Genomic DNA, 72,089 nt, shown 5'->3' on the forward strand with positions numbered 1-72,089 from the left:
ATTTGTCATTATTGCCTGATTCCCAACTAGCCAAAGGAACACTCTAACTCTCTCTGGAGCCACCACACGCCACATACTTTTAAACAAGTTTTCCATCTGCTGTCTTGGAGTATTATCCCTTGTTATTAAGTCATACGCCGTTTTAACTGTAAACTGTCCATTTGGAACTTCTCCCCACGCTAACCGATCTTTCACTCCACTCACAGTGTCCACAACAACTGCCACACGCTCAAGCCTTCTCTCGTCAGGTATATAGGGAGATATTCTGGAGAGATCCCACCCCCCACCATCAAGCCACAACTCCCTAGCTGTTATGTTTTCATATCCCTCTGGAAGATCTCCAAGCACTTCTCCCATAAGAGGTTGCCGTGAAAGCCACTTATCTGTCCAAAACTTGATTTCTCTTCCATTCCCAATAACCCAACTATGTCCCTTTGCAACCACCTCCCTGATTCCCATTACTACACTTCTCCATGTAGAAGACACGTTACTACCCGCAACCATCCAAGAAGAGTCGTGCATATCACCCACTGAGTACTTGCTTCGTAATACCCTAGCCCATAATCCCTCTTTATCATTCAGTAGACGCCATCCTACTTTCGCTAGCAACGCTTTATTCATATCTCTCGACACACGAATCCCAAGACCACCATCAGCTTTCGGTCGGCAGACTCTATCCCAAGAGATCAAATGTTGGCCACTACCCCATACAAAGCTTCTTGATAAGCTATCCAACTTGTCCAATGTACTCACTGGCATATGTATCGTGCTCATGGAGTGCACTGGTATGGATGATAAGACGGCTTTGGTCATGGTTACCCTTCCTGCTAAGCTTAGAGTTTGTTTCTTCCATCCTGATAAACGTGATGCTACCTTCTCTAGGACCTCTCCAAATGTCTCCTTGTTGATCCTTTTCTGTAAAATTGGCATCCCCAGGTACTTCCCCAGTTCCCTTGTTGATGAAATACCACTCTCTCGGCTTATTAATTCTCCTCTCTCTCGAGTAACGTTACCAGAGAAGAAGATTTTCGACTTTGGGAGACTGACTTTTTGACCTGAGGCTCTACAGAATGTCTCCAACACATCTCTTATCACTCGGACCTGCGACACTGAAGCCTCTGCAAAGAGGATTAAGTCATCTGCAAAACAGATATGAGTAAGTTGCGGTCCACCTCTAGACAACTTTATGGGTTTCCATTTTTTATCCATCACCGCTCTATCTATCATGTGACAGAGCCGCTCCATACACAGCACGAGCAAATACGGAGACAAAGGATCTCCCTGTCGAAGTCCTCGTGAGGGCTTGAACGAATCTGTTTTCTCACCATTCCACAATATGCTCATCGAGGGACCAGATACGCACTCCATAATCCTTCCAACCCAACCCTCAGGCAAGCCTGCTGCACGTAACGTATCCTCCAAGAAATCCCACCGCAACCTGTCATAAGCTTTCTCCAAATCCAGCTTGAGCAACATCCAACCTTTTTGACCCTTCTTCTTTCTCATCGAGTGAACAGCCTCTTGAACAACCACAATGTTATCTGCACTCAATCTGCCTGGGATGAAACTCGATTGAGCAGGACCTATCAGCTTTTTCATAACTCCCTTTAGTCTCCCAACCATAGCTTTCGTTATAATTTTAAACAACACATTGCAGAGGCTAATAGGACGAAATTGTGTAATACTTTCCGGTTTACTCACCTTCGGTATCAACACTACAAGAGCATCATTCGTATTTTCCGGCAACTTGTAACGCCCCCAATCCTGGAAAGGATTGTTGGGACAGCCATGGTTCGAGGAAACGTACTAGCCAGTCTTAGGACATCAAGGCAAGCGTTCCATGGTCGAGAAAGAAGGTTAAGGACATAAGGAAACTTAGACTTAACCTTATAAGAGCAAAGAGACAGCTAAGACGAGTAAGACGGTAGCTGGACGAGATAGAGAAGTAGCTCGACCAGCTTAACGAAGCTAAGTTGAGTTCACTCCAGCTCAGCCACTACTAAGTCAGCTCCACTAGCTGGACTACTAGCTCACTCAGCTGAGGCAGCTGGGAGTCAGCTCATCTCAGCTAGACGGACTGTTCGGGTTTTAGGCCGATGGTCCGGGTCCGGGTCAGTGGCGGGCTGTGAGGTCCGACCATGAGGCCATGGGCTGTTGGGTCCTTGGACAAGGCCGTGGGCTAAGTCCAGGAGTCTTGGGGCGTGGGTTGGGCTTATGACCGACCCCAAACCCAATCAGAAAGGGCGAAGGGATGCAAGTGGCCGAAAGGGGACAACCCTTGGCCGATGGTGCCCGTTCGCTAGCAAGTCGTGCCTGTTCGTGGGGCAAGACTTACCCCCTCGTTTTCTATAAATATGGGGCCTCTCCTGTCGATTTCATTATCCATTTCCAGAGTAAAATACTCAGAGAAAAACGTAGAGAGAAGAAGAGAGAGAAAGAGAGAGTTCCGGCCAAGAGAAAGGCCGATTGTGGTGGTGTTGTGTTCCGGCGACTCTGATCGTTTGAGAACTAACCCCGGTCAAGAATGGGAGATCATGACAAGGAGAAGAGCATGGAGAATCCAGACGTGGTTCACAAGGTATGTGATGGGCCGTGGCTCCATCAGACCGAACGGACGGTCCATGCGACTGCACCGCGGCTCTGGTCGGTTCCTAAGTCCCATCCGGCTCTCCTGATCTATTTCAATTCGCTTCTCTTCTCTTCTCTCTGGTTAAACACGAAGGGTTGTGTTGGTTGAGTCCAAGGGACACGTCCCTAGGCTTTGGCCGAACATAACTAGACCGCTAACCTTGACACGGGTCGGTTAGACGGATGATCCGATCGCACCAAGACTGGGCGGTTAGGACGAACGGTTGGAACATCTGAATGGGTGCGAGTTGCCAAGGGTCATGACTTGCCAAGAGGTACGTATGTCCAAAGGGTACTAGTTCCCAAAGGGTGTGAGTTCCAAACGGTGCCATTGGTTCAAGGCTTAGGCCGAACCAAGTGGACAGTCCGCGGCTGCATAGTCAAACGGACAGACGGTTAGTTTAAACCGGAGTGTTGTGTCGCAAGGTCTGATTGGTTGCAAGGCAATCCGGTTTGGTCTTGGGCCTTACTCTGTGGTATGGATCCAGGCTTTGGGTCGGATCAGGTAAGAAGATCCGTGAGCCTTTGGGCCGGACTTATAACTGGCCGATCGCACCTAGATCTTAATCAGACGGTTAGACGGGACTATGGACAATCCGGCTATGGTTGGATGGTTCTAGCCGCAAAGGCTAAGTAGGATATCTTACAATCATCCTCGGGTTGGTGAGTAGGATAGGCGCCATATGCCTTATGTAGGGCGTAGACCCACATGATGGCAATGGAAGGCCGGTCATATCAGTGCATGCTAAGTGGACGATGGCTTATCAAGTCTAGTGGTCGGATCATGTTTCATGACGATGGTTCGATGGCCGAACACTAGTATGGATAGTCATGTTGCTGGAGTAAGAGTATTGGTGTGATGCTTCTAGATATCAACCTTGGTGTTGATAACTTCGAGATTGGCTAAGAGTCATGACGAAGAGTATGGCTAGTACTATGTGTCGTAGACCATAAGTATTGAGCCTAAGTGTGATTGTTCAAGGAAGGCCGTGTAAGATCTGATCATGGTTGAGTATGGACGACCTGACCTCTGAATGATGGCTCAAGGTGTCGGTCCTAACCTGATTAATGAATGCATCGGTTGGTATGAACAAATCATATATGTTGTCTGGGTTAAGTCCCAAGGCCGGTCAGGCCAGATGATGACTCATCAGTTCCAAGTCATGTGAGGATGGTTGGTTTAATGACTTAGGATCTAATGAGCTTTGTCAGTCCAGAAGATGGACTTGGTACTATTGCCTATAAGGTAAAAGGATTTCGGATTGTGCATGAGCCGAGAAAGGCCAGATGCAAACCCTTATCCTTTCAAGGACTTCTCAAAGGTTACTTATGTCGGTGGGGATGGTTGGTTGAATGACTAAGTACCTAGGGGAGCTGTTTGATGCAGGAGTCAAGATAAGGACCTTAAGTAAGATCATTGAGTGATCGTGGTCCAGCTGTTAAGCAAGAGCGATTCGAGTCAATGGAGGACCGATGAGCTAATAAGCTCCGTAGATGTGGCAAAGGTATGATCTAGCATTTACTTATGTAGATCTAGATAGAATGGTTTAGGGGAATGGAACCTCAGAATCGTATGGCTTGGTTTGGGTTTAGGATTGACCTTTAAGCTAATTGGTAGTTGAGTAAACTGGCCAAGGCTAAGGTGATTCGACCGGACAAGTGTTAGATTGGTTTTAGACCAATGGTTAACTAGAGAATAATCCGCTGCGTATCTGTTGAAAGGATCTACGCTATTAATGACTAGGGAAGTCTATAGCTAAGATCTAAGTTAGCCCTCGCCTTTAGGCGATATTATAAATAAAGGGCAAAAATTAAGAGGTTCGGCCAGGAAGTGGACCGAGCGACGTGAGGCATCGACCGCGGCCTAGGCGGCCGGGATCGGGTCTTACAAGTTGGTATCAGAGCATGCTTGATCCTGTTTAGGACAACGCTCTAAGATGTTGAGTTCCAAACCGAATTTATTTCCAAAAACTATGATGACTATGGAACCTTAGTTGGGGTGAGCCGAGAAAGAGTTGAGGTAAGCTAGGGTATCATGCTTGTGAATGTGAAAGTTCTAAGATGAACCGGCTTAGCCAAGATTCATTCTCCAAGGGCAAGATCCTAAAAACAGAAAGGTTGGTCGATCTAGTTATTAAGAAGTAATAGACGGGTTGGAAGGGATGGAAGCAATGCAAAACTTGTTTATGGATTACCTGGACAAGGGAAGTAACATGGACCAGAGAGTGGCTTAAGTTGAAATAAACGTGCAGCACTCTACTGAAGTTAAGTGTTATCCCTTGATGGCCGTTCATAATAAGTAAAGCATATGCAATGTTAAATCTGACTCAAAGGAGACACTACATGACCAGTACACGAGTGGACTTGTGATCAGATGGATCAGCTAGGACTCGGTATAGGTCAAGGTAGGTTTCCTTAGATCTAGTTGGATGGAATGAATCAATTCCAATCTGAATCCGTCCAAAGAAAGAATTGAGGAAACTCAGGGTATTCGTTCCAATCATTGGAAGAACATGATGTTAAGTATCTTAGTATGATGGGGATTGAGGTATATTATAATTTCTGTTGTGAATGGTGTCAGCATTCGCAATAGTAAGACGCTTTGGAGAATGGTATGGGACATTTTCCAAATGTGTGATTAAACCGAAATGCTACTCATCTAGGTACCCACTGGAAGTGAAACGGGTGGCTTTGTTGGAGTCTAACTTGGCTGAAGAAGCTAAGCTTAAGGCTAAGCCACAGTCTGGCCCATCGGGCAAGACTAATGATAAAAAGAGAAAATGGGACCAGGTGGACGGAGGTAAGACCTCTGGTTGCCAACCTGCATGTTCCAAATGTGGACGGAACCATACCGGTGAGTGCTGGAAGGCCAAGGGGGCTTGTGTTCGTTGTGGCAGCATGGACCATGGGGTTCAGAACTGTCCTCGACAGAACCCGTCTGGTAGAAGCGGCCAGATGACTTGTTTCCATTGTGGCCAGCAAGGACATTTCCAATCGAAGTGTCCCAAGCTGCAAGGAAGTCAGGGGAAGGGCCGTGGAGACACAGGCAAGGCGTCCCAAGGCAAACCAACCACAACACCAAGGGTGTATGAACTGTCACGAGACGATGGAGCTTTCGGATCTTTTGATTCGATCTCTAGCAATCTCTAAATTTATCTTTTTACATTCAAGTAGTAATGCTTGGTCTGGAACCTAGAATTGTCTAGGGGATTCTGATGGGGGTCTCTGATAGGAACCCTCATGATTGGTGGTGTAAAAACCCACGTACTTTCCGACGCAGGGCTACACATAGGTTTTGTGAGTCCGGGACTGGTCGGAAAGGGTCTGTTCTGTCTGTACGCTGGTGATAATTTTGGGATAGTGAGGGCAGCCGGTGGGCAAGCCAGGAACTCACTAGGTCTCATGTCGAATATCCCAGTGCAGATCCAGGGAAAGGTCTTCCCTGTGAATCTGGTCTGTGTCCACCTAAAGAATCACGAGATGATCCTAGGTATGGACTGGTTGGGAAAGTATCGGGCCACTCTCGATTGCCATAGAGGTCGTGTGCAATTGGAGACTGGGCTTCGACCGATCCAGTACCAATGTCTGTGTCCGGCTCAAGAGAAAGTAGTGGTTTCAGCAGTTCGAGCGATTCGGATGTTGGAACAGGGTTGTCAGTCCTTTTTGGCTACAATTACAACTACAGAGCCGGGCAGTTCTGTCTGTCTGAAAGACCTTTCAGAGGATTCGTTGGTGTCGAAATTCCGAGATGTGTTCCAGGTACCTCAGGGTGTCCTCCCTGATAGGTCGGATCCATTTATGATTGAACTAGAGCCAGGGACAGCTCCGCTGTCCTAGAGTCCGTTTCTGTCGGCTCCGGCCGAGATGGCAGGGCCGAAATTGACCATGTCCGAGAAAGGACCATGGTCGCAGTACAACCAAGTCGGAGTTTGACCTAAGGTTGAGAATGATCAAGTCTAGTAATGGACGAGGATCAGGCCACGACCTATTCGGAGATGGACCTATGGTCGGGGTGAAACGGTCGAGTCCCTGCGTGGACCATGACCGGAATATGATCACGTCCGTAAATGGACCAGGATCGAATTATGACAAAGTCCAGTGAAGGACATAAGTCAAGTCTGAGGCGTTTTTAGTCTGGAGGGACTAAGATCGCAATGTGGCCAAGCCTGAAAAGGTTGTGGCCGGTTAAGAGATGATCCATTACGTTGTGGCTGAGGTCATGAACCTTATTGTCCATGAAGGACAAAAGAACCATAACAATCTGTTAGGACTTGTTGTAGGACGAGCAGCCTAAAGATTGGAACAAGTTCGTGAGGACTTGACTGGTACATCGAAGTGGTCATTTGGTGGTTTTGAATCAAGCTTGTTCTATTCTCTGATCAAGACTAGAATAAGTTCGGTTGGAATATTTTGTCTTGGGACAAGGTATAATCATCACCGGATTCGAGGACGAATCCATTACAAGTGGGGGAGACTTGTAACGCCCCCAATCCTGGAAAGGATTGTTGGGACAGCCATGGTTCGAGGAAACGTACTAGCCAGTCTTAGGACATCAAGGCAAGTGTTCCATGGTCGAGAAAGAAGGTTAAGGACATAAGGAAACTTAGACTTAACCTTATAAGAGCAAAGAGACAGCTAAGACGAGTAAGACGGTAGCTGGACGAGATAGAGAAGTAGCTCGACCAGCTTAACGAAGCTAAGTTGAGTTCACTCCAGCTCAGCCACTACTAAGTCAGCTCCACTAGCTGGACTACTAGCTCACTCAGCTGAGGCAGCTGGGAGTCAGCTCATCTCAGCTAGACGGACTGTTCGGGTTTTAGGCCGATGGTCCGGGTCCGGGTCAGTGGCGGGCTGTGAGGTCCGACCATGAGGCCATGGGCTGTTGGGTCCTTGGACAAGGCCGTGGGCTAAGTCCAGGAGTCTTGGGGCGTGGGTTGGGCTTATGACCGACCCCAAACCTAATCAGAAAGGGCGAAGGGGTGCAAGTGGCCGAAAGGGGACAACCCTTGGCCGATGGTGCCCGTTCGCTAGCAAGTCGTGCCTGTTCGTGGGGCAAGACTTACCCCCTCGTTTTCTATAAATATGGGGCCTCTCCTGTCGATTTCATTATCCATTTCCAGAGTAAAATACTCAGAGAAAAACGTAGAGAGAAAGAAAGAGAGAAAGAGAGAGTTCCGGCCAAGAGAAAGGCCGATTGTGGTGGTGTTGTGTTCCGGCGACTCTGATCGTTTGAGAACTAACCCCGGTCAAGAATGGGAGATCAAGACAAGGAGAAGAGCATGGAGAATCCAGACGTGGTTCACAAGGTATGTGATGGGCCGTGGCTCCATCAGACCGAACGGACGGTCCATGCGACTGCACCGCGGCTCTGGTCGGTTCCTAAGTCCCATCCGGCTCTCCTGATCTATTTCAATTCGCTTCTCTTCTCTTCTCTCTGGTTAAACACGAAGGGTTGTGTTGGTTGAGTCCAAGGGACACGTCCCTAGGCTTTGGCCGAACATAACTAGACCGCTAACCTTGACACGGGTCGGTTAGACGGATGATCCGATCGCACCAAGACTGGGCGGTTAGGACGAACGGTTGGAACATCTGAATGGGTGCGAGTTGCCAAGGGTCATGACTTGCCAAGAGGTACGTATGTCCAAAGGGTACTAGTTCCCAAAGGGTGTGAGTTCCAAACGGTGCCATTGGTTCAAGGCTTAGGCCGAACCAAGTGGACAGTCCGCGGCTGCATAGTCAAACGGACAGACGGTTAGTTAAACCGGAGTGTTGTGTCGCAAGGTCTGATTGGTTGCAAGGCAATCCGGTTTAGTCTTGGGCCTTACTCTGTGGTATGGATCCAGGCTTTGGGTCGGATCAGGTAAGAAGATCCGTGAGCCTTTGGGCCGGACTTATAACTGGCCGATCGCACCTAGATCTTAATCAGACGGTTAGACGGGACTATGGACAATCCGGCTATGGTTGGATGGTTCTAGCCGCAAAGGCTAAGTAGGATATCTTACAATCATCCTCGGGTTGGTGAGTAGGATAGGCGCCATATGCCTTATGTAGGGCGTAGACCCACATGATGGCAATGGAAGGCCGGTCATATCAGTGCATGCTAAGTGGACGATGGCTTATCAAGTCTAGTGGTCGGATCATGTTTCATGACGATGGTTCGATGGCCGAACACTAGTATGGATAGTCATGTTGCTGGAGTAAGAGTATTGGTGTGATGCTTCTAGATATCAACCTTGGTGTTGATAACTTCGAGATTGGCTAAGAGTCATGACGAAGAGTATGGCTAGTACTATGTGTCGTAGACCATAAGTATTGAGCCTAAGTGTGATTGTTCAAGGAAGGCCGTGTAAGATCTGATCATGGTTGAGTATGGACGACCTGACCTCTGAATGATGGCTCAAGGTGTCGGTCCTAACCTGATTAATGAATGCATCGGTTGGTATGAACAAATCATATATGTTGTCTGGGTTAAGTCCCAAGGCCGGTCAGGCCAGATGATGACTCATCAGTTCCAAGTCATGTGAGGATGGTTGGTTTAATGACTTAGGATCTAATGAGCTTTGTCAGTCCAGAAGATGGACTTGGTACTATTGCCTATAAGGTAAAAGGATTTCGGATTGTGCATGAGCCGAGAAAGGCCAGATGCAAACCCTTATCCTTTCAAGGACTTCTCAAAGGTTACTTATGTCGGTGGGGATGGTTGGTTGAATGACTAAGTACCTAGGGGAGCTGTTTGATGCAGGAGTCAAGATAAGGACCTTAAGTAAGATCATTGAGTGATCGTGGTCCAGCTGTTAAGCAAGAGCGATTCGAGTCAATGGAGGACCGATGAGCTAATAAGCTCCGTAGATGTGGCAAAGGTATGATCTAGCATTTACTTATGTAGATCTAGATAGAATGGTTTAGGGGAATGGAACCTCAGAATCGTATGGCTTGGTTTGGGTTTAGGATTGACCTTTAAGCTAATTGGTAGTTGAGTAAACTGGCCAAGGCTAAGGTGATTCGACCGGACAAGTGTTAGATTGGTTTTAGACCAATGGTTAACTAGAGAATAATCCGCTGCGTATCTGTTGAAAGGATCTACGCTATTAATGACTAGGGAAGTCTATAGCTAAGATCTAAGTTAGCCCTCGCCTTTAGGCGATATTATAAATAAAGGGCAAAAATTAGGAGGTTCGGCCAGGAAGTGGACCGAGCGACGTGAGGATCGACCGCGGCCTAGGCGGCCGGGATCGGGTCTTACAACTTCCCAACCTCAAAAAATCGAAGAATAAAACTAATCACCGAAGGTCCCACAGTCTCCCAGCACCTTTGATAAAACACTGGTTGAAAACCATCAGGTCCTGGGGCCTTGAAACTACCCATCTTCCTTACAGCTATCTCCACTTCTTCTGCAGAGAAAGGTCTGTTCAAAGAAGTATGCTCCTGACTCGTAAGCCGCACAAAACCGCTCATCGGTAGACTCTGTACTTCAGTATCCACATTCTCCAAAGAGTATAAGGTTTTGAAGTAGTTCACTGCAAGTTTCTCCAGCTCCTTTGCGTCTGTTAACCATTGATTAGCATCATTTCTCAACATCTCCACTCGATTTCTTCTCCTTCTTATGACTGTGGACATGTGAAAGAACTTAGTATTCTTATCTCCATGAGCAACCCATTTCTCCCGAGATTTCTGAAACCAAATCACTTCTTCTTGCTCCAGAACTATTTCAAATTCCTTGAGTAGCTCACCCTCTTTCACCAACAGTTCATCACTTAGGTCCTCCTCAATTTTCTCCTGTATTTCTTTTATCTCCGTAACTAACTTCTCTTTTCTCTGCTGAACATTTCCAAACACCTCTTTGTTCCACTTCTTGAGTTTCAATCCCAGCCTCACTAGAGCTTCTCTGGTATCAATGTCCCTGTCCCAAGAAACTGTTAATAATTCTTGAAACTCACTATGCTGCAGCCATGCCGCTTCAAAACGAAACGGACGTCGACATGCGTTCCCTTGGACCTCCGGTGTCAACTGTAAATATAATGGAGCATGATCTGACGCCAAGAACGGCAGATGTGTTACTCTTGCCTCCTGCCATTTGAGTCTCGACTGGGCGCAGCATAAAACCCTATCCAACCTCTTTGCCACAAATGTACTCGCTGATTTTCCTCTCTTCCAAGTAAACTGATTCCCACTAAAACCCATGTCTATGAGCGACATATCATTGATCCAGTCACCAAAAGTTAATGAGTCCTGAGACAATCTCCCATTTCCTCCACTCCTCTCATCCAATCTCACAATTGTGTTAAAATCACCACCAAGAATAACCGGTCCAATGGCCGTTCTGATAACTTCCTCCAACTCCTGCCATAGACCACCCCGCCGACTCGGAGAAGGGGCTATACAACGATCAAATTAATCACTTCTGTTCCACTTCCCACTCTAGCAAAAATGAACTGATCAGATGACTTTATCACCTCCAGCACTCCTATTTCCGACCTCCATAGTAACCACAGGCCTCCACTCTGACCACAAGCATCAACTCTAAATGAATTCTCGAAACCCAGCCCCTGACAAATTCGACCTCCAGCGACTCCACCAGCGTGCATTTCGAATACAGCAAGAACATCTGTCTTGAATCTCTTCACCAGATATCGAATCGATCTGCGAAACTGAGGTTTATTTGCCCCCCGGCAATTCCAAAGAATGCACTTCATCCAATATTCCTTATCAACTAACAGAATCACCGGGGCAAATCGTTATGCCTCCACACCCTCCGAGCTTTCCCCCTCACCAAGCTCTGATCCATCTGTAATCAGGTTTTCCGTCGAAACCAACTGCTCCGGTATGTTTCTCTGATCACTACCGTGCTCTAGTTTCTTCTCGCTCCCATCTCCTCCTCCATCTCCGGCGAAAACACCTCCTCGTCCTCCGATGTTCTCTTTTTCAACTCTCAATCTCTTTCCACTTAACGATAAGTTCATCTCCCCTCTAGCTGGCCCATAAACAAGGCCTCGCGTGGGCCCTGCAGGTTTGGGTTTCGGCCTTTGAAGATTTAGACTTCTCAAATTATTTGCCTTCTTCTCCTTAAGGCCTGGTTGGGCTTTCGACTGGTTCCCTTTGACCCCAGTTGCAGCAAACGCCATTACCTTCTCAAACACTCTACTTGAACCTCCGACTTTTAGGTTAACGTTGTTCTCATTCTCTTTATTTTCTCCCTCTCTCCCAACATCATCTCGTAGCTCCTCCAACTCCCCACTTCCTATTAAGCTCCCAAACCGATTCGACACATTAATCTTCTCAACGGAACCACCATTACGTACTTCCTTCATCTTCTTCCCCATCATGTCTCTCCCATCATTCCTCTGCGTAGTCCCTCCTGACTGTCTTTGTGGGTCAGTCTTTTTCCTCATATGTCTTACTTGCGTAAACTCTGTTTCCATTCCCACTGGTACAGTGTTCACATGTGTCGTGACCACTGGAGTAGGCACAGCAACCATAGCTCGCTCCGTACTACTCCGTGGACATGTGTATACGAGATGCCCATACATACCACACTTCGAACATATAGCAGATATTCCTTCATAAGATACAAAATATCTCTCTCCATTAATCAGCACTGACCCTTTCAAAGGCTTGTTCAGATTCACCTCCACACAAATTCTCGCGAACCTAGCTCTTTCAAACTTCAGAGTTGTCAAGTCGACTTTAATCGGTCTTCCTAGCCCCTTAGCAATTCCCATCAGTATCGTCTTATGATAAAAATTCACCGGGATATGGGAGAGACGAACCCAAACGGGCGTCGTATCTATCTCATCCTTCAGCGGATCAAACTCCGGAGTCCAAGCTTGCACCATAAGATAGCTCCCAAACGCCCTCCACGGACCATCAGCTAGCGCAGTCATATACTCCTCCTCCTTCTCAAAACGCACCATAAAGAACTGCCTAGGTAGATCCATGACATACATCGATCCTTTAGGTTTCCACAACTCCTTCAACTTTCGGGTTAAACTGAGAATAGGAACATTCCTTCCCAAAACCCTAACGATCATGCATCTCTTCCACAAACTATTCATGGTCGTCAGTACCTCCTCTCCTATCGTGATCTCCGGCTCTCCGTCCTCCCCATTCGGAAACTCCAACGTCAATCTCGATTCCACAAACTCTTCAGCCACAACTTCCTCCGGAACTGGCATTCCTCCCTCACTACACCCTACGACTTTCCTTACCCTCGAGCCTGGGACATCCGGCGGATCTCCCGGCGGTCTCTCCTTCCCCCCTATATCTTCCATAGTAGCATCTTGCACTTCCTCCCCCAAAACCCTAAAATCGCCTCCTAAAACCCTAGCCTCCATTTTTCACCCCGAGAACTTCCTTAAGTTATTACGGGATTTATATAGTTAGATTAATTGTTTGTATGACTAAAAATAATAAATAATAGATAGGTTCAATGACTTTTTGTAAGTAGATTTATTAAAACTCTTTCCTTTTTAATAGTATTGATTATCTGGAAGTGAGACTAAGACGGAACTGAATAAGAAAAGGTACTGAAATCTATCTAAGTTCATACGTGAGTCGCAGTCGTATGCAGACATACAAAAAATAAAGACTAATGTTCTAAAGTGCATAGAATTTTGGTCATTTATTCTGTGTCGGCCTTTGTTTAAATACTCCTCTTTAGGTCAGCCATTTTCTCATTTTTTTGTAGATTCAAGTTTATCCTCTTTCCATTTTCTCCGATCTTTCATTCTCTCCAAGTTTCGAGCTTATCTTGTTCAGGAATTTTCATTTTCTTGTATATATTCCTTATTCTTCTCCAAATAAGTAAACATTCACTGATTTCAAACGTCTTACGGTATAAAGCGGGATGTTTTGTGTTTTAGGCTGTTTCGGACTATTTACTAATTTAGGTTGTTTTATGATTTTTCCCAAAACTCTCGTTGTTATATTTCGAGATTGTTTTTTTTCTGGCTATTAGGAATATATGCAAATATACGATATACCATATCTATTTAGGATAAATTCCAAGTCGGTTTAGTATATTTCCTATTCTCTTGTTGTCGAGTTTGTATATATACATTGTAAAGCACGTTCATTATCAATAAGAAAGTCTTCTCTAAATCATTGAGACCTAGATTTACATGGTATCAGAGCACAAAATTCTGTGACCTAGTTCTCAGTTTTATTACTTGTTCTTAAAGTTTCGAAGTTCGAAATCCAAAGTTGAGTCAGTGGCTCTTGTGTCTGAGACTCGTAGTACGTAGTCTCGTTGAAGAAGTTTGGTTGTGACCGGTTGTGTAACACATCGCAAACATGGTTAATGATGATGTTGGAGACTCGGCTGTGTCCAAAAGCGGAGATTCTCAAACAAAAAGTGCTGGAAACCTAACTCCATATTCTCTTCATGCCTCCGACAATCCAGGAGCAATGATTACGTCAGTGACGTTAACAGGAGAGAATTACAACGAATGGTCTAGTGAGATGACCAACGCACTGCGAGCGAAACGGAAGCTAGGATTTGTCGAGGGTACCATACCGAAGCCTTTGGCAACGGATTCAAATCTGGAACTCTGGCTCTCCGTCAACTCCATGATAGTAGGGTGGATTCGGACCTCAATCGAACCACGCGTCCGTTCTACCGTCACCTTTGTTCAAGATGCACATAAGCTGTGGGAGAACCTTAGAAAACGGTTTTCTGTGGGCAACAAGGTTCGTGTGCATCACTTGAAAGAACAGATCGCAGTGTGTCGACAAGATGGTGCGTCTGTGATCGAGTACTATGGACGTTTGTCCAAGATTTGGGAGGAGCTGGATATGTACAAGCCCCTGCCTTCGTGTTCGTGTTCTGCTATGGCAGAGTTTGAAAGAGATAGAGAAGAAGAAAAGGTCCACCAGTTTGTAATGGGATTGGATCAAGCTCGTTTTGGAGGAGTGTGTCAAGGTATAATATCCTCTGATTCTACACTGGATATTGGAGAAATCTATGCTAAGGTGATTCGAGAAGAGCAGCGCCTCAACTCAGTCAAAGAGAGAGAGATGCAACAGAATGCTGTTGGGTTTACAGTTAAGAAAGAAGCGGGCGCAGCAAGTTCTGATCAAGCAACCTCACGTACTGACTCTGGAAGCAGGAATCGCGTCCCTCAATGCTCAAACTGCGGTCGTAGTGGGCATGAGAAGGCAAACTGCTGGCAGTTAGTCGGTTTTCCTGACTGGTGGGAAGAACGTTCAGCAAACAGAAGTGGAGGAGGAAACAGAGGAGCTTACAGAGGTGGTCGTGGTCGTGGAAATTATGGGTCTGATCGATCCAGAGGCAGTGGAGCAAAGGCACACGCGACTACATCCAACTCGTCTAGCTTCCCTGAGCTAACGTCAGAACAGTGGCGAACGTTGACTCAGATGATCAACGAGAAAGCCTGCTCTCCCACCGATAAGTTGAATGGTAAGAGTAAACTGGGTGATTTGATACTAGACACGGGAGCTTCCCATCACATGACAGGAGACATCTCGTTTCTTGTCAACACAACGAGTATTTTGCCATGTCCAGTTGGCTTTGCAGATGGAAACAAAGCATATGCCACACATACGGGAACATTTCCTTTAACTGATCGAATCACTCTTGATCATGTCTTGTTTGTGCCAAATTTGAACTGTTCCTTGATATCAGTCTCAAAACTGTTAAAGCAAACTAATTGTTTCGCATTACTAACAGATACGATTTGTCTCTTACAGGATCGTTTCACGAGGACCCTGATTGGAGCCGGTAAGGAACGAGATGGGGTGTATTACTTCACAGATGTCATGGCTGCTAGAGTTCACCGTGTCTCAGCTCCTGTTGTTAAGTCCGCTGATCAACTTCGTTGGCACCAGAGGCTTGGGCATCCATCATCTTCAGTTTTATCTAATTTACCTATGTTTTCGTCTACTAAACTAGCTGCCCTAAGTCCTTGCGACACATGTTTTAGGGCTAAGCAAACTAGAGAAGTGTTTTATGATAGTATCAATAAATCAAATGAGTGTTTTGCGTTGATTCATTGTGATGTTTGGGGTCCATACAGAACTCGTGCTTCTTCTGGTGCTGTATATTTTTTAACGATCGTGGACGATCATTCAAGAGCTGTGTGGACGTATCTCATGCTTGAGAAATCCGAAGTTCGTACGATCTTGACTAATTTTTGTAGCATGGCCTCTACTCAGTTCAGTAAAACAGTTAAGACAGTGAGGTCCGATAATGGAACAGAGTTTATGTGTTTGGCAAGGTTCTTTCGAGAAAGTGGGATTATTCATCAGACGTCATGTGTAGACACGCCTCAACAGAATGGACGTGTCGAAAGGAAACACCGGCATATACTTAATGTGGCCCGCGCCATACTATTTCAAGGAAGTTTACCGGTGAGGTTCTGGGGTGAAGCCATCATGACAGCAACTCATCTTATAAACCGTACTCCCACACAAGTTCTTCGAGGTGCGTCACCATATGAAGTCCTGTATGGTGAGAAGCCAAATTATGATCATCTTAGGGTCTTTGGAAGTCTGTGTTACACACATTTGAGAGCCCGCGACAAAGACAAATTTGGCTCTCGAAGTCGTAAGTGTATATTTATGGGTTATCCTTTTGGACAAAAGGGTTGGAAGGTGTTTGATCTCGACAAGGAACAGTTCTTCATCTCTCGAGACGTCATATTTTACGAGGACACGTTTCCTATGTCATCTATTTCAGAACAGTCGTCGGTTCAGGGAATTGTGTCTCCGGCTCCACCTACTAATGCACCCGACTACTCTGACTCAGATTGGTTATTTGAGTCTGTCCCCAGCTCACTCGACAGGGGGAGTAGCGATGGCATTGGCAATACAGATATTACTGTGGTAGTTGAACCAATAACATCTGAGACACAGAGCCCACAGGCTCCGGAATCTCGTTCTGCATTACCAGCTGATAGGTCTACAACTCCTGCAGAAGTCGTTACAAGTACTGAAACACGTACTGATCAGAGGTCTGAGCCAGTACAAGATATCTCCATGAATGATCCGGGTGTGTTGGGCAGAGGACAACGAGTGCGTCTTCCCTCTGTCAAACTTAAAGACTACGTCAACTACAACGTCCTGTGTCATGAAGATATCCATCTCGTTCCATTCTGCGCTTCATCGTCGTCCTCGGAAAACGCTCCAGGTATGACACAATCTCCTTTAGCTACATATATCTCTGTTGATGCCTTCTCAAGTGCGCATCAAGCTTTCTTAGCAGCTGTAATCTCAGGAGTTGAACCTAAGCGATATCATGACGCCATTAAACATAAGGTTTGGTGCGACTCTATGAAAGAAGAAGTCACTGCTCATGAGGAGCAAGGCACGTGGGATATTGCTTCGCTTCCGCCTGGCAAGACTGCCGTGAGTTCTCAATGGGTTTATAAGATCAAGTACAATCCTGATGGTACAATTCGGCGACACAAATCTCGTCTGGTTGCCAACGGAAATAAACAAGTCCAAGGCAAAGATTTTGAGGAAACATTTGCCCCAGTTATTAAAATGGGCACGGTTCGTATGCTTCTCCGTATTGCCGCAGCTAAGAAGTGGGAAGTTCACCAAATGGACGTTCATAACGCATTTCTTCATGGTGATCTTGAGGAAGAAGTGTATATGCGCTTACCTCCAGGCTTTACTCACTCTGATCCAACAAAAGTATGTCGCCTCAGGAAATCTATTTATGGCCTTCGACAGGCTCCACGGTGTTGGTTCTCCAAGTTATCTAAAGCTCTCCTGCAATTCGGTTTTGTTCAGTCTTACTCCGACTATTCATTGTTCTTATACACTAAAGGATCAGTTGAGATTCGAGTTTTGGTCTATGTCGACGATTTAGTGATCGCCAGTAATAGTCTCGACAAACTCACCAAGTTTAAAGAGTATTTGGGACAACAGTTTCACATGAAGGATCTTGGTAAGCTCAAATACTTTCTTGGTATAGAAGTAGCACGCACTGAAGAAGGGATCTTCTTGTCTCAGCGCAAATATATCATGGATATCATTGATGATATGGATCTCCAGGATGCTCGTCCAGCATGCACACCAGTCGAGCAGAATCACAAGATCGCCTCCGATCAGTCACCTCTACTTTCTGATCCAAAGATCTATCGTCGCCTTGTGGGCCGTCTTGTATATCTTTCCATGACTCGCCCTGAACTTTGTTACTCTATTCATCTTCTGTCTCAGTTTATGAAGTCACCTCGTGAAGGACATTTGGAGGCTGCATTGCGCGTTGTTCGATATCTCAAAGGTTCTCTCGATCAAGGAATACTCATGAGCTCCGATAAAAATCTTGACCTCTCCATATACTGTGACGCGGACTGGAGTTCTTGCCCTGTTAGTCGTCGATCTTTGAGCTCATTTGTAGTCCTTCTCGGTGATTCTCCAGTTACGTGGAAGACCAAGAAACAAGATACCGTTGCTCACTCGTCAGCTGAAGCCGAATACAGGGCTATGGCTAAAGCTACTCGTGAAATGAAGTGGATTGTTCCTTTAGTTAAGGATCTCGGTATTCCAGTTCCCAAACCTGTCTCGTTCTTTTGTGACAATCAAGCGGCAATATACATTGCAGCCAATCCAGTGTTTCACGAAAGAACAAAACACATAGAACGAGACTGTCATAGTGTTCGAGATGCGGTCCTTGCTGGTTTGATCGCCACTAAACATGTTCGTACTAAGGATCAGCTCGCTGACATCTTGACGAAAGCTCTTGGTAAACCACAGTTTGAAGTGCTACTGTCCAAGTTGGGTGTCAAGAGACTTCACACTCCAACTTGAGGGGGAGTATTAGGAATATATGCAAATATACGATATACCATATCTATTTAGGATAAATTCCAAGTCGGTTTAGTATATTTCCTATTCTCTTGTTGTCGAGTTTGTATATATACATTGTAAAGCACGTTCATTATCAATAAGAAAGTCTTCTCTAAATCATTGAGACCTAGATTTACACTGGCCGTTGGTTTATGAAATAAATAAGATCACTTCTTTTCATCGAAATCATATTCAGTGTTAATGTTTAACTATTTTCTACTCAGGGTTTGGCTATTTTAACGGAAATAAAGGATTTACAACTTCTTATAATAAAATCTCTCAAAGGAAACTCTATTACGACGAAAAAGATATCTTGGACGAGATAAGGGTGAGGATAAGCTTGGTAGAGTTGTGGGCGATGACTCTCAAAGAAAGATATCTAGTTCTAGTAATCGATTGTGAAAACACTCAAATAATAAGAATATGTCTCTTAATCTCTTAAGAAAGATATCTAGTTCTAGTAATCGATTGTGAAACACTCAAATAATAAGAACTAGGATAAGACATGCGCCTAACGCAAGGTGAATTTATATGAAAATTATTTAAGAAATTTCGTATGAAAAATTAAAACTTATATTCTTGATCGAAATAATATTTTTGGCCCTTAAAGAATTTTTTTAAAACTTTTTTGTTAAATACATAATTTGTTTACTCATGAGCTGATCTTATTTAAAAAAATATTTTAAGTCAAAAAATCACTTATTGCATAAGAAACTAACGTTTAGGCCGAAAAATCTCAGGCTTACTATTTGGTTACAATAAAACTATGTTAGCTCGGTTTTATATTATGATTTAGCAATTTAAAAGTTAATTATGCTTATGAAAAGTTTACGTTCATGTGTCAATCTTATATATCTTCAATATTTTTCTCATTTTTGTGTCAATTTTTTCATTTTGGTTATTGCTTGATATAAATATTGACTTTTGAGTTTATTCTCATTTCGTTAGCTTGTTTTGGTTTGAGATTTAGAAAATGTTTAAGATTTAAAATTATTAAAGAGATACATATTTAGGTTAAGATCCGCTCCTTGTGCAATGTTTTTCTGCATATTATGAAATATTAAAATAATAATTATATATTAAATAACTAAGAAATCAGTTACTATTATGTAATAAATTGGCATGTGCATATAAATCAAACGACCGCTCTTGTTTATTCGCAATCATTTTAGAGTAAATAAATCAAAATAATCAATCTTATCTATCGTATATGATATATAATTATATTTAAATGATATTAATATAGATATATAGTATACTTTTAATAAGAATATTTATTAAATGAGGTTTCTACTCATATGATTTTATGATTGTTTCCATATTTGTGTGACAAAATTTTACACCAACGATTTTTATTAATGTGAAATTTTTAGTAGTTTCAATAATTTATAATCATTTAAAAAAACAATGAAGATTTCAAAATTAAAATATTAACTTTTCAATAAATGTTCAACGAAGATATCAAAATATAAGTATGTATTTTCATATGATGTATAGTTTAATTTAAACGATATGAAATATATAAATATATATATATATTAACATAAACACCTATTAAAATAAAATTATGTATTCATATGATTTTATAATCATTGTATCTTATTATAGAAAAAAAAACTAAACCTTGATCACAAATATTTATGTGAGACTTTTAACAGTTTTAGTAATATATACTCATTTAAAAAAATTCAAAATACAACATATAAAAAAATCTAAATTTTTATTATATGATTAATATAATTGTGTAATTTATTTTAATAATAAATAATTAAACAAAATGATAGAAAGTATACAGATTGTTAGCAAATCTTTATTAATTAAAATCATTAGTTATCATATATATCCTTATCACATTAGATAATTCCGTAGGTTTTATTTAAGGAAAAAAATATAATAATTTTAATTTGATAAATGAATGGTCCATAACAAACATACTATATAATATAACATTCTCTAACAATTTAATTTTGGACTAACAAAGTTAGAATTTTAATTACATGACAACTCAACAGGGTACTTTTTTAATTAATAATCGGGGTTGCTCTTCCGGATTGGGGAGCTACCCCTCGGAGCCTTTCAACCATGAACTGCATGGCGTTGAGCCTCTTGGAGAACATCTGCTCAGGTAAGCAACCATGGGAGACTCCGTCTTTGCTGCTCCCTCGGGTGCTTCCTTGTCGTGTTCCAGCTCAGATTCGCTGTCTTCTACGTCGTACGTTTGAGAACCCTTAGCCTTTTCCCGTGTTTCTGCGTCTCCTTGCGACGTCGTAGGCGGGATAGTTGTGCATGTTCTGGAGTTAGGTGTCTCCAGAGTCGGCATGGGTCGGATCCGAGTCCGGAATCGACGCTTTTTGTTACTTGCCGTATTGAGGGCTTGGTTCTCGCCTCGGAGGTTTAGATTCTTCGATTCGAGCTGGCTGAGCTTTTTGGCGCTCTGCTCCAGTTGCTTGGAGTGTTCGTCGAGCTTCTCCTTCAAGCTCTGGACTTTTGAGGAGAGCTAGGGATTCTCTGCAACTTCTATCTGAGCTCTATTTAGCTCGGTTACTTGGCTTTGTATACCGTCGAGTTACCTTTGGAGCTCTGCTTTTCTTGGAGTAGCTTCGGGTCGCTCGTTCTGCACATCCACCGCCATTATCACGCAGTTTAGAGTACTCCTCTCCTTCTAGCGCCAAACTGTTAAGGGATTTTTGTGTATGATCTTTGTGCGTACTACGGAACGATGGACAAGGCTGGTATTCGTATAGATTTAGAGAGAAATAGACTTGAAGAGATGTTTTGTTAGATAGAACAAGCTGGAACTACAATGTATTGAGTAAGAACCCTAGTTCTAGCCGCCTATCCTTAATCTCTGAGTCTTGAAGCATCGATCCCTTGCTCCAGGGTTTAGGCTCCCCTTATATAGTTGTTTTTAGGTCGGCCTTAGTCGGTTTGAGTAGGTTAAAGTCTTCTTTATTCGAAAATATGGAAGGTTCTCCTTATCGGAAGTTTTCCTTTTCCCGGAGGAAGGGGGTGGTCCCTGGGACTGGACCCGGAATACTTTCTAGCGGGGACCTGGGGTGTCTCCTAGACGGTGTCTTGCCTGGGATCTGGAGGAATTCAATACCTGAGTATTTGTTTCCCCAACAATTGTCAAGTAGTTTAGAATACTCCCCTCCTTCTAGCGCCAAACTGTTAGGGGATTTTTGTGTAGGATCTAAGTGAGTACCATAGAATGATGGACAAGCTTTGATTTCATAAAGATTGAAGAGAAATAGACTTGAAGAGATGTTTTATTGAGTAAACAAGCTGGAACTACAATGTATTGAGTATGAACCCTAGTTCTAGCCGTCAAGCTCAAATCTCTAAGTCTTCAAGTGTCGATCCCCTGTTCTAGGGTTTGGGCTTCCATTATATAGTTGTCTTAAAGTCAGCTGAATCGGTTTGAGTAGGTTAAACTCTTTAATATTCGGAAATATGGAAGGTTCTCCATATCGGAATTTTTCTATTTCCCGGAGGAAGGGGTGGTCCGTGGGACCGGACCTGGAGTGCTTCCTAGAGGGGAGCCGGGGCGTCTCCTAGCGGGGACCCGGAGGCCGGTGTCCTGCCTGGGGTCTGGAAGAATGCAATACCTGAATATTTTTCCCCAACATATATATATTAAATTATTACATTTAGAAATGGGCGTCGATCGACGTTTACACATCGGTGTCGATCGACTGTCTCTGTCGAGTCACTGACCTATTAAATTCGACACTTCATCGAACTCACCCTAAAATCGCAAAAACACTCTGAAACCTCCACCCATTGATTTCTATCATTTCTGAGCCGATTTTGGCCGTTCTTGAGCCTACCCCATTCGATTTTAACATCTTTATCTGTTTAGTTCACTCAATCAACCGATCTACAAGGTATACCGTCGAAATCATCAAAATTTAAGGTTTTCTAGGGTTGACACTTGAGATGAATTAGAACTCGGAATTATAGCTCTATTTAACAATATTATGACTGCTAGACCAATGGGAAACGAGTTTTGTACTGAATTGTGTGACCATTGTGTTATATGAAATTGAATTGTGGTGGTTAGATTTTTGCAGGGACTGCACCATCGATCGACAACACGACATCTCCGTCGATCGACGATTCACTCAGGCTAACGATCGATGTCGACATACGTGTGTCGATCGACATCGATCATCGTTTCATCATCCTTGCTAATTTCACAACCTCATGTGTTTTTTGTTTGCAGATGACCGACAGAGAGAGAAAGACGTTTCGATCGCCCTAGCAGCTCCAACGCACCACCACCTCCAGAAATGGTCCACAATCCTTGGCCGAGGGTAAGGAAGGAGAACCCCTTGAGACTTTTGAGCATTTTGCTGATCCTCACGAAGCCGTCAAGAACATCAAATGCACCCACTGTGAAATCTGAGAAGCATGGGATGACTATGAAAGCTTGTTCTACAATGAGTGGCTGAAGGTCACCATCGAGCCCACACGCTTCATCGACTAGGCGACTATACGGAGACTTGGGCTCGAGACGGACTTAGAGGAGCTGATCCGCGAGTTGGGTTTGGGAACCATTGCTACACGCTCTTATGACTTGTACCTCGAGCTAGTGAGACAATTCATGGCTACAATGCAGGTCTATTACTCCAACGAGAGGGTGAAGATGGTGCACGAGGGCACACTGACTTTCTTCATCCGAGGCATCAGACACAGGATTCCTCTCTTCACACTTTGTGACATCTATGGGTTCAGTAGCAAGCTCACACGTTGCGTCGTCCCGCCTTTCTTGGACAGTCAAGAGTTCTGGGGACACTTTCCTAACAAAACTTAGACTAAATAACACTGGGATCAGTGTTGTTTAAGTCTGGGGGAGGTAGTTACTAACATTTCATTCTATCTTGAGCTTTTAACATATATATAAAAAAAAGAGTTTTAAAATTTGGTTTTATTAAGTCAAGAAAGGGACTATGATCTAATACTATTTGACTGCTGCTCTAACCACTTTCTAGCACCATCTAGATTTACTAACTACATGATGTATTAGATAGAAACACCGCAGAGTATCACGTGATGCTCACATCCACACTTGCTAAGAATACCTGAAGAAACCAAAGCTGACATCTAACCTTAAATTATTCTCCTTGCTTGTCTTGGAGCTTGGAATACATAGGATCAAAGTCCACTTGTAAGTCTGGACGATATTAAACTTAGTGTCCCTATTTCTCTCTCCACCTCTCTTTAGCATCAATAGTTACAAAAGATTGAGATTATTTCTTGTGGTTTAGAGGGGTAGGAGTGTCTCATGCGACCCCATTATTCTACTCTAATAGAATGATCACACATTGTTTGGAAGCGAGGGGTAGATACATTATCAATGACCCCACTATTTGCCTACAACTTTGCCATCAAAAAAAAAAATTGATTCAAAAAAGAGAGAAGAGAGAGGGAGAATTAGAAAGGTTTACCTATAAATCCAGATACTTGTTTGAGTTGATTTTATGTGTTCAGTGATTGATATGCAGAAATGAGGTCAGTAGAGGGGTATGTCAAGAGCTATTAGTTGAGTTGTGTGATTATATGGTATAGTGACTAAGCTAGTGTGCAGTACATTGAAAGCATCTAAGGTTAATAATGACTCACTTCCATCTATCATAAATTTCAGAAGTGAGAGTAGTTATTCTAAGTCATGTGAGTCCCTGCTGTTTTCAAACAATTCTCACACAATAGTTCTATATATTACTTGAGGACAAGAAAAAAGATAACTCTGGGGATGTTGATATATCATGGATTTTACCCACTTTTTGACCATGTTTATATATGTTTTTAGAGTCTTCTATATGCATTCGGAGTCTTTTCAGAGCTTTTATAAGTTTAGGGACTCATTTGAGGAAAATGATGTTTTGGAGTATTTTGGAACCTTTTTGAAGAGTTATGCTGAAATCACTAAGGCAGATCGATTATTGAGAATAAACATCGATCGACAGATCACTTCTAACATCGGTCGACGGATCACCATCGATGTCGATCGACGGCAAACCATCCGCGAGAATCAGCATTTAAGGAAATCACAAGTTTTACCCAAAACTCCAAGTTATTGCACCATAAGTCATTGGCCGCATGTTAGGCTATTTATTAGGGTTTTGTATCATTTTGGAGGTAGACCTTCTTAAGACTTCTACCACCATTGTCACACACTTGAAGATGAGGCACACTTGATAACTTGGAGAGCTTAGGATATGCGAGAGATATATGAACTTCATAACAGAGAAGATCTTGAACTCTTATATTTCTTTGCTTTGTCTTGTTATTTTTCACATTCATTACATTTAAGTATTATTCAGAACATCCTGACTATGTATCTTATGAATATGTCTGAGTAGTCCTACTGTTAGATTAGGGTTCTTCAAAGGGTGATCTATGAATTGCTAATATGAACTGATTGTTAGGATGTTTAAAATAGTTCTTCATCTAGTTACTCTTAATGCTAAGTCTAGGATTGATCACCCTAAACTTAGATCTTAGGTTTAACTGGTGCCAGCGGAAGCTCGGTTGATTGCCTGAAACTAAACTAGAATGATCTAATTAACTAGATACACACGAAAGTTGGTCTAGGAGATTAGAGAACTTATCAGACCTGTTTGCAAAGCGTGCTAGAAAGAACATCGATCGACAACTTAATAGTTGCATCGATCGACAAGCTGTAAGGTGTATCGATCGACATTCATATAGAATCATCGATCGACACTTTCTCAAGATCAATAAGCGACAACTTAGATCTTAGATCTAGACATTAAATAATAAAAACAAACGAATGTTGATAGATTATACTTAAGCTTGAGTTCAAGAACATATAATTTATAATTCCTAAATAAATTAATTAAGTTTGCATAGTTGTCACACCTGAGAATTATCCCAAATCTAGCTCTTCCACATACAGTTTACAACCAAAAACCATTCAATCGAACAACTACTTTGTTCAACTGATTTACTGCTTTAATAATAATTGTCTAGCTTTATTTCGAAAACTACAAATCTATTGTATAATCTTCCTCTGTGGATTCAATTCCTAAGTATTACAACTGAACCTCTAACTTGAGAGAGTACAAATCACTCCTTAGGGTAATTTGAGTGATATTAGGTGGAGACACGGTCGGCCAACTCGCGCTTTTTTCAGTTTCCCGCTGGTAAGCCTTGATGGACGATACCGTGAAATGGCAGTACTACGACCCACCGATGATCATGCTCACTCTCTGAAGATTATTGTCGTTTATTTTATCGTCATGACTTCTTCCGCGCTTTTTGCCTGACTGATTCCCTTGAGAAGAATTCTCTGAGGTTTTATCATTTTTTGGCGGGTGATTGGAATCGCGGATGAGATCCTTGATACCGGCGACTTCGGAGATTTCTTCTGCGAGTAATTTCGCGGCAAGCCTCGCGCCAAGGGCTTTGCAGTTCACGGTCTAGTGACCTCGCGTCTGGTGGAAATCGCAGAAGACGGAGTCATCGTAACCTGAATTTTGAGTCCACATATTTCTCGACATCCTTCATTGTTCGGATTTTATGGCATAGTTATGTGCCCCTAGAGTTATTCCCTCTCGTGATGGATATACTTGTCGTTACGAGAGTTCTTCTTTTTAGACTTTTGGTCTTATGCTGCATCTTTCGAGGATGTTTTTGTCGACTTATGTTTTTACGATAAAACTTTCATCTCTTATTCGATGGTGATGTAACTCGTAGCCCTAAGGAGAGCATCTTGGATTAACTGCGGCTTGCCGAAAGTTATCCACATTCTGAACTTCAACTTTTACCAGAGCGTCTTTCTGAACGCGTCTATTGCCACTTTGTCGCTTATCCCGCTAACTCTCGCCATGACGAGCGTGAATCTATTCAAAAAGTCACAGAGAGGTTCGTCTTCTTTCTGGGCCAGGCTCCAGAGATCGACTTCGAAAGTTTCTCTATCTATGAACATAGAGTATTGTTTGAGAAATTATGAAGCGAGTTGGCGGAAACTTCTGATCGAGCGTTTGCGGCTAAGAGTTAGATAGATCTGTACCTCCCATCATTCTAGCGCCGAACTGTGGGAACCAAAATTCACACCGTCATTTTCCGTAAAATTAGGAAAGTTATGAAACTCTAAATATCCCAGAGGTCCCATATTTCTGCTAAGCCAAACCTCAAGCAATCATATAACGTAAACAGACGAAAACAATAACTTGAATAAAACGAAAAGGGAGCTAAGAAGGTCTTATTCGAATCTGCGTATGAGCGTTTACAACGGGTAAAGCCTTGGCCTTAAGAGCTGTCGGCGAGTTTATCTTCTCGCGAAAATAATTAATTTTCTCTTGATCTTTATGATTATCCCTTGAAACTTGACATTTATCTTCAAACTTGACATTTATCTCTTCTCGCGAATATTCAATAAACTGTCATAGTGACTTCGGGCCTGATTCTCGTAAAACCCCGTAAGTGGGCTCTTCCCGCGCTTTAGACCCTTTGGGCCGTTTTTCGACTAAAACGTTTTTACGATTTTTTTCAGAAGAATTACCTTTCGTGACGTCGGTTTTACGAATATAGCCGAAATTAATCGTATAGCCGAGATAACCATGTTGTTAAGTTAACCATTACGTTTTATACGATTGATCCAAACTTATACGAGAAAATAAGTCTTTGTCGTTTCTATCGTAAAGTTTCAACGTTAACTCTGATCAAGACGAAACAAGAGACAGTTTGACCAAGACCCAAAAGGGGGAGGGGAGCTCCGGAGACGAGGGTGCATGGTGCTCGACTGATCCAACTCACCTAATGGTGAACTGGACGAGGCTGATCCAACTCGCCATGGGGAGAGTTGGAAGTGGTTCATCCAACTCGCCTAATGGAGAGTTGGATTGGTCGATCCAACTCGCCATTGGGAGAGTTGGACTTGGCTTATGAAACTTGCCCGATGGCGGGTCGGACGATGTTGGTTCAGTTTTTTCGATGCTTCGTAATCGTCTGTTCGAGAGGTTGAATGATCCTTTGCTAGGAGCTTGTCGCGTAATAGTCTAAAAATATGAAGTTTCAGTTTTTTCGTATTCTTAATCTTTATTTAGAAAGATTTCTTGGGAACTTTCAGTTGATATTTTCATTACCGATTTTGACCCCAACAGTCTCGAAGATGGAAGAAGCGCCTTTTAGATAAACAGAAGGTTAGTAGTGATGCAATTGTTGGATCATTCATCTTTTTGTTTGTTTGATGATTTAATATCCGTATTTTTCTGTTGTAGGGTTTAGTTTGGCTGTTCACACTATTCTTCCACAAGCTGAACATAGACAGTGTGCTCGAAACATAATGGAGAAATGGAAAAGAGATACTCATGATCATGAACCACAACTCCTGGTTTGGAAGATAGCTCGCAGCTACACAATAGGAGAGTTTACCGACAATTCAGAAGCACTAAACAGGTTCAATCATCATGCTTATAATTCTTTACAAAACACTGATCCCAAATCATCGTCTATAGCATTTTTTAGGATTGGAACATGCTGCCATAACAATCTCAATAATCTCAATGAGTCTTTTAATAAGACAATTCAGAAAGAAAGGAAAAATCTCTTCTAGATTTGCTAGAGGATATTAGGAAACAATGTATGGTACGTAATGCAAAGAAGTCCATTATTGCAGAAAGATTGAAGATAAGGTTCACAAAAAGAGCACATGCCGAGATAGAAAGGGTGATAAAACTATCATAACATTGCGTCCGTTACATGGACAGAAATAATTTGCATGAGATAGAGATCAATGGTGTTAACTATGTGGTTTATGAATGGGAAGACTTGTTGTTGCATAAAATTGCAGATGGTTGGAATCCCTTGTGTTCATGCCGCAAGTGTTCATGCCGCAAGCTTATGTGAATGAGTATTACATAACAAAGATGTGGCGAGAAACATATAAGGATGGTAATAAGCATGTACAAGAGATGATGGGGTGGCCTAGATTGAATACGCTAGCTGTTTTGCCACCACCATGGAGAAGAGGCAATCCGGAAAGACCAAGTAATTATGCTAGAAGGAAAAGAAGGAATGAATCTGGATCAAGTAAGAGCACATTGACACGCCATATAAGAATTCTGACAGGCTAAGTGTGGGGAAGATGGACACAATAAACAAGGCTGTAAAAATTTGTGTGGGGAGTCAACCTAAAAGGCCAAGAGAACGACCAAAAAAACAGGTTTGTATGTTGTTGAGATTTTCATTTGAATTTGATAAATTTTATTTTTGTTTGTCTCATACATTTTCTTTTATTTTTGAATTAGGGAGAAGTTTCACAAGCACAAGGCTAATCACAAGGACAAGATTTTCCACTAGAAATTGAGTGTTGAAATTGATTTGTATTCTATTGTGTAATGACTGTGTAATGATTTGTTGGGTTATCACTCTTTCTGAACTCGTTTTGGATCATGTAATGGTTAGGTAGTATGCTTTGTTATGGTTTTTTGTTATCACTGGTTCACGTTTAATATCAATCAAGTTATTGCTAAAATATACCATAAAGAAAGACAAAACTAATGAAATAGAAAAGAATTATTTCATTAACTTAACACTGATTAATTAAGTAACGTCTAATTAATAGTTTTTAAAAGAGAAATGGAGAAACGACATACAAGAGATCTGCAGCATGGCGCAAGGAGTACCGTCAAGCATGGATCCGCTAGGGCGGCTCAGGTGATACAGTCAGACGTGAATCTTCATAAGGCAGGTAGAATTGTCGGCTGTAGAATCGTCTTGTAATATTTCTCAGAATTTGTAATAGCATAATATATTCAGCGTTAAAAAAATTAATATTTTTTAAAGTCCAGTTAACTAATCTGACGATATGCCTAATTTGGTAGTCAACGAAAGTTTGTGATTTAAAAGAAAAGTCGATAAAAACTTTGATGTTTTAATTTGTTATAGAAGAATTCATTAATTTAATAGCCATAATTTGAAATTTTGCGATTTTAATGAACATTTTCCCAAAGAAAAATGCCTATAAAGAATTATTTAAGTTTGATATAAATATTGTTATTTTACTTATAGTTTCAACCACATCATCAGCAGTAAGCACCATAATCATCTATACTATACTAAAAGGAGAATAAGATGAGTGGTGAGAGTGTCCACGTCCTCACTTTAAATCAGCCAATGGGATTGGTTCTTTTCTCCACGTGTTACTCTCCAATTTCTTCATCTCACGTTTACAAAACTCTCGCTCTCTAGATTATTAACAATTTGCAAAAGGCCTTTAACTAGCCCAAAACATTTCCCGAAAATCTGTACAGCCACGTCCTTCCATCTTCTTCTACTCGCGAAACCCCAAATTTCCTGCCGCTCCGGATTTCTGGTGTAACTTTCTGCCTGAATAATTAAGCTTCATCAAATCTATGTTAATGGCTTCTGCAATCAAAACCTACTTGCCGATAGAATTTCCATGCCTTCGCCCTATATATATATCACTCTGTTACAGTCTACAAAAAAATCCTTCACTTCCATGACCAACAAATCAGCAATATCATCCTCCACATTCACTACGCTATGTTCTTCAGTTATGTTCTTCTCGGCTTGGTAGAGGCAAAGCTTCTATTTAGGATCATCCATTTTTGGGATCCCAGAGCACAGCGAGAGGATACATGCTTATTGGTCTGGATATAAGGAGAGGAGGCGGATTCAAAATGCATGTTCTTTCGACTACTGCAAAGAGATTTCGTTTGTGAGATTATCAATACCAAACTACTGATTTGTAATTTGGTCATTTGTGATTCGTTGAACCAAACTATTCGTTTTCTTTCAATCTCTGTCTCTTTCTAAGCCAAAACCTTATTTTTGGCATTTTTCAGATTTATAGGAACTTCTAGCCGAAACATGGAAGACCTTGAAAGTATATCGAAGGCTTGGTTCGATTTTTGGAAAGAACGCTGAGGTGGAAACATCTAGCTCCCATTTCACAAACAACACCCGGTGAGTGAGAGTACACTTTCCCTTGCATATTTTACCTTTTTGGGACTAAGCCCTCAAGAAAAATGAAAAAGTACAAAATGAAACTCATTGGTTTAATTCACTTTCGTACAGAATTTTTCCAATTTCTATGGATTCAAAGTTTTTTTTTTGTTGAGCCAAGAACCTGATCATAGCTTCGTTTTGGTTCTTTAGCAATGATACGACGGTTGACGCTTTCGACAGTTTTGTCTGCAAAAATGGAGCCGGAAACCATATTCTGGGAGCTGTCTTTGTTGATCTCGAGACCATTGTCATCTATGAAATCTACCGGGACTTACTAGCAGCTTTTCAATCATGAGTAACTTATCTCTGGGAACAACTTCGCCAATGGTGAGAGAAAATTTTATTTTTCTCTTCTTCTTACTGATTATTCAAATGGTGATTAGAAGTTATATAGTTGCAGTTGGAAAGGAGATTGTGGACCTTTGTCTTAACAGTGTCAGAGATCTTGCCGACAACTATACATGCTTGCAAGGGGTTATTGGTCTTTAATGCTGGTGGTGGAGTAACTGGTTCTGGTTTGGGATATCTGTTGTTAGAACCTTTGTCTGTAGATTAAGGAAATAAGTCGAAACTTGGATCCACCATATATCCTTCTCCTCAGGTACTTTTCCAGAAAAATAAAACATTACAAATTACATTGAAATTGGAGTCCTCCCAAAAGCTTGGTTTGATGCATTACCTTTTGATCTCAGGTTTGTACTGCTGTTATAGGTACCTTACAACGGTGTTCTCTTGCTGCCTTCGCTACTTTAAAAATCTCTCATATTTCCTAAATTTTGCAAGCTCGGTGTTGCGGTTGTAGTGCATTGAAGTTTGAGCTAATGATCTCCCTCAAATGTCGGCAAAGATTTTGACAGGGATTCATGTGGGCGAGAAAGTCTTATTCCTAAGGATTCAGTTATTCGCAAATGACAATATGCATCCGTTCATATTCCAAAAGAGGCAATACCACCAATAAGAGTATGTTATGCACAGGTTGCCCTCAATCTCCCAAGACCAGTTTGTAGGCATGGTCAGTTGTTTGTGGCTCTCTCACGACTCACAAAGCCTGTGAGAATAAAAATACTTGATAATACGGAAGCTACAAGTAAGATTTCACTTTCTAACAATATAACTTAATATATCAGCCTGGCTTTTTAACATACATTGCAGGAAACAGCTTGGATAGGAGTCCAGTTTCATAACAACGACGAGCAAAACTACTCATTGGGAAGACACCGAAACAGTCAAACACATTGTTAGGAATAGCTATGTCTGAGACGCTTTGAAATGTTATAGAGAACTTGCATATTTTAGTTTATTTACGATAACGAAACAGAGCCACAAGTACGTGGTGATGCATTTTTTATTAAGGATAAGAAGGATTAAAATATTAGACAGCTTAATGAATGGACTCATATCCTTAAAAACATAGAATATATGCATGAAATTCTACTAAATATTTATCCGAAAAATTTCCTTAAAATCGTCAAGTAACAAACAGTTATGGTGCAGTTACGAACAATTGTCTCTCCATTTTCTTATATCAACACTCATCATAGTAATTGTCAACACCCCCATACTATTAGATATCAATAGACAAACTCCATAAGCTAACACATTCTGAGAAAGTAGAGCAAGCAAGGCTTAATCATCGATAAGCTAGCTCAAATATATTATATGATCTTCTTCCAAAAACTTCTCTGCTTTATTCTGACAAAAACCATATAACCCACGCTCCAATAACACAACTAAAATAAACCAAGTTTCTAAAGTCACCCTTCACAAAAAATAAGCTCAAATAACAATATTGCAAGTTTTCATTAACAGTAAGATCAACAAGTCTTTAAGTTACAAATACATATTCCTTAGCAGTACAAGCCAAATGGTAAGCCCAAGCCAAAGTTCACAAACAACTTAATGTCTTCCTACAATGTGTAAAATAAGTACCCACTTATACTAACTCACAGTTATTATCCACTAAATGTAAACAAAATGATGTTAAAAATGTAAACAAATAAACAGCCATTGAAACATTCATAGCTATTATTAACATTAAGAGCTCAAATAATCGTTCGTACAGACACTACTGTATTAATTTGATATGATAGGGTAGTGTATGAAACTCAAGTAAAATTCTACTAGAAATGTAATACTTTACTAATTTATAACATTATCTATAAAAATATTTTCAAGCAACATGCGTGAAATTTCCAATAAATAAGTTTTTATAAAAAAATTCAACAATCGCTAAAATAATTTACAAAACATAGTTAGAAAATCACTAAAAATTAAAGAAAATATCATTATGAATTGAAAATCAAATATAAAATTGTTACATAATATAAGCTAATTATTATTTTGTGATATTTTTTGAAATCAATTGTAAATTATTTTAAAATGTTTTTTTTATAATTTTAACACATTACATTTTATTTAGTTGATTTAGCTTGGAGGTGGATGTGGTAATTTATTATCGTGAAAAAATTAGTTATTGTAATAATATTAAAATCTGATACCCGTATAAAAATATACTAATTATTCTTACTTTAAATTTTCTTCAAATATATCAAATTGAAATATAAATCAAATAGAAAAATATAAATCATTAAATGTTCATTAACTTTAATTTATTAATTTTGTTTTCTCAGAAAAAAATGTTATTGATCTTTATAATTAAAACCAAAAATTTTTAATAAAAGTTATGATATGATCTTAGAATAAAAAGAAATAAAAATAGATTGTATTTATTATTTTAATATAAAGTAAATATTCAAATATTTTATAAAATTAAAATATATTCTAATATGAAATAGTTTAGTGTAATTCACCCGCCCGTAGGGCGGACCAACCTCTAGTACTAATAAAAGAGACTATTTGAGGCTCTATGGAATGTTCATCTCAACATAAAATCCTTCTTCCAAAAGATGCCACACGACATTAATACATTATAAAAACAAAGTAAATATACAATAAAAGAAACAAAAATATTACATTAAACATCTATTGTAATATTACTATTTGATATAAAAGGAAGAAAATTAAAATAAGTAAATACACAATATAAGAAATGGAAATACTACATTAAACATCTATTTAAAAATGTATAGTTTTACATTTTTATATTAAATTATAAGAAAACATAAAAAGATGTAAATATACAATAGAAGAAAAATAAATATTACATTAAACATCTATCATAATATTACCATTTGATGAAAGGCAAAATAATTAAAATAAATAAATATATAATATAAGAAAAATAAATAATAATTAAATGTACAATATAAGAAATGGAATATTACATTAAACATCTATCTGAAAAATTTATAGTTATACATTTTTATCATTTCCATTATTATATTACAGCAAAAAATAAAGAATAAGTAAATATACAATAGAAGAAACATAAATATTACATTAAACATCTATCGTAATATTACCATTTGATATAAAAACAAAAAAAATAAAATAAGTAAATATATAATTAAGGAAAAAACAAATAATAAGTATATACACAATATAAGAAATAAAAATACTACATTAAACATCTATCTTAAAAAAGTGTACACATATTGGTAAAAGAATCTGACTCCCAAGAATCATTTTATCTCCAATAGTCTCAAACCACCCATTCATTCTTAAGAGAAGACAATTTCCAATAAAAGTATGTTATGCAATGACCATAAACAAAAAAAAAAAAAAAATTTACCTACCCATCATTCAATCTTGCGGTTATTGCGTTTGCAAGTGCAAAGGAATATTACCATGCACATAATTGTTTTCAGTTCTTTCAGCTCATCACATAAATGAGCAATAATCATTCTTCCCTAAGAACAAAAAGAAAAAAAAAATATAACGAGTTACAATTTTTCGAAATGAAATACAACTAAGAAACCAAGTCCAGTCCAAAATCGCAATCCGAACGCAAACAATAGTAGGACACAACCAAATCTATCATAAACAACTGCAACACAAGGATTCAGGGACACAACCAAATGTATCATAAACAACACACCAGCCATAAACACAGAGCATGATTTCAAAAGCAACCAGCTGTGTCATTGCCAAAACAGATGAAAAGGAGCCCACTGCCACAAACCAGAATTAAAAAAGTTACAAAAAACATGATGCTAACAAAGAGCAAAGGTGATAACCGCAAAAGATGTCATAGATGGAGCAGACAGAGAAATTTACCATTAGAACCACACTTTTTATTTACCTAAAAATATTATAATAAAATTTTAATTTAAACAAAGTTATAATTGTGTAAAAATCTTATAAAAATTAAAACTAAATACGGTTGATTTTCAACTGTCATAAATAAAACGTACTTGTTGTAAAATAAAAATAGAATTTTTTGAAAATATTCATTTTTAGAAGTAAGAATAGAAGAATACATTGGAGAGAAACACATCTCTATTTTAGAATTATTCTATTTTCTGATCCAGGTTTTGACCCATCATGACGCATTTCAATGATGTGGGAAGACTATAAGAGTTTTTAAATGAACTATTTTATAAATTCCTTAACTAATAATTAAATCTAGAATTCAAATTACATAAAATAGTTTTTAAACTAACATATAAAATCTAAAAGACCTTAAATAGGTATTTTGACCCAAATATCACACAAAAATAGATTTCATTAAAGAGGTAAAAGACATTTTTAACCTTGCTTTATAAATGTAAATAAATATTTGAATAAACAATTTTCTTTATTTTTAAAAATACCTTTTTTTAATTCCAACTGTTTTTTTTATTTTTACTTTTTATTGTTTAAATCTGAAAATTCATTTTGAAACTATTTTAATTTTTTAAAAAAGTTCCTAAACCGTAATCTCTTGTGAAACTCCATCCTTCAAATATAAACACTAAATATAAATTAATTAATTTTAAATAATAAGTATCTTTTTGCCTCTTTAATTAAACTCTTTGATCATTTTGACTTTGTACGATATATTTATGGACAATTCTCTCAAATAGTCACTTTTGAATTTTTATCGCAAAAATAGTCTTCAAAAAATAAAATGACCAAAATAGCTTTTTTATTTTGAAAATTTTAATTTTAATTTTTTTTAAATTTGAAACCCTATCTCCAAAACTCCACCCCTTAATTATAAGTCATTTAATAAAATATTTTTTGGTCATTTTTCTCATTGGAATCTCTTTTGTGAAAATAAACTAAAAATAGCTACTAAGGGAATTTCTCTTCTACTTATGTTTAAATATTTTGGTCCAAAAATGAAAAAGTCTTAACAATTAGAATTGCGAAGAGAAAAAATTAAACAGATATATATATATATGTATTAATATAAAGAATAGAAAAAGAAACGAAAAATTGGCGCTTGGGGATTGGCCGTTGTTTCTGTTAAGGGGGAGAAGAGGAAAGGGGTCTCTGGTCTGTCTTCTTCTAGATACAACTGTACGTTGACCTTGCGTGCATCTTAACACGACGAAGATGGAAACGCATGTTCCGTGCACTCTCGAGGAAGAAAGACGTATTGTGACGGAGCTGATTAGCGAAGCCGGAGATAATCTGAAAGAGGGCAACTTGTATTTCGTCATCTCTAACAGGTCTCCCCTCCATGCAAATTGTGCACCTCATCGGACTCATGATCTTGGGTTCTTGTTTGAAAAATTTTGAAGATCTTAAGCTTCTTGTACAAGTTACATTCTTGATGTTAATGCAGGTGGTATACAAGCTGGCAGAGATCTAGTAGAGAGCCTACTAGGCCCGGTCCGATTGACAATCATGATATTATCGATACCCAAAGTGACGCTAGTGATCCGCAGCTTTGTAGGAGGCTTGAGGAAGGCGTCGACTACGTTCTTGTTCCTCAACAAGTTTGGAAAAAACTCGTGGAATGGTTATTGTTTCCTCTGATACTACTGGGTCTACTTTTTCAAAGGGCTCATCTGTTTCTATGTCTTTCAGGTATAAAGGAGGTCCTACTATACAGCGAAAGTTAATCTGTCAAAGGTTTCAGAGCTACAGTGTGGAGGTTTATCCACTCTGCCTTAAGCTGACAGACAGTAGAGACAAGAGCAGTGCAACCATAAGGTTGAGCAAACAGGTATGAAGTTTTTGTGGAAAGTGAAACACTTTGTGCTTTGTTCCCTTCTGATATATATGGATTATGGTGATGTATCAGGCTTCTGTAGGTCTACTATATGAGTTGGTTTGTTCTGCAAGAGGTGTCTCAAAAGAAAAGGTGTCTGCTCTTAACCTTTGTTCTCTTCATTCTTCCTTGTAATGGTTGCTCCGTGTTTGATTGATTATATGTATAACTAGGCTCGCATCTGGGATTACTTCGAGAAGAAGAAAAGCGTACTCTTGGATCCTTCATCTGAAAGAACCTTGGAGGAATCGTGCCTTCAAGTAGACCATGATGTAAGTGTCTGACAGCTTTTGATGGTTAAAAGGCCACGCTGAAGAGTTTGTATCCTATGCAGATTCTTCTTGAAGTTGATGAGAATGCGTCTTCTAAGTATGACATGAGCTCGGCGGGCAATGAGTTAGCTCTTGTACCTGTAGGGCCTACGAGATCAGATGCTACCAATACTACGCCTGGTGCTAATGGTCACTCCTCGAGTGGTTTTGGGGAAAGAGAAAAGAGAGGCTTAAGAGGATTGCATAATTTGGGAAACACGTGTTTTATGAATAGCACTCTTCAGTGTTTAGCTCATACGCCTCCTTTCGTTGACTATTTCTTGAAAGATTACAGCGATGACATAAATGAAGATAATCCTTTGGGAATGCGAGTAAGTAACTTGAATTGGTTTGTTTATATTTCCTTCCCCCGTGTGAAAATTTATTTATAGAATCGGTCGGTATGCAGGGTGAGCTTGCGACTGCGGTTGGTGAGCTTCTGAGGAAGCTGTGGTCTTCTGGAAAAAATGCAGTTGCGCCACGCTTTTTTAAGACAAAACTTGATAGATTTGCACCTCAATTTAGTGGTTATAATCAGCATGATTGTCAAGTAAGTCATGTACTCTCAAGTTGATAACTAAGAGAAAAATAGATTGTCTTACTAATAATGTTAACTCTTTGGTTTCCAGGAAGTCCTTTCTTTCCTATTGGATGGGCTTCATGAAGACTTGAACAAGGTTAAACAAAAAACTTACACTGAATCTAAAGATTCAGATGGTCGTCCAGATGATGAAGTAGCCGAAGAAATGTGGAAATATCACAAGGCTCGTAATGACTCCGTGATTGTTGATGTCTGCCAAGTACGCAATTCCTCCTGAATGAGCTTTGAAGTTTCTGCCACTTCTCTCTATGTTCTGACCGTTTCTTATGTGTTTTCACGTTTAGGGACAATACAAGTCAACACTTGTCTGCCCAGATTGTGGAAAATTCTCAATCACCTTTGATCCCTTCATGTACTTAACTTTGCCGTTGCCAACAAGTCTCACTCGGTCAATGACTGTTTCAGTGTTTTACGGCGACGGTAACCGTTTTCGGACGCCATACACAGTAACAGTTCCTAAAGATGGTTCATTGGGAGATCTAAGTAATGCAATAGGCGCCGCTTGCGGCTTGAAAGACGATGAAAGCCTTTTACTCGCAGATGTAATAATTTTGTCTGAGTCTTTTAGGTTGTTCATGTAAAAAGACTCAACTAAAATGTTGGATTTTCCCTTTCAGGTGTATGCTCACAAGGTCTATAAATATCTTGAGACTCCACTGCTGTCTCTGAGTGAGATAAGAGACAACGACCGTATTGTCGCATATAGGTTCAACCAGATGCACAGAGGACCAGGAAAAGCCAAACTAGAGATTCTTCACTCGGAGCAGAAACAGTAAGCATTCGAGAATTCTTTAGGTTCTGTCTATCTTTCAAATCTCACAGGTCTGATTTTGGCAGAGACGCAGAGATTTCTGGAAAGTTATTTGGAATTCCCCTTGTTACTTATGTCAACTCAGAACGACATAGTGGAAGTGACATTGATGCAATTATTTCTGGATTGCTATCACCGCTACACCGGACTCATTCATCATCTGGAAGCTTAGAGGATACTACAGTTGGTGAAAAAGAGTTTTCTTTCAGCGTCTTCTGGTTAGATCGTTATTCTTCCAGTCTCAAGCCACTTGAGTCCGATTTTGTTCCGAATCCTCTTAGTGCTACAAGGCTCGTAGTCAAGTGGGACGAGAAAGAGCATGAAAAATATGATTCAAGCAGCTACTTGAATGATCTACCTGAGGTTTATAAAGCAACTTCCTCGGTGGCGGAAAAGGTTTCTTTGTTTTCATGCTTGGAAGCCTTTCTAGCAGAAGAGCCTCTCGGACCAGATGATATGTGGTGTTGTCCTGCTTGCAAAGAACACAGGCAAGCGAACAAGAAGCTGAACTTGTGGAAGTTGCCAGAGATTCTTGTGTTCCACCTAAAACGGTTCGCCTATACCAGATTTTTAAAGAGTAAGATTGATACGTTCGTGGATTTTCCGATTCATGACTTAGATTTAAGCAAGTACGTGAAGAATAAAGAGGGTGAGTCGTATCTTTACGAACTGTATGCGATTAGCAATCATTACGGTGGTATGGGAGGTGGTCACTACACTGCTTATGCTAAGGTTTTGTACCATCTAACTTGATCTTTTGTTATTTGTGCATGCCTAATGAGTGTAATGACAAATGTGTGGGGCTATTTCCTTTTTGCAGTTGATGGACGAGAACAAGTGGTACGAGTTTGATGACAGCCGTGTTTCACCTATAGATGAGCCTAAGATCAAGAGTCCGGCCGCATATGTTTTGTTCTATCGAAGAGTGAGAAGTGAGTCAGAGGCATCGAGTATGGATGAGGATTAGTTCGGAAAATACCCTTTGCGTTCTTCAGGACTCAATGCAAAGTTTGCTGATTTGCTCAAGGTTCATTCATTGATTCTAAAGATTGTTTGATTAGGGCTTTTACCTTGGTCCCAGCGAGGGAAATTTTTGGGGGAAACAGATTATAGAGTATCTAGGTGGGCGGGAGAAAAATTGGCATATTGTTGTTCTTCTTACATTTGCAAAGTGACGGTGGTTAACTAATTACGTACAAGTTAATGCTGCAACAGATTATTTGGTCTTAGCGGCATGTTTACTGATTTGAGACAGGAGAAAAACCTTTCAAGGAAGACAATCATTTTGAAAACAAAAATTTTGGTCCAATATCGAATAACTCTAAGTTGATTATTCTCTAGCACACATTTTGAGTTTCTTTTACATTCATAAACACTTTTTATATATGACATTTTTTTGTGGCTTCGACTGGTTTTTTGGATAACTATACCGTTAAAAGGAAAGAGAATGTTGGCTTTTTTATTATTTTTCTTATTCTTCTTTATGTTTTACTTACTTTTGTATTAAAATCTAAAATATATTAAACAAAAATAATTGTCATAATAAACTATATATAAAATTCTCTATCTTTTAATATCCATTTTCGTATATATATGTTAAATTGTAAACAAAATTAATTGTGAACGTGGACACCAAAGTATGGATAGTAGAGTAATACACTAGTTATGGACATGGACGCCTTAACACAAAGGTCGTTGGCTGATACCTTTAAAACCTTGTTCTTCGCTAAAGTCTCCAGGAAAGAAAAAACCCACATAACCAAGTTTCTACCGTTACTCCCACCATCACCGGCACCACTGACACCTTCACCACAATCGAGTTTCGGTTCTAACTCGTTATAGGTCTCATCTTTCGATCCGATGTACACCGATCTGCTGGAGACTTCTCTCGTAACCACATCCAATCCAACGCAACTAGCTCTCAATCTCTGATAAGACAGCTCGATCATAGCTGTCTTATCAAAGATCTGATGTTATATACATATTATTTTTACTTATTATTATTTGTTTAACATTTTTCATATTATGAAATAAATTAAGAAATATATATTGAATAATTTATAAATTATAAAAATTTTACATGTAAAATTAAATTGAGACATATACATTAATTAAAGAAATCACTTTTGTTTATTTACAATCATTTTGTGGTAAATACATTAAAACAATTATTTTATTCTATTTGTATTGTATGTAATTAAATTTAAATAATATTTACGTAGATATATAATATATTTTCAATAGGAGTATCTACTAAATGAAATTTCCTAATCATATGATTTTATGATTATTTGTATCTTTAACAAAAATGTTAAACCATTAATAACAAAACTTTTAGTGTGGGACTTTTAAAATTTTAATAATTTAATCCTTCTTGAAAATTCAATTCAAATTTTGAAATTAAAATATTAAGTTCCCAATTTCAAAAATTTGAAACTATTGATCACAAAATTTTCATTGTGAGACTTTTAACAGTTTTTGTAATTTATAGTTGTTTTAAAAAATTCAAAAATATAACATATACGAAAATAATCTAAATTATGGATATGTAAATTGAGGATATTTAAATTGTTATCAAATATTTATTATGAAAATAATTAATTGTCAAGTATATATTCTATTCACTTTTGGTAATTCCGTAGCTTTAATTTAAGGAAAGAATGAAACATATTAATTGTAGATTGTTAATTAATTTATGGTTAGTTTAACAAAAAGTATCTAATATATGTTAAGTGAACCAACATATGTTTCTATAAACTTTAAGAACCAACATATGTTTCTATATAGGGGATTCATTTAGAACAATCATAATCATTTAGTACGTTTAGAATATAATTGTTTTTATTTTCATTTACTCTTTCACATTAAATAAGGAATAGCATGTTTAAAAATATAGTTTAAATAATATTTTTACATTTTAAAAAGAAAAAGAAAAAACTTTGCAACTGATATCCTATCCTGCAAAACCTTATTCACTCAAACCTGATTTTAGGCAACTCTCCTTAGCTGTCAATTTGTATGCTGCTCTGAATCTCTTTGTTCACCAGTGAGACTAATCTCCACTTCAACCCTTGTTCCTCCTCTCTTTACCAAGTTTCACCACTCCTCCTTCCCTTTTCCTTCTCATCGGTTTATTTGTCATCTATCTCTTTCGGTTTTTTCATCTTTGAAAATCAGAGTTAATCAATGGTGAAAAATCACTTTTCGTTGCCGGTGATGACCAGTATCCCATTTCCCTTCTCCTGTTTTTCTTCTTCCACTGCCATTCTTCCTTATCAGTAATTTACGGTTATGGTTTTCTCGAACCTTTTTTTTTTCTTGTTAGATTGACGTAATGTTCATGTGTAGATATATGAAATTGTATAAGACATCTATGTGAATTTGAGAGAGACCAGTTTAGGATATATAAACTTTTTGTTGTGATTTGGTCAGGTTTGATAGTGTTTGATTGCCGATTGTAATATGAAGTATGTGATTTTCTTTGTGTTGAATTACATGAATTGTTAATTTTTGATTGTCTAATTATATTTTAATGTTTTTTCATTTTTTATAAGTATGGATTCGAGTTGCCAAAATCGAAAAGAATACTGAAACAGAAATTCAGAAGATAAACAACACATGCAAACTGGCAATTCCAAAGATAGTGAAGACAACTTTTCGGGATGAGTATAATAAAGTGATGAAAGACTTTGAATTAGTACAACACTAAATTGCGGCTATGAAATCCAGATTGGATGGCTTTCTTGAGCTCCTTGTTCAGTTTTCAAATCATAAAGACATGCTAATATTTTTGAAGGATAAAAATTCAAAGTATATTGTTTGTTACACCATTATAGCACTGGCGATCTGCCTTCACATGAAAGAACGAGACTAGTGTGAGACGTTGGCATATAAGTTCCGGTTTTTGTCCATGGTAACCACTGGCTCTCTTTGTGCATAAATTTTGTTACTTAAATAATTGAAGTCTTTAATTGTGCGGGAATATATCATAACAAGGACATGAAACCATTAACCATCCTCATCCTTTGGATTGTCAAAGCTGTGCAGTCACCGACTAACAGAATCATTTTGATATTCTAGATATCACACTATATTTAGTCATATGTGTGTTGATGCCCTTCCTAAACAAAACAAGAGCCGTAGTGATTGGGGAGTGTATACATTGGAATTCATTGAGTTCCACTTTCTAAGCTTAAATTTATTTTTGGTGAACGGCGACAAAGTTCTTAAAGACCAATATAAGACTTCATATAATCTATAAAAAACAGCAAATGATCATGTACTGACATTAAATATGTCAAAATACACATCTCGTTTCTGGCGACATTGTTCAATGGCGCACACGAAATCAGAGATAGAGATCCGATTTAAGATTATTGATGCTTGAATATGAGTTTGATTACTAATTAGAGGGATTCGAGATGAGAGATAGATGAATGAGATCATGAAGATCGTGGTTGGGGAAGGAAGTTTCGAATTCGAAAATGAGAGATTGGGAATTTAGGGTTAGCAAGTTGGGTCGGATCGGGTTGATGGGTTATGGTGGTTGGGTTTGTAAATAAACTGAAGTTCTTAGGTTTCATGGTCTTTTTTTTCTATTTTCGAATTATTTTTAATTCATTTTTTAAATAGAAAAACAAGAGGTCCATTCTATATTTTTTTTTACCCTTTCTGTTATCGGATTTCACTTTGCTAAGGCAATTTTTTTGTTGTGTTTCAATTTAAAATCAACAGGTCCACCACATGTCTCTTTCGTTTAACTTTGATTTTGAGTTGTGTTAATAAAACATTGATCTTCTAGATTGTCTTTTGAAGTCAGCGCTCTGAATTCTATTATTCTTCCCAGTCTACTTGTCAATCGAAGAATCTGCTGCGCGCTTTGGGGGGGTAATTACGTGCTTGCTCCAACCGTAATGGGACGGGGATCCAAGTCCTCCGTGTTGGGCCTCAGTATCTATAATATCATATGTAATGCGCATTGGGCTTTTAATGAAATTCAGTTGACAAAAAAAAAAGAGTCCGAACATTGTAACGTGACATTCAAATCCCGCATAGAAAACAAACGCATCACTAGATTTGAAAAAGATATGGTTGTCTATTGGGCAAAGGAACATATTCTCTTCCATTACCCTTGTTCGATTATCGATGTAGCTAGCTAGTTGTCGTCTTTACACTTTCACAGCTTCCCTCGGGGCTCCGGATGATTAAACGAACATGCACTTATTATTATTTTAGAATTGAAACATCTCCCGTATATATACATAACCACAGGTAACGTAACACATTAATTTTACTCGTGTCTTCCCTAGTCCTAGTTTCTTCCACCAAACACGGTTTTCCTCAAAACTCACATTCTCAAGGTGTCGCTACGTTCTCCTTCGCCAGAGGAGCTATTTCTTCACCTTCGACTCCAGCTTCACTTCCGGCAACATCTAGTGACAATAGTACCTTCTCCCACAGTCTCGCTGGTCCCTGCATCCATCAATAAACGTCAAATCAGTTTCCATTAGCGCAAACCAAGCAAAAAGATAAACGAATGAAACGGACCTTCCAGGAGAAGTCTTGGTCCATGCAGTTCTTGACCATCTCATTCATAGCGGGTGTACCGTACACTGCAACAGCTCTAGCTACAGCCTTTGCTGTTGCAATCACATCATCTGGATCCACAACTTCACACTACAAACACACACACACACAGAGAAAAAAAACATTGTAAGACACAATTACTTGTAATGTCGGAAGAAACCGCAGCGTGTAAGTTTAGCTACCTTGACGTTGAATCTTCCAATGTGGAAACCTGTGAAGCCATCTTTAACAGTATCCACAAGCCCACCAGTAGATGCCACAATAGGGACGGTTCCATACCTCATGGCGTGCAGCTGAATGAGACCGCACGGCTCAAACCTGCTGGGGACAATGATGAAGTCAGCTCCTGCTGTGATCATATGAGCCAATGGCACGTTGAATTTCGCCACTCCAACCGCCTTCCCTGGGAACTTCTCTTCGAGTTCAAGAATCTGAGCCTCCATCTTCTTCTTACCGGTTCCCTGTCATAAAAACTTCATCAGACAAGATTCAAAAAGTTTGTGAACGCAAGTCCACTACTTACAAGGATCACCATCTGAACATTGAGGCCCATGAACTTGGAGATAGCTTCCACGAGAATATCAGAGCCCTTCTGCTCCTCCAATCTCCCAATGAAACCGATCACAGGGACATCCCTGTCCACTGGAAGTCCAACAGCGGCCTGAAGCGCTTCTTTGATCAGTGGCTTAGCTTCCGTTACAGTGGTAATGTCATATTTGATATCGATGTACTTGTCAGTAGCCGGGTTCCATTCTTGAACATCCATGCCGTTAATAATTCCAGAAACTGTTTTCATTCGAAGGTATGAATGCAGCTCCACGCCTCTATCGATCCCAGAGATGAGCTCTTGAGCATAGTATGGACTAACTGTTAAGACACGCCATGCTTCTAGAATCGCAGCCTTCATCCAGTTGATCTTCCTTCCTTTTACTGGCTTTTCGTAACTGTACACGGAACAAGAACACAGATATCAAGCTAAGGACAGAGAGAGTGTACTAATGTGTGTTTTTTTTTAAGGAATTAGTACCCGTCCATGAAGTCGAAAGAGCTCTTAAAGCTGTCAGGCAAATTGAGAAGAGAAAAGTCGTCAAAGGCAAATCTTCCTTGGTAGGCTATGTTGTGAATGCAGAACACAACCTGTTAGATCAGACGACTATAGATTAGTTGATGTTACTGTCTATGATTTTGGCAAACCAAGTATCTAGCTACCGTAACAAAGGAGTACAAAAAGTTCATTTACCTTTGCATTCATGTAGATTCCGCGTGACTGATACATAGACTTGAGGTAACAAGGAAGGAGAGCAGTGTGCCAATCATTGGCAACAAACACCACATCTTCCCCTATAATAACATCATAGATTGGTTTACAATCCCTTTTCTTTTCAGAATGCAGAGTGTTTTCAAAAGCTTTTACAAGAAATTGAAAACCATTCTCACCATATGGTCCAGAGAAATACTTGCTGCTGTTCAGGTTTAGAACCCGTGGTGCCTCAAGAGCAGCCTGCCAACGACCAAAAGTAAATCAAGTTATCATATGTTGTTCAAACACAGATTCTGAAGTAGCTATCTTCAAAAAACAGTTTTCTTTTTGGGCTTCAAGTTTCAGCCAAATGGAGTTTAACAAGATAGGTTGTAAGATTTGAGATGATTGGTTAGCCTAAGAAGGTAGGATTTAAATCTAAGTGATCATTCTCTAATATTCTCTCTAACTTGGCACTTGATAGAGAAAAAAAATCTCATAAAGATGGAAGGAGCTCGGTCTTGACACAGAAAACAAACCAAGATTGAGAAACAAGAAGGGAAAGAGTGTTTACCTGACACAACAAACTGAACCGGAGTTGGTTGTCAGTGTAGTCTACTCCAGTTATAGGACCATAGATTTTGGATCCAGTTTTGCCCACAACCTACCTTAGTATTCTCTGTGAGATCATAGCTTGAATGATCTTGTTGATTAGGTAAACAAGAAAACAAACCTTTGCAAGGAAGAGTGGATGGTCGACAAAGACACGATCAACTCCTCGTTTGTAGCAGTGAAAGAAACGCACGTCCTCAACTTTATCTCCAACTTTTATCTACATCATTATCAGCAGATAACATTACGAGATGCTTGATTGTTGTTGAAGGTCCATATAAGAGTAACAATGTACCTGAACCACTACACAGGTGTCCCAAGCATCTTTATATTGGTCATACCGAGGGCATACTGTCATCACACGGTGGCCTCTTGCCTAACAAAAAAAAGAAAAAACATAAACATAATGGTCCATCAAAGACGTCATGCATATATATATATTGAACTTACGGCGAGAGCTGGAGGAAGACCACCTAAGACATCACCAAGGCCACCGGTTTTGCTCCATGGACCAACCTCAGCACCAATAAAGATCATAGACATGCCTTTCTCACACACAATCTTACCCACACGTTTAGCTTTAGGAGCATTCTGCTGTAATCCCTTTGAGGATTTAGCAGAAACAGCTTTGGCTTGACATCTCCTCTGAAGCCTATCCACCATGTTGAAGGATCTTAGCCCACAGTGAGTCATGGATTGACACTTGAAGCTGATCTGAGACAGATTGGCGTTGGCCTCAGAGCCTGAAGCTCCTCCATGGTTGTTGTTGACAAGCGAGACAAAATGGGAACCTGTCACATATGCCATCTTGCGAGAGAGAGAGACCCTTTTCACCTAAACATTGCAACAGGAAGAAGAACTCACAAATCGATGCTTTTTCAGCAGAAAGATAACATCTTTGCGAAGAAAACTTACAGATGAAGATGTGATCAGACAGCGAGAGAGGTGAGGAGAAAACGAGGAAGAAGGAGGTCCGTTTATGTAAAGAGGAGAGTGGAAGCTGGACTGACCAAATTTAACACGTGGCGTTATTACAGTAGTTGAGTTTGCCTATGGATGCGATTTCCATCACATGAGAGTGGGCAATGGCATTCTCCGAGAATATGCCTTCAATCCTGAGGCTCTTAAATTTCATCTGGGAAGAAGGACGTTTTCGTGCGTACGTTTCTTCCACTTGCTAAGAATCCACGGCTGAGATTTGCCTCTGAACATTGCCCAGTTTGTGGGTCCCGTGGTTATAGAAGTGTTTTGTTTGTCGTCGTGTACCTTGAACGTGTCTTTGGACGACATCTCTTCTTGGCCCATTTGTTTAATTGACGGTCGATATTTTTTTGTCATGTTTTTTTTTCTTCTTCTTATTGTCTCTGATAAGTTTTTATTTCTTTTTTTTTTGAACAATTTTAGTTTTTTTTTTTATTTCTAAAGAGTAAAAGTATAGAGTAAAAGACAGTTACTCAATGACCAAAAAAAAAAAAAAAAAGACAGTTACTCTTAGGGCAATTGTCAATAATAGCACCTTTTGAAGTTTATGTCTCAAAAATAGCACTAGAAGGAGAAAGTCACAAAAATGACATTCATTAAAGGGTAAAATATCCATAATACCCTTGGTTTAAAATAAATAAATAAATAAATAAAATAAAAATACAAAAATGAAAAAAAAAAATTTTTATAGTTTCAGATTATATGTTTTCAGATTCGAAATTTTTATAAATTTTTTCTTGAATTGTTTTTCGAATTTTTTTTTTTTTTTTTTAATTTTATTTTTATAATTTAAAAATACTTTTTGAAACTGTTTTTAAAATTTTATTTTTTATTTTAGTATTTATTTTTTATAAAATTTTAAACCTTAATTCCAAAACCACACCCCTTAACTCTAAACCCTAAGGTTTGGATTAATTAACCCAAGGGGTATAAGTATATATTTACCTCTTTAATGAAACCTATTTTTGTGAATTTGAGCCTTGAGTGCTACTTTGGGAACAAAAACTTAGTTTAGTGCTATCCTAGTCTTTTTCTCTTACTCTTATTACTTCTTTTTTTTTGCGCAATACTCTTATTACTTTTTTTTCTTAAATGGAAAACCAAATCTTACTCAAATGTTTCGTCTTTTCTTGTTTTATGGTATTACTTTACCTCCTTTCATTAAAGAGACACCTAAAGCAACAGAAAATAAATATATAATTATTAATATTTTTCCTTTTCTTTTTTCTTTCTTCTTTCTTCTTTACTTATTCTATGTTACTCTAATATATTACTTGACATTTCATTAATAAATTTTAATTTATTTCTGTGAAATAATCCTATTTGAATATATTGTTTAAGAAAGAAATCAGATATAGTGATTTTAGATCATAGTTCGTTGTATTTATTATCATTTTAACATATTAAATTTATTATGTGTATGCATAAAAATAGAATTAAGAAAAAAAGAAATCTAAAATATAAGTTTGGCAAAGATGGAATTTCATGGGTTAGTCATCTAATCTTTTCAATGAGAACTACGTTACAAAAATATTTAGAGCAAGTCTATTGGTAAGAACCTCTAATGGATTCTTATGAATAAAGTAGTAGTTAATTTGGTGATTTGGGAAGTTAAGAACCTATGTTAGTTAAATTGATTTTTTCTTCCTCCAATGGGAGAACCTCATAGGGGTTCTTAATTTTTTTTTTTTTAAAGTTGAATGATTTAAAATAAAAGCATACATAAATTTTTTTAAGAAAAATGACATAAAAGCATATTAGAAGAGGAAGAAGCCATTTAGAACAGAAATGTTTTTGGTGAAATGGTAAGAGAAACAGAAATATTTTGTGAAATTTTTGGTGAAATCATTTGTTGCAAATTTGCAATTGCGCTCAATTTTTGGTGAAATCGTTGTCTCATGGTGAAGAATTTGTGGCTGATGTTGTTCAAAGCAGGGAATTGCAATTTCGCTCAATTGCAGTAAAAACTCATATACATTTAGTCTCATCAGAGAGATGTGTGAATTAATGTGATGCTGACTTATGTCTATTACTAATTTCACAAAACTTTCTACGTAGTTTCATATATTGAATGCAACATTATAACAACCGAAACAAATCAACCAAAACTCGTACATTCTTCAGTTCTTTTCTTTTCAAACAAATCAACCAACACAACTTAATGTAAAGCAATCCTACCAACCTAATGACTGTCTAACGCCCAACCTAATCACTGTCTAACCAAGACAAGTTAATGCAAAGCACTCCTACCAGCTTTCCAATCTAACACACTAAAAGAAAACTCTACTAACCTCTTGCCAAATTAAATGAAGAAAAGATGCTTTGCCCAAGTTTGATCCGTCTCTGCCAGAGAGTGGGTGATGAACATTATCAGACCTTTGCGTTAACGTTTCCACCGGAGTGTTCTCTCTGCAAGAATAAAACAGATTGCATTTCAAGATTAAGCTATCTCTATACAAACAATTGAACAAATAAGAAGCTATCTCCTAACAAAATCAGAAGCTATCTCTATACAAAATCAGAAGCTATCTCTATACAAACCATTGAACAAAATCAGAAGCTATCTCTATACACAATCAGAAGCTCTCTCTATACACACCATAGCTTTATCTCTAACCTCAAACCAAACGGAAAAAAAGTACTAACCTCAAACCCACCATAGCTTTATCTCTTATTACATCGATTTGGTTCCATGTTCTTCCTCTCTCCCGGGTCTCTCGAATACAACGAGTTTTGGAACCAAATCGATGGAACCAAGTCGTGTAAAGATAGACAAACAGAGGAGATGCACAGAGCCAAATCTATTCTCAAATCGATTTGTATCAACCCAATTCACTAGACGAGCTTCAAATCAATACAAGAAAATCAAAAAATTTGAACCTCAACGGTGATTCCATTGACGGAATTGGAGGAGGAGGCAGTGATCGATCGGTTTCGTGACATGCAAATAGAGAAGAAGGAAGAAGAACGAAAGAAGAAGGAAGAAGAACGAAGAAGAATCGACGAAGAGAGAGAGAGAGAGAGAATAATTTTTTCCCTTTTGTCTTTAATGATTAGCCTATACAAACTGGACACGTCAGGGGTTTTAATCAATTCTTAAAGTCCCTGCTTTGACAGCGGTTCTGTTGTGTGAATGCATTTTTGATTTATTTTTTTTAAGTTATGCTCTAGAACTCCTTAGTCAAAACCTCCGATGGAGGTGGTCTTAGTTGATGTGTAATTAACAAAAATGTAAATGAAAATAAAATTGTACTTCAACTTTTTTTGTCGAATACATTTAATCAAGGTTTTTAAACTCGTCCCGGATACTGAACTGGATAATTTTCCGGGTCACCGGATTATTTGGTCCACCACGTGCAAATCACATGCTAATTAACTAATTAATTTTTATATAATAATATATTGGCTATTAAAAATATAATATATACTTTATATTTTAAAAAAAAAATATTAGAAAATACTTTGCTTTACGTTCTTATTTTTATTTTATTTGATATACAAAATATCAAAAAATAATTTAGACTATTTAACAATTGTTGTAACAAGTTAGGAGTAATGTCATCTAATAAAAATATCAAGATTCAAAATCCATAAGTATTTAAAATGTGAATAATAAAATTATAATTTAAATCCAAAAGTGAAATATCAAATTATAATAGATTGTCGATGACAAAAATAAACTAATACAAAATCATATTCACTGTTTTGGTTCTCTATATTATCGTTAACTTCATTTTCTTCAAGTGTCATAGTTAAATCTTCATCAAAATCTAAAATTCACAAATAAATAGTTTAATCGTCACTATACATGATAAAAATTAACATGAATACAAAACAGATTCTAATAACATAAACTAAAAAATATTTAAGAAAGAAAAAGTAAAAGCTACCTACTGGTTCAACTGCCGCTGGATTCCAGGTTTTAATATTTTTTACAAGTTTTATTAGGTTTCTCTTTTTAAAATAGTTTCTTCATAAAATTTAAACCCGATTTTATATCGGGTCACTGGTTTACCGGTTCGATCGCATGTCCGGGTTGAGTTTCAAAACACTGCATTTAATCCATAAACTAGACTTTGATCCGCGCACATGCGCGGATGTTATTTTAGTTTCAAATATATACTCCCTATATTCCTAAAAGTAGGATGTTTTACTGGATTTTGATGTTCTAATATATAAGATGTTTTTAATTTTCTAGGTAACTTTTACTTTATTAAAAACTGTGAACTCAATCATATTTTAATAGTCTATTTTGTAATTGGTTGAACACCATTAATTTATAGTTTTAATGATACTTTATAGGCAAAAAGTAGTTTTTTTAATATGTGTGTTCCTACCAAAACATCTTATATTTAGGAATAGAGGGAGTAATATTTATAATTGTTTTCAATTAGTACATGTTTGACTTTGCACAATACCAAGGCGGACAACCTAGCACGCAGTGCAAGGAAGCAACCGTCTTTCGTCGTTCACATGGATGCAAATCTCCCAACATGGTTCACAGAGTCTATATGAGTCTGTATAAGTTGATGACAAAAAAAAAAAAAATATATATATATATATATATATATATATTAATCTATTGGCTATTAAAAATATGATATATACTTTTTGTTCTTTAAAAACTTTATGTTTTTTAAAAAAAAATTGGAAATACTTTACTTTAGTTTCTTAGTTTTATTTTATTTGATATACAAAATATCAAAACATAATTTAGACTATTTAACAATTTTTGTAACAAGTTAGGAGTAATGGCATCTAATAAAAATATCAAGATTTAAAATCCATAAGTATTTAAAATGTGAATAATAAAATTATACTTTAAATCCAAAATAAAACAAAAGTAAAACATCAAATTATAATAGATTGTCGATAACAAAAATAAACTAATACAAAATTGTTAACTTCATTTTCTTCAAGTGGCATAGTTAAATCTTCATCAAAATCTAAAAATCGCAAAAAAATAGTTTAATCGTCAGCTATATATGATAAAAATTAACTTGAATACAAAATAGGTTCTAATAACATAAACTAAAAAAATCTAATAAAGAAAAAGTAAAAGTTACCTACTGGTTCAACCGTCGCCGGATTCCGGGTTTTAATACTTTACAAGTTTTATTAGGTTTTTAAAAATGGTTTCTTCATAAAACGCAAACCAGATTATATATTGGGTCACCGGGTATATGTAATTATGAATAATGTTATATGAAATAATGTTAAATGATAATGTTTAACATTATCTGATTGCAGTAATTTACTGTTTCAAATCTTCTACAGCTGATATCATATGAAAAAAGATACGTGGAAACTGATAGAACGGTCTCTTGGGAAATTCTGTGTAGCTGTACCTAGGCCTAGGCCTGGGACGGATCCAGATATCCGAGAAATTTAGGGTATCCAGATTTGGATCCGTCTGATCCGTCGAATTCGTGGTTTTTGGATATCTGGATTTCGGATATCCGTCTCGATATTCTATTATCCGGATCCGGATCCGTAAAAATAATATTTTTTTAAAAAAAATACTATTTTTTTAATATAATACATCAATTAAATATTTATATAAGATTTATAAATATATTTATATATGTCTACAATATTGTAAAAACTATAAGATAAGATTATAAGATAAGATTAATTCATGTATAAATATTAATATATCAAATATTAATATTAATGAAATTTAAAAATTAATGTGTTTTAAAAATACGGATCTGAATCCGGATATCCGGACCTAAAAATTAAGATATCAGGATCCGATTTAGACGGATCCAAGATTTTACTATCCGGATTCGGATCCGGGCACCCCGGATATTTTATTTTCGGAGCGGATCTCGGATCGAATCCGGATCTCGGATAATAAGTTCCAAGCCAACCCGGTTATCTAAAACGCGGTTTAGGCGGCCGCTTACGCAGTGCTTAGACGATATCCCTTATAATATCGTGGTAATTACCTTCTAAACGCATAAATAATTACATTATTGTAATAATAAGTAATTTATTATTTGTCAATTATATAATTATTATATTATATTATATATTTTATGAAAATAAAACAATATAAAATTTATCAGTAATAAATAATAATAATTAATACAAAATGTTATATATATTTAACATAATATTATAATTTATAAACACCTAGGGTGCATAATTAATTAGTGTTCGATTATTCGTTTTAGAGGCTAGGCATAGTATCACCGTCTGGTTAGCGCCTAGCACTTTTTTGAACACTGGCTGTAGCACATGCCCATTCCATTTCTGCAAACTATAAACTGAAACGGTTATTATAGAGACTTAACCACCCCACTATCTATCTTACTAAAACAAAAGTACAATTTAAAAAATGGAGAATTGATCAAATATGACTTAAAATTTCAATACAAATGCAAAATTAAACATCCTATTAAATCAATTACAAAGTAATCTAAGTAATTAGTATAATTACCATTATGTCCATATGACCAAATAACAAATCAAAATTTTATTTTACCATTTTATCATTTCAAAGTCTACACTTAACAAAAAAAATCTATTAGGAGGAGAGTTCTTAAGAAGTCAAAAATGAACAAAGGAGAAAACGGGTTCAATAAACAGAGAAAATGAAAAATATCAAATATCAGAGAAATGTATAAGAAAACGAGAATTCGGCCAAAAAAAACCTCAACTTTACACGAATTGCCAAAACAAACATAAACTTTGGAGCTGGCCAAAAAAACACCAAACTTTCATTGACTTTAGAATTAATTAACAATGTTTTCGCTGACTTGCCAATTTAGCTCGCCGTCAACAAATTTAACAGAAATATTTGACGTCGTTTATTGTTGACGTTAAGTGAAACGACGTCGTTTTCAAATGAGATGAAACGACGTCGTTTTACACGATTTGAAATTAAAAATATGTAAACCCCTAGATTCGAACCCAGGTTGGTTGGTCAAGTGAGAAGGTGTTTTACCACTGGGCTACTGGCACTTTAAATGTACTTACTAACATATTTACTTTTATTTGGTACATATTAAATATAAAAAATTTTCTAAAAAACTTAATAAGATCTTTAAAATTCCAAAAAAATTAAAAAAATAAAGAAGATTTTTATAAAAAATTTTCTAAAAAACTTAATAAGATCTTTAAAATTAATAAAAAAATTAAAAAAATAAAGAAGATTTTTATAAAAAATAAAAATTCTTCCAAAATTTTCTAAAAAATTAAAACAAACTTTAAATTCCAAAAATTTGAAAAAAATAAAGAAATTTTTTATAACATAAATTTTGAAATTAAAATTGAAAATAAAATTTTATTTTCTTTAAAAAAATAATAAAATATTTTTCTTTAAAAAAAATAAAAAAATCTTCCAAAAATTTCATAAAATTAATTTTGAATTAAAACTAAATATTTGTTTTTCTTTAAAAATTCCAAAATTTTCATTTTTTAAAAAAAAAATCCAAATTTTTAAAAATTATAATAAAATGCAAAAAATTAAAGTTAGAATTATCAACTTTTTATGTGTGTATAATTAATTTCAACTTTTAGCAAATGTATTAAAAAAATTGAAAATTTTGGAAGATTTTTTATTTTTTTGAAAAGAAAAAATAAAATTTTATTTTCTATTTTAATTTCAAAATTAATTTTATAAAAAAGTTCTTTATTTTTTCAATTTTTTGGAATTTTAAAAATCTTTTTAAGTTTTTAGAAAATTTTGGAAGAGTTTTTATTTTTTAAAAAGAAAAATAAAATTTTATTTTTAATTTTAATTTTTAAATTAATTTTATAAAAGTAAACATGTTAGTAAATACATTGAAAGTGCCTGTAGCCCAGTGGTAAAATACATTCCCATTTGACCAACCAACCTGGGTTCGAATCCATGGGTTTACATATTTTTAATTTCAAATCGTGTAAAACGACGTCGATGAAACGACGTCGTTTCACTTAACGTCAACAATAAACGACGTCAAATATTTCTGTTAAATTTGTTGACGGCGTGCTAAATTGGCAAGTCAGCGAAAACATTGTTAATTAATTCTAAAGTCAATGAAAGTTTGGTGTTTTTTTGGCCAGCCCCAAAGTTCATGTTTGTTTTGGCAATTCGTGTAAAGTTAAGGTTTTTTTTGGCCGAATTCCCACAATCCAACTTATAACATTTAAGAAGTAAACCCTTACACCAAAAAGACACAATAGCAACAAAAAAGGAACGCAAAAGGTCTAATCTCTCAAAAAAAAAAAAAAAATGATTACCTGTTTCGGAACGATTCGGTTCCCAAGAAAGGAAAATCAAATCTTTTTATTTACATCAAATCTTAGTTCATATAACCAATTAACGCCATAAACCAGAATCTTAAACCAAATTTTAAGATTCACAAGCCATTGGTCTCAATTACATCACCTAGCTTGGAATCGATATCCGATTTGGCCAACGATATGAGACAGACTGGACTCCGAAGGTTATTATTGGAGGTGGGTTTCACCCAACTCTAAATCCGGTTTGAGAATCCAGTCCAACATTTCAAATGCCCTTCAACCATGAAGAACTAAAGTCCAACAGCACCGAGATGATACGGTCAATCCAAAACGTAAAAGAGATCAGGTCATTAAAGACAGTCTTGATGTATCGAGTTTTTATAGGTTAAAGAGGAAGGAGGTGGAGAGTTAAGTTGTGTTACCACTGATGAGTAATCAAGGATCTTTGAAGAGGGATTCTAATAGTCAATTCTGTTACACCGGAAAAGAGCAACAAGTTATCAATACATTAAAGCCGTCGACACTCGTTACAAATTAGTTCAAAGTAAAAAAAAATATAATGATATATTTGGACTAAATGGTTTATATATTTTCGGGCCAATAACAGGCCTAGTAACAACTTGCAATGGCATACAAGGTTTGTCACATGAGAAGTAACTCCCCACTTGCTCATTTAATTTGCAGATGTGGATAGGCTGAGTTTTGAGCATGAATCCCTTTTATATATTAAATTTTTTTGTTAATATTTCCTTTCAATATAATTATTCTTTTTTTTTTAATTCACTCTATCCTAAGAAATAAACTTGTAGGAAAAGAAAGACCAGTAATAATAAATAAATTATTATTTTTTTCTTTAATTCACTCACTAGTGTGTTTGAGCGGGTTTTCGGGATTACTTGTTTTATATCTGGTGTCTGAGCTTGTTCCCATATGGTAGTTGCGTTCCTGGAAATCATTTTTCAAACTCAAATAATTAAACGTTCATCCCTTTCACTTTCATCTCTTTTTCGGCTTAGTTTAGCGTTTCTTTTCCTGCAGTTTATTGTGTTTCTCCACCATGCTCCTCCTAGAGCCGGCATAGGAGTGGAGGGGGGCAAGGGGGTGTTCACTCTAGGGCCTAAACTTTTTTTTTTGCATAAATAGTAATAAAATGATCTAATTTTTGTAAAAGAAAATTAAAAATAAGGTCCAAAAACATTTAAGTTACTGTAGACATATGTAAATAAATAAATTTAAAAACAATTTTGTCGACCTTGGCTTCACCTCAACTTTGACTTTTTCTTTTAGCCTAGTTTATGGGTTTAGTGTCTTTGCTAAACTTTGGCTCCGGATAGTGTGCATATCACCTTACCGGTTTATGACTCGAGAAAGATTGCAAACTTTTGTTGACTTTGTGTATACTCTTCTTAATATTAGATCAATAGATGACAAAAAAAAATTCTATAATACTCAGTAGGACAAACGATGTTTTGTTTCATTCAAGGAATATATCAATTTTATCTCTGAGGAGACTGCTAAGAACACGTTTAATGAAAGGTTCTTAAAATTAAATTCTTAGCGGAATATAAGAACGTGTCTCTTAACTTTTAACTAAAAAAAATTAAGAACCTGTTAAGCAAATTACTCTCTTCTTAACAAAGAAAGGTCTTCGACTCTTTGTAACATGACTGAATCAACATATATTTTACACGATTAATTGCATTGGCGCATACAGTCAAGACAGATAATAACATATGGAGTTTGTCTTGATGGCATGGCAAGCGTTTTGATCTGAAGCCAATACAAAGTCAATGCCTCATCACCAAAAAATATCTAATTGCTTCTTCAAAACTGAGAAGTTCTAAAACGGAATCTAAATGGAACCAAAATTCAATTTGAGTACCATTAACAATTTTTTCCCACCTACTAAAATGACATTTTTCTCTTTTTTTTTTTTTTTTTTTGGTCAAAACTAAAATAACATTTTTCTAAACTTACTTATCAACTGTTAAAAGAAGTTGAATGGTATTTAATTAAACTAAACACAGACGTAGCGTATCACATCATCTTGTTCTTTTAAGATAAACTAATGCAAGATATTAAATAACAGAAAACCATATGGAAATATTACATGCCTACTAGTACGACTAATCATTTCGATTTGCGAACTTGCAATGAGACGTGTTATACTATTTACTTCTCATATATCCGATAAGTTCGTCGACGTAGCGAGAATTCTCATCCATGTTCCCAAACAAACCCATCATGAGCTTTGTTTTTGCCCTAATGGACTCGCCTGCATCATCAACCATTGCCAATCGAACCGAGTGAGCCACCGAGTCAGAATCAAACGAGCCTTTTTCCTCATCTCTAGGGATCTCAACACCAAGTCCCTTCCCCTCCAACAGCCTAGTGTTGAGCCCTTGCTCATTCAACACCGGGAACAAGATAGGTACTCGGCCGAACCCTAACCCTTCCACCAATGAGTTCCAGCCGCAGTGCGTCAAGAACCCGCCCACCGAGCTGTGACTCAGTATTTTGACCTGAGGAACCCAGCCAACATTAACCATGCCACGTCCAGCAACTCGTTCCACGTACCCATCTAGAATCTGTGACTCGTTTCTTATAACCCAAAAGAAAGGCACCTCTGATTTCTCCAACCCATGAGCGAGCTCGGTGAACTCTGCTGGAGGAAGGCTCGCCTCGGTACCTAGTGCCACGTAGACAACTGAGTTAATGCTCTGCTTGTCGAGCCACTTCTTTATACCAACCCATGTTTTATCTCCTTCGACTTCGTCTTCAGTATCGGTTGGCAAAAACCCTGTCGGAAACACGGGTTTTCGATACAGATCTTTTAGTAAACCAAGCCACTCTGGTTCAAATCCCGTCGAGGTATGGACGAAGACCGCATCAGACTCAGAGATCGAGTAGCCGAACCGTGCAGAATCAGAGACTCCATTCGTATCTTTCCCCCTCTTGTCACCGACCAAAGTCACTTCGTGATAACGATATGCCATGTTCGATTGGAACGGGATCCACGGCGGCACGACCGTGAAGTCTTCCGGCGTAGATCTGACCCCTTCTAACAACAACGATGGCGGTCCCAAGAAGCAGAGAGAGGCTGCGTTAAAGATGCTGAAGAAGGCCTTCGAGATTCCCAGCTCCGCCGCAACTGGAGGAAGCCAGTGAGCAGCGTAGTCATATATGACCCAGTCCGGAGACTCCTCTTGGAGAAACTCCGTCAAAGGTTTCTGGAGGAGATCGAAGGCGGATTTGAGAGACGGTTGCTTGCTGTAAGTCACGTCCATGGAGCATTCGGAGCCAGGAGTTGAGCCGGGGAAGGGAACGAGAGGGAAAGAGACAAAGGTGATGAAGGAAGAGAGGCTTGATGGTAAATTGGGAAGTCTCTCGATGTTTCTTGGTGTCGATATGAAGGAGACCTTGTGACCCTTTTGCGCAAGCAACTTGGACATACGGAAAAACGGAAGAAGATGACCCATAGCAAGCCATGGAAACATGGCTACATGCATAGCTCCTTCTCCCCTCTCCATTTTTGTGTGTTATCTCTGCATCTCCAATAAACAGTCTAACTATCACATATATATATTAGAACTGGTTTAAGTCTGTAACTATCGCTACGTGGTTTAACTAAAAGACAATTTGGAATATGCTTCTCTTTTGAAATAAATTAGCGTCAACAATTTAGAATTTAAAAGACAAAACGGAAAGTTAATTAGTCGGCTCCACGTTTACAAACTTATAATATGTTATAAAAAGACCGCCAGTGTAGTAAGTCAAGAAGTGGATAGCTCAATAGCCTCGTTTTCAATTTTATTAGAGTTGGACTGGAGTTTGGTGCAAACTGCAATGTTTAGTCTTCACAAATATTATAAGAAAATAGGTTTTTTTCAAACCACCACAATGGATGAACTACAAAAAAAAAATATGTTCTTTACTCGTTCGTTAATCACTTAAAACTCGTTTTTTATTTGATCTAACTACAGTATTTGTAAATTTGTAATGCATACATGCTAAATACAATTAAGGGTTCTACGGACTACGAATATACTATCGCTACAAGAAAGTTCGTTTAACGCGATCATTTAAATACTTTACATCCATTAAAAATCTGTTTTCGATGGCAATTCATGTGACATCATATGATAGATATATGGTAACCAATTATCTAAACAAGCATTTTGGAGTATCTTATCATTTTATTACTCCCTCTGTTTATATATATAACTTTTTGTTTGTTTCACTAAGTTGTTTTCAAAGTCCAATGCAAAAAATAATACCAAAAATAATATTTAAACAAAAATTTAAGGGTTTTTAGTAATTAAACCCCATCAACTAAAGATGAATCGTAAAAGAAACTTTCAACTAAAAATCCTATGAAATAAATCATCAACTTTAATTTCGTTAACGTATGTTACCCTCCGTCTAAAAAACTGTGACGGTTGGTGACATACGTTAACGGTTTATATGTTGAGGGTTTATAATGTTAAAAACGTAGTTGAAGAGTTTTTTACTATTCCAAAATAGTTGAAAGGTTTTATCACTAAAATTCATTAAATGTTTTAAAATCATTATTATCGTTTAAACATTATTTTAGATTGATATAAGCCTTTAAAACAAATTTATAAATTTAAATACATTACTTTATGACCGATTTATAAAGCTTCATAATTATTTTAATACTTTGACATATGATTAATACAATTTCACAATGATTTTATAAGTTTTTACAATTTCTGCTACTTGCTAGACACTACTTAAGACTTAATATAACTTAGAAACATTAAATTATTTGATATTTGACAATGACGATATAAACACACAATTTTTCTTATATCATTATTGCCAAATATCAAATAATTTAATATTTTGTAGTTATATTAAGTTGTAATTAATGTATTAAAGTTTATAAATTAGTTTTAAAGGCTTATATCAATCTAATAAATATTTTAAAACATTTAATGAATTTTAGTCATAAAACCCCTCAACTATTTGAATCGTAAAAATCTCTTCAATTAAGTTTCCAACATTATAAACACTCAATTTTATAAATCGTTAACGTATGTCACTTTCCATCATGGTTTTATAGACAGAGGGTAACATACGTTAAGGAAATTAAAGTTGAACGTTTATTTCACATGATTTTAGTTGAGGGTTTTTTTACGATTCATCTTTAGTTGAGGGGTTTAATTACTAAAAACCCAAAATTTAAAAGCAAAGTTAAAAATATGATTTGTTATTGGTTCTCTCCTATCACTTCAATTAAATGCTAAAGTTATAAATGTGTTTTTTCTAAAAACTTGTGATTTTAGACAAAACTACTTATAATTGGAAACAGAGGGAATATGTTTTAGAAACACCTTTAAAGCTCTTTGTTCACTCGAAGATTTTGTTGAAACTAAAAACCAAAGAATATACATAGACGTAACCAAAGTTGGTAAGTTCAAAAGCTTCCGGATACTAAAGTGAAGAATTGAATAACCGCAGATAAACAGTAACATATAAAAACAATAAAAACATATATTATTTTTATTTTAACTTTTTTAGTAAGTTAGTTAGTTTGAGTCAAGTTAAAACTACTTATAATCGTTTGTAGCTACAACTGTAAGATTAAGGGAATTAAATCTCTCTCTATCTCTATTCTCTCTTCTACATATTCTCTCAACAATCTCTTCATCTACTCTATTATTCTTTATTCTATTTAAGTTAATTTCATATTCTCACATGGACAATAGTTCATATTCTCTTTATCTCTTCCGAATTCAATCTATTATATTTTACTTTTTCTAAATCGGACCATGGAAAAATTAATGCAAGTTAGTTGTTCCAATCTCTCTTAAGGGGTTAACTATTTGTTGTGGTCTATGATAGTCATGGTTTATGGCGTCATGTAACTCAAGATAAATATCTAAAACAAACAATCCAACAAGATGGCATGGAGATTATCCTTGTGGAAGAAGGCAAGTGATTTCATAAAGACCGGCAAGTGTTATCTATCATCCAAAACTCCCTAGAAGGACAAATCTTGGAGGCTTACTCCTATTTTGAAACTACCAAGACGCTTTGGGAGACTCTTACAAAGGTCTATAGAAATACCACCAACTTGGGTTGGAACTTTGAAGCAAGGCCATCAATGATCTCAGCCAAGAAGATATGGAGTTCACCCAACACTTTGACAAGTTTAGATCTTTATGGGCTGAGCTTTGAGATGTTAAGGTCAAGTTCGGTTGATGTCTTCATTGAGAGGCATAAATAAGACGAAGTCTTTGGCCTCCTGATGATTCTTGTTTCATTATCTTGTAACTGCCAACAAAGGAGTTTTCAAGTTTGAAGAAACGAAGTTTGGGTGTGTGATCACTGTAAAAAAAAGGGTCATACCAAAGACAAATTCTGGATTCTTTACCTTCATTATATTTCAAAATTCAAACCAAGCAAGTTTAAGGAAACAAGAGCTAATCTCTATAACGAAGCAGCCAATTCTTCTACATGGTTCAATGAGAGAGAAGGCAAGTCATTAGTAACAACGACTCATGCTTTCTTATAACCACTCAGGATGAACTTATGTACATATATATATATATATAGCTACAGTAATATGCTAACATATTTTGTGTCTCGTTCTTAATTTCTACTAAAACTTGTGAACACAATTTGTGCATTTGTTTAATTTTTTTTTTACACGTGACTGCTTCTAAATCAATTGCAATATCATTTATAACTTCAACATGAACATTCCTGATAGTAGTACAACATTTCTTTTAGATATGCACTTTATGAACATGTATTACTAGGTGTTTTGCCCGTATATGCTGACATAATCTTTTTAATTTTTTTCTTAATTTTCATAGTAGAAAAATATTAGTTCCAGATAATAACACAATATATATATATATATATATATATATATATATATATATATATATATAAGAATTGTCTTTTTAAAAATATTTTTATTTTTGACAATTTATCTTTATACAAACTTTTGCTTAATTGATATTAAATTTGAATATTTTTATGTCTTAATTCTTTAACTTTCATATTAGAAAACATTACTTTCAGATAACAACAAAATATATAATTATAATAATTATCATTTTTTTAATATGTTTTATTTTGAAAATTTTATAATAATTAACAATTATCTAATATAACATATAAATCTAATATTATTAACATAAAATTCGATTTTAAAATTTGTAACTTTTATAGTTGAAAACATTATTTTCAGATAACAATACAATATATATAATAATTATATTTTTTTGAAAAACAATACGTTTTTATTTGACAAATTTATCATAATTTACAATTATCTAATATAACATATAAATATAATATTATTAACATAAAATTCATTCTTAACTATATATAAAAATTCATTAACGGTAGTATATATATTAACTGCTCTAACTTTCAACGTGAGAGATCGGATGCGGAAATTTATTTCGCAAATAATAGTATAGATATCAACATCTTGACTTTTTTTAACATCTTGACTTTAATTTTGTAGCATTCTTAAATTGAACCAATATTTCTAATAAAAACCAAAGTAGACAACTTCTTCTTTAAAAATATATAATGCCGGAAGAAACTTATTATTTTGACGAGAACATGTGTATATGTATTGTTCATAGGTAGTATAATATATATATATATATATATATATTAAGATAGAGTTGGTTTAATATTACTAAACTAAAAATAATATATATATATTGATAATATTTTAATATTAATAAATTAACTATAATTTTATTATATAAAGTTTGGTTCTTCAAAGTTGATAATTAACATGATTATGACACATGACACTTAAAATTTTAAGATGGTGACATGTGTTAAAATATTTTATAATTAAATATATATATATATATACTAAGAAAATAACAAATAAATTTTATTTAAAAATTAATTATAGATATTATTTAATAGTAATTTTCCAATTTTAAAATTCTAATAGTAATTTTCCATTTTTAAAATTCTAAACAAAAGATATTTGCAGAATATTATTGTTGTAAATTTCTTTTCGTATTGTGACATGTGTTAAAATATTTAATGATTAAAAATATATATACTAAGATAATAAAAATAGTTTTATAAAAGTAATTTTAAAAAATTATTTAATAGTATATTAATAGAAGTTTGGAGAAATTTTACGTTCACTATTTTCATGGTACCATTTTGCATCTTTATCACTACTAAATAAACATTTTTAAAAATACCTTCATTAAGTGGCAAAAGACTGTTATACCCTTGTTATCTATATATATAATAAATAATTATTTAAATAAATAAAAAATAAAAATATCTTTTTTTATGTTTTAGAATTATACATTTTCAAATTCGAACTTTTTTATACAATTTTTTTTTGAATTTGTTTTTCGAAAATTTTGTTTTTATTTTTTTTCAAAATTTCTTTTTGAAAATCGAAAATTATGTTTGAAACTATTTTTTTTAATTTTTTAAATTCTATTAAAATTATTTAATAGTTTTTTCTATAGAATTTACTTTTTAAAAATCCTATACAAAAAAATGATTTGTAAAATAGTTGATTTAATGCTAATTTTCCTTTTCTAAATCCTAAAGAAAAGATAATTGTAACATATTATGTGATTGTAATTTTTCCTTTTAAAATTTTGACATATGTTAAAATATCTCATGATTAATAAAATATATAATAAGATAGTAAATATCGATTTTTTAAACAAAATACTTTAAATATTATTTAATATTATTTTTCTAAGATTTTTTGTTTTTAAAAAATATAGTTAATAAGATCTGTAAAATAATTTATTTAATACCCATTTCATTTTTCTACAATCATAAAGATTTAATTATTTGATAGTATTTGTCCTTTTCTAAAATCTTAAACATATTTTAAAAGAGTGTTTAATATTAGATTTCCTTTCTTCAAATCCTAAACAATAAAGATTTTTAGAATAATCATTTCAAACATTTCTATGAATAATAAACATCTGTAGAAGGTAAATGTTTTTAGTTCTTTTTATTTTAGAAAAATCTTATCCGTTTTATAATTAAAATTAATTTGTTTTTACAGGCGTTTGGCATTGTTATTGATTTGATTGGCTTGATGCAATTTTAATTTTTTTTTTTGTATTTTTTCTACTTTTCTTTCTCGGATTAGGTTCGATTTAGATATGAAAGCATGGATATTTTGTCTAAGCCTAGGTACAAGGTAGCTAATAACTCGCATATGCACCTTGATTATTTAAATATAAAATGAATCAAAACTTACATGACAAATAAATTTTTATTTATAAAATAATTCTCACATATAATATATCCAAAAATTCATAAATTTATGATTAAAGCATGGATATTTTCATAAATTAAAATATCAAGCAGAATTCCTGCAACGCAAAGGCCCATATCTAGTATAATATAAATATAACTATGAGATTTTCATTAGAATATTTAAATTATTCTAAAGATAATGATAAATTATCAGCTAAATCACTAAAATTATTTATTAAAACGAAAATTGAGAGTAAAATATAAAAATATGAGTAAGCCTAAAATCAAGAACATGACAAATCAGAAAATTCACTTGTCATATATATATATATATATATATATACTTAATATATATGATATGATATTATCGTTATAATTTGTTTTTGAAGATAATGATAAATTGTTATCAAAATCACTAATTAAAAATAATAATTGAGCATAAAATATGACTAAACCTAAAATCATGGTATGACAAATCAGCAAATTCGCTTCTCAAATAATAGTATAGATCCCTATATAATTCAATATGATACTAACATTTGTAACTTACAAGTTATGCGTACCATTCCTAGTTATTAGTTCTCAAAAATAAAACATCAGTTGAATTTTTTGGAAATATTATACACTAATAAAATTAATCTGAAAATTGCCTAAAGATATCAACCTTGACCACATTTGACATAAAAGAGTTGAGAGTTATCTAGAGGTTCAGATTGAGGGATACAAGAAACCTGCATTGGTGGGTTTGGTGATCTAGGAAACTTAACCAGATGTTTTGTATTTATCTCAAAATATTAGTTCATGAGATTGGTAATGGCTTAGGGTTAAAAGTAACACTAACGCTGTTAAAAGTAAGTATAGTGTGTGTAGGAACAACGAATGAGATATAAAAAAAGGCATTTGATACAGAGCACCTCGTCATACGCTTACCATGCCAAATAATAAAGAAGGGCTATTATCTGGTAAGGTACTTGTTTGTTGAAGGCAAAGACCAGTAGAAGCTCATCATAATGCTCAGAGAAACGAACGCCACCATCTGAAAATTAGCGAGGAAAAAAAACGAAATGATTTACTAACTTGTCTATTGAAAGCACAGAGGTCACAAGAGCTACAAAAAAATTGCATTTCATCATAATGATCTTCTCGAGACCATCTAAGCCTTCCCTTCGCAGCTTCACCAATGGTGGAAGATCATACTCTTATTACATGATTAAGAAAAGCCAAAAATTAAGGAAACACGAATCAAAATCAGGAGGAGATATCAACCTGCATAATTGTGGACTGAGCACAAGCTGGAAGAGCGAAATAAGTTTGATCACTACAAACATAAAAGTGTTATCCGACCAAGGGATAATAGGGCTGAAATGGCATGAGAATACTCACCAACAGAACCTGAGACAAATCTAAGGTAATTATGAGGTACTAATCTTCTGTCGAATCCAGGTAAAGGGAAGAAAAATCAACAACCGCTAAAGTACAAGCAATATATAGCCGTTACCAATTAAATATATAAAAAAATACATAGCCGTTACCAACAACCTCCTATTTTTATCTTGCTCTTGAAGAATCTTGACGATTATACAGTGATTTTGATAGATATGATACATGTGATTTTTAATTGAAATATCAGCGTAGCCTTCCGAGTGATAATGGAAGCGGCACACGAACAGAGCCATTCAATTTGGTTGAGGCTTCAGCTACATGGAACGTGGACAGAAGACTACTTGTTGAAGAAATTTTGGAGTAAAAAACGGATCACTGTTTTTAATAGAGGCTATTATAGTAGTATATTGTCTCTGAGGTTCAGGGTTGGTGAAAACATGTTAATATTTGAAAGTGTTATTATCGTGTTGCAGTTAGAAAATTAAGTTGAAAGAATGTAAACACAGAAGGTTCAGTGAGAAAGTTAGTATTTGTATTTAAAAGAAGGATATGACAAATATATACATCAGTAGTTGAACAATTTCTTTACGAATGTTTCACTGTTGTGCATTCCTTGACAATCTAGGTGCGACCGGCACTACAAAGTAGCCACGGGGAGATGGATAATGAGCATACATGATCGGTCTAGGTGGATGGACTGGTCCATAACATCTTCTTGGCACACATCTGCGCATAAGAATCTCTTGTTCCATCACTTGCTGCATAAAAAGATGTTGTTGCAATCGGTCATGTTCCCGCCTTATCATCACAATCTCTCGTTCATGTTCTCGCTTCCGCTTTAGGTCACGAGAGAAAGTGAGATTTGACGTTGCAAATAAAAAGAGTGGTCCGATGATTTGAAACGCTGCGTTTTGACTGAGGCGAAATTTTAGGCGATTCTGACTGCGATACGAGTCGAAAGTTTCCGATGATTCCGGCTCCGTCGCCGGGCTCATCTGGTCCGTCGGAGAGTAATAAAGAGGTTCGCGAAGGTGAGATACGTGAGGAAAAACATCTGACAGGAGATCTGAAGGAAGGGGGTTTGAAATGGGTGGAGGCGGCTCAGGATAAACGAAGCTTGAAGAAATACGATGTTGTGGTTAAATCGATTGAGGGGAAGCATCGGGTGGTAATTCCTGAGGAGGTGCTATCTGATGCTACTCCATTGTGGGAGGATTTCGTTGTAGGGAAGTTTCTGGATATAGCTCCCCACATAGCAAAGGTTCACATGGTGGTTAACAAGATCTGGAAATATGGTGATCCGTCATCTAAAGTGGAGGTATATGATGTCAATGCTACTACTATGCGATTTAAGATCAAGGATAAGAAGGCTCGTGAGAAAATAATCAAGAGAGGGATGTGGAATATAGCTGGAGTTCCTATGATTGTGAAGAAATGGACTCCAAAGACGGAGGAAGAGAAGCAAGAGGAGGAGGTCATCCCGATGTGGGTTCATTTGAGCAAGGTGCCTCTGCATCTGTTTTCTTGGGAAGTTCTGAGTTTTATGACGAGTACGGTGGGGTTTCCTGTGTATCTGCATCCAGAAACATTAGCTTGCTCAAATTTTGAGGAGGCGAAGGTGTTTGTGAATGTGGATGTGTCAAAGCCATTACCAAAGGAGATTGATTTTGTGATTGAAGGAAAGGAGTTTACAGCCCAATTTTACTATCCTTGGTTGCCTTCTAGATGTAACAACTGTGCGAAATGGGGTCATAGTGAGAAGGTATGTGTGATGAAGAAAAGAGACAAGAAGCAGGGAGGGGTTAAAGTGGGCTCGCCAGCAAGCCGTATTCCCACTGAGACTGTTGATGTTGGCATTATGGAAGTAAAGCAGGCTGAGAGGGGTGATAAGGAGGGGAGTGAAGATATAGCTCTAAAGGAGGTTATAGAAGGATCTGGTAGTGAGTCAGTACAGGAGAAGGAATGGTTGAATGTTTCACCTGATAAAGTGGGAAGAGCTTCGTTGAAAACGCCTAGAACTGAGACTGTTGCGGTCATCTCGGCTTCAAAGTTTTCAGTTTTGAGTGTGGATGAAATTGAGGAAGGTGAAATGCTGAAGGAAGACTTGACAGAACTGGAGGATGGTAATAATGAGGAGGATGAAGAGTTAGAAGCTAGAGAGGAAGATATGATAGAGGATGAGTTACTGGACCAAAAATCGAGAGAGAAAGAGAAAGCAGGAATGCAAAAAGGGGGAAAGCGTGTGCAGAAGCCTAAAGCTCCGGATGTAAATCTTAAGAGCAAAAGGGTTTCTCGCCGTAGATTCTAAAACATGGCGTGTTTCTCATGGAATGTGCGTGGGTTTAACAAAGAGTTGAAGCATTCCGTGGTCAGAGAGTGGATAAATAATAGGGAGTTCAAGTTTGGTTGTATCTTGGAAACTAGGGTAAAGGAGAGAAAAGCAGAAAAGATTCTGAGTACTATGTTCAGTGATTGGTCCTCTATTACCAATTATGAAGATAGTCAAGGAGGTAGAATATGGTTTTTGTGGAGGGATTCGGTCAGAATTACTCCTGTATATAAGACGGATCAGTTAGTAACGGTAAGGGTTGAGATGGAAAATGAAGAGGGGTTTTTTTGTACTAGCATTTATGCTAGTAATCAAGTAGAAGAGAGGAAGGTTTTGTGGATGGATCTAGTTCATCATCATGATTCGCCTATATTTCAGAAGAAAGCTTGGATGGTGTTGGGTGATTTTAATGAGATATTGGAAGGGGAAGAAAGCTCGACGTTCGAGAATGGTGGTAGAATTTCTTGTGGTATGAGGGATTTTCAATCTTTAGTTCTCAGATGTCGCCTCACTGATATGGCTTACCAGGGTCCTCGGTACACATGGTGTAATAAGAGAGGTGAAGGCATTATATGCAAGAAATTGGATAGAGTCTTGCTAAATGAAGAAGCTCTTCACAGGTTTGGTAATGCGTATTCAGTGTTTGAATCTGGTGGATGCTCTGATCATATGAGGTGCCAGGTCCAGTTATTTCCTCCCAAAGAGAAAATAAAGAGACCATTCAAGTATGTTAATGCTATGGGTAGTATTCCTTCCTTTCTTCCTATGGTTAGTGAGTTTTGGGAGGGAACAGAGCGTCTTTTTCTTTCTACCTCAGCAATGTTTCGCTTTTCAAAGAAACTAAAGAGTTTGAAGCCGTTGATTAGAGAAATGGGTAGAGATAAGCTGGGGGATTTATCTAAAAGAGCTAAGGAGGCATTTGATTCGCTTTGCGCAAAGCAGAACTACACGTTAGCAAATCCTAGTGAAGAAGCTAGTAAGGAAGAAGCTGATGCTTATGGAAGATGGTTACATGTTGCGACATTGGAGGAGGATTTCCTAAAGCAACGGGCAAAGCTTCACTGGTTGGATGTGGGGGATCAAAACAATAAGACGTTTCATAGAGCTATCAAATCTAGGCAGGCTCAGAACATGATTCGTGAAATCAGATGTAAGAATGGTAATGTGGTGAATACTCATGAGGAGATTAAACAGGAGGCAGTCAGTTATTTCTCAGAGTTTCTGAATCGCATACCAGAGAATTTTCAGGGAGCAAGTGTAGAAGAGTTGAAGAATTTGCTTGATTTTCAGTGCTCGGAGGAAGATTGCAGAATGCTTGAGGAAGAAGTTACAGCTGAGGAAATCCGCAAAGTTTTATTTGCCATGCCTAATAATAAATCACCTGGTCCCGATGGTTATCCTGCAGAATTCTTTAAGACTACTTGGTCAGTGATTGCGCATGATTTCACCATTGCGGTGCAGTCTGTGTTTAAGTTTGGTTTCCTCCCTAAGGGTATTAATTCAACAGTCTTGGCCTTAATCCCGAAGAAGCTGGACTCACTAGAGATGAGGGATTACAGGCCAATAGCATGCTGTAACGTGCTATATAAAGTTGTCTCTAAGATTGTGGCGAATAGGATTAAGAAGCTGCTACCTCAGATCATCACGGAGAATCAATCGGCGTTCATTAAAGGTCGCCTGTTGATGGAAAATGTTCTGCTAGCCTCGGAACTCGTAAAAGATTATCATAAAGATGAAGTGTCTCCAAGGTGTCTTATGAAAATTGACATCTCCAAAGCATTCGATTCAGTGCAATGGATGTTTGTCTTGCGGAGTTTAAGTGCACTGGGGTTTCCTAATAAATTCATCCATTGGATTGAACTATGCATCACGAGTCCTTCGTTCTCGGTGCAAGTCAACGGGGATCTTGCAGGATACTTTCAAAGCTCTAAGGGACTTCGTCAGGGTTGCTCATTATCACCTTATCTGTTTGTGTTGTGCATGAATGTTCTGTCAAAGAAAATTGACAGTGGGATATTGGAGAGAAGGTTCAAATATCATCCAGGGTGTCAAGAGCTTTTGATCACTCATCTGTGCTTTGCAGACGATCTGATGGTGTTTGTGGAGGGTTCAAAGCAGTCTATCCAAGGTGTATTATCTGTGTTTGATGAGTTTGAGGTGTGGTCGGGATTGAGTATTAGTGTGGAGAAATCTACTATCTATATGGCGGGAACTTCAGAGATTGAGAAGCAGAGTATTTTGAGAAACTTCAAATTTGATGATGGTGAACTTCCTGTGAGATATCTTGGGCTTCCCCTCTTGACGCAAAGGATGAAGAAGCAAGACTATAGTCCTCTTTTGGAGAAGATAAGAGGTAAAATAAGCACCTGGATTTGTAGGTTTCTGTCGTATGCTGGAAGACTCCAATTGGTAACTTCTGTTCTTACCAGTATAGTTAACTTTTGGGCAACAGTGTTTCGACTGCCCTGTAGTTGTATTAAGGAAGTTGAACAAATATGCTCAGCTTTTCTTTGGACCGGGCCAATGCTTAAATCTACAAATGCCAAGGTTGCTTGGACAGACGTATGTTGTCCCAAGAGAGAAGGAGGTTTGGGGATCAGAAGTTTGAGAGTAGTTAATAAAGTTTATGGTCTAAAGCTGATATGGAGAATGCTAACAGGATCATCTCTTTGGGGGAAGTGGATTAGAGCAAAATTGCTAAAAGGTAGAAGTTTTTGGGAAGTTAACGTGAGGATGCAGACGGGCTCTTGGATGTGGCACAAGATGCTTAAACTGAGAAGTGTTGCAAAGCTGTTTTATAAGGTTGAAGTAGGTAATGGGAGGCATATTTCTTTCTGGTATGATAATTGGTCTAGACAAGGAGTTCTTATGGACTTATTGGGTGCTAGAGGAATTATTGATATGGGGGGTGGGGAAGAATGCGACGGTAGAGGATGCTGTGCTATATGGTCGAAGAAGAAGAAGGCATAGATTAAGCATTCTAAATGATATAGAAGATGAGTTGGCTATCATTAGAAGTAATTCAAGTCTTGAAGAGGTTGATAGGAGTTTATGGAGAAGAGACTCGGGTTATAAGTTGGAGTTCTCTACTCAGGAAACTTGGCAGATATTGAGAGATAAGAAACCGTTATGTAACTGGGCGCATGGTATCTGGTTTACACAGGCGACTCCGAAGTTTGCGTTTATGGCGTGGCTCTCTGTTCGTGATAGAATGTCGACCATGGACAGAGTCGTGAAGTGGAGTAGGGGGAGTAATGATATGTGTGTTCTCTGTTATAATGTTCCGGAATCGAGGAACCATTTGTTCTTTGAGTGTGATATATCAGCTGAGGTATGGGAGTTCATAGCTAAAGGATTGTTGCGCCAAGATTTCACTGTTGATTGGTCTGAGATAATATCCATTATTTCTGACAAGGCTAGAGAGAAGAAGAGTTTACTCTGTACCAGATATGCCTTCCAAGCTGTGTTATATGCCTTATGGAGAGAAAGAAATAAGCTGAAGCATGGAGAGAAGATGATGCCTTTACCGGTTTTGAAAAAGGTAATTGAGAAGGGGATCAGAAACAGAATCACATTGGTGCAGAAGAAAGGAGGGAGAGGAATGGAGATGCTAATGCAATTTTGGTTTCAAACAAGAATGTAATTAGCTTATGGTCTTATCTTTTTTGAGGAGTAGTATGCAAATAACTTTGCAACAAAGTATGCACTAGTTGTAATAAGGCTTTTTTTGGTGAATAAATTTAACATTCATTCAAAAAAAAAAAAAAAAAAAAAAGTGAGATTTATGTTAGCGAACACACGAGCCGTCAGTTGGCTGTCGGAGCCAGCGTGATGGGCTTCTCCGACACGTCTGATGCCAAGCTCGTCGGCTAATCTTTGCAACCCGAAACGGCTGTTGAGTCCTTTGCACTGTCCCGCAAGTTTCTTCACGTCGAAAGTTAACCCTAAGAGTTTCTGAACCGTGTCGTTAAACCCAAGTGACGTGTCGGGAAGCCTTTCTCGCCCGGTCATGCTTTGAATTATATAACCTAAATCGTACGATCCATCAAAAGTAACCCAATTAATAATCTTCTTGTCTTCTTCATCTTTAACCATCCGAGTAAACTCTGTGAAGAAATCTTTGATGCCAACTCCTTCCTCTCTGATTCTCTTGAAATCGAGCCCGTTGCGCTTGAGGAAGGCGATGGACTTCTCGTTGCAAAGATCCTCTGTC

The 72,089-nt window shown here is 37.1% G+C and overlaps 5 protein-coding genes and 1 long non-coding RNA gene across 10 annotated transcripts in view; 2 read left to right on the plus strand and 4 right to left on the minus strand.

Annotated features, from left to right (window-relative positions):
- Positions 1-11,363: 11,363 nt before the first annotated feature.
- LOC111212545 lies at positions 11,364-12,959 on the minus strand. Its single transcript, XM_022714099.1, has one exon. It carries the CDS (start codon positions 12,957-12,959, stop codon positions 11,364-11,366), a length of 1,596 nt encoding a protein of 531 aa, XP_022569820.1.
- A 15,487-nt stretch (positions 12,960-28,446) lies between these two features.
- On the plus strand, positions 28,447-31,823 carry LOC106356901. Of its 2 annotated transcripts, XR_007339488.1 has the most exons (6): positions 28,459-30,148; positions 30,276-30,396; positions 30,589-30,765; positions 30,839-31,039; positions 31,131-31,525; positions 31,591-31,823. It is a non-coding gene; the product is annotated as an uncharacterized LOC106356901 (long non-coding RNA). The 2 variants fall into 2 exon arrangements; XR_007339487.1 differs by having other exon boundaries at positions 28,447-30,148; positions 31,131-31,823.
- A 2,434-nt stretch (positions 31,824-34,257) lies between these two features.
- Positions 34,258-39,931, plus strand: LOC125608910 (putative ubiquitin carboxyl-terminal hydrolase 11). Its single transcript, XM_048779549.1, has 12 exons — positions 34,258-35,993; positions 36,110-36,286; positions 36,355-36,493; positions 36,572-36,631; positions 36,712-36,810; positions 36,873-37,181; positions 37,259-37,399; positions 37,479-37,649; positions 37,735-37,992; positions 38,068-38,222; positions 38,288-38,993; positions 39,082-39,931. Exons 1-12 carry the CDS (start codon positions 35,878-35,880, stop codon positions 39,226-39,228), a joined length of 2,478 nt encoding a protein of 825 aa, XP_048635506.1. The 5' UTR covers positions 34,258-35,877; the 3' UTR covers positions 39,229-39,931.
- A 3,534-nt stretch (positions 39,932-43,465) lies between these two features.
- LOC111212542 (granule-bound starch synthase 1, chloroplastic/amyloplastic) lies at positions 43,466-49,735 on the minus strand. Of its 4 annotated transcripts, XM_048779552.1 has the most exons (15): positions 49,561-49,623; positions 49,327-49,481; positions 48,972-49,089; positions 46,615-47,853; positions 46,150-46,533; positions 45,995-46,075; positions 45,821-45,919; positions 45,662-45,751; positions 45,285-45,348; positions 45,088-45,188; positions 44,875-44,984; positions 44,371-44,791; positions 44,030-44,308; positions 43,809-43,937; positions 43,466-43,733 (listed from the first exon to the last, which is right to left on the minus strand). In XM_048779552.1, the coding sequence occupies exons 5-15, from the start codon at positions 46,504-46,506 to the stop codon at positions 43,617-43,619; spliced, it is 1,848 nt and encodes a 615-aa protein (XP_048635509.1). In that variant the 5' UTR covers positions 46,507-46,533; positions 46,615-47,853; positions 48,972-49,089; positions 49,327-49,481; positions 49,561-49,623; the 3' UTR covers positions 43,466-43,616. The 4 variants fall into 4 exon arrangements, with proteins under 4 accessions (XP_048635509.1, XP_048635508.1, XP_048635507.1 ...); XM_048779551.1 differs by having other exon boundaries at positions 49,327-49,730; XM_048779550.1 differs by having other exon boundaries at positions 46,615-49,089; positions 49,327-49,735.
- A 7,162-nt stretch (positions 49,736-56,897) lies between these two features.
- Positions 56,898-58,568, minus strand: LOC111212541 (UDP-glycosyltransferase 91C1-like). Its single transcript, XM_022714096.2, has one exon. The coding sequence runs from the start codon at positions 58,440-58,442 to the stop codon at positions 57,081-57,083; it is 1,362 nt and encodes a 453-aa protein (XP_022569817.1). The 5' UTR covers positions 58,443-58,568; the 3' UTR covers positions 56,898-57,080.
- Positions 58,569-71,594: 13,026 nt separating this feature from the next.
- Positions 71,595-72,089, minus strand: part of LOC106442845 (probable CCR4-associated factor 1 homolog 5) — a 1,289-nt gene continuing 794 nt past the window's right edge. The window contains exon 1 of the mRNA XM_013884482.3: positions 71,595-72,089. This exon is cut by the window's right edge and continues 794 nt beyond it. Coding sequence (XP_013739936.2) covers positions 71,624-72,089 — 466 coding nt within the window. The 3' untranslated portion in view covers positions 71,595-71,623.

The sequence above is a fragment of the Brassica napus genome, chromosome A5 (genome assembly GCF_020379485.1).
Source record: "Brassica napus cultivar Da-Ae chromosome A5, Da-Ae, whole genome shotgun sequence".
Lineage (NCBI taxonomy): Eukaryota > Viridiplantae > Streptophyta > Magnoliopsida > Brassicales > Brassicaceae > Brassica > Brassica napus.

Bases quoted from the DNA above. Each gene is read 5' to 3' on its own strand.
- LOC111212545 (XM_022714099.1), bottom strand. From the start codon at position 12,959: ATGGAGGCTAGGGTTTTAGGAGGCGATTTTAGGGTTTTGGGGGAGGAA.
- LOC125608910 (XM_048779549.1), top strand. From the start codon at position 35,878: ATGGAAACGCATGTTCCGTGCACTCTCGAGGAAGAAAGACGTATTGTG. The intron at 35,994-36,109 runs GTCTCCCCTCCA...ATGTTAATGCAG, and splicing joins TATTTCGTCATCTCTAACAG to GTGGTATACAAGCTGGCAGA. The intron at 37,993-38,067 runs GTAATAATTTTG...TTTCCCTTTCAG, and splicing joins AAAGCCTTTTACTCGCAGAT to GTGTATGCTCACAAGGTCTA.
- LOC111212542 (XM_048779550.1), bottom strand. From the start codon at position 46,506: ATGGCATATGTGACAGGTTCCCATTTTGTCTCGCTTGTCAACAACAAC. The intron at 45,752-45,820 runs GTTTGTTTTCTT...ATACTAAGGTAG, and splicing joins ATCCACTCTTCCTTGCAAAG to GTTGTGGGCAAAACTGGATC. The intron at 45,349-45,661 runs GTAAACACTCTT...GGTCGTTGGCAG, and splicing joins GGTTCAGTTTGTTGTGTCAG to GCTGCTCTTGAGGCACCACG.
- LOC111212541 (XM_022714096.2), bottom strand. From the start codon at position 58,442: ATGGAGAGGGGAGAAGGAGCTATGCATGTAGCCATGTTTCCATGGCTT.